Source organism: Dermacentor silvarum, chromosome 1 (genome assembly GCF_013339745.2).
Source record: "Dermacentor silvarum isolate Dsil-2018 chromosome 1, BIME_Dsil_1.4, whole genome shotgun sequence".
Lineage (NCBI taxonomy): Eukaryota > Metazoa > Arthropoda > Arachnida > Ixodida > Ixodidae > Dermacentor > Dermacentor silvarum.
In genome coordinates, this window is record NC_051154.1 from 334,944,777 (window position 1) to 335,016,865 (window position 72,089).

Here is a 72,089-nt window from a genome sequence, read left to right on the forward strand (position 1 = left end):
TTATTTCCTGATATGTTCTCAGTTCCCCATTTCTGTATACGTCCTCAGCGGATTCATGTGCCCCAGGGGCCGACCGGGATGGTGAGACCTCGGGCGACCTTGTGGGCTTCTTCGTTTCCCCTGAGACCCTGGTGTGCGGGCGCCCACACGAGCAGTAGCCGCTCCGTGGACACCCTGGCTCCATTTAATATTTGGAGGAGAGAGAATAAACTTTGTGCAAAAGAGTACACGAGCGTAGATAGCTCCTGCGCTCTGCAGTGGGTGGTCCCCTCAGTCCAGGAGTCCAGCGGCTTTAGCTGCCCGTCTCGCTCGGTTGACCAGGTTGAGCTGGTTCGTCGAGTCGGAGCTGGACAGCGCTGCCTCCCATTGCCGTGTGGTGGGGTGTGTTATCGATGTAAGTTGTGGTGTGTTTGCGCAAGTCCATGCCATGTGGTAAAGCGTTGCGCATTGATCGCAGTGTGGGGATTTATGGAAATACAGCGCAGGGTGTATGGCGTGGTAGAGATTCAAATGTGGCTATGTGTTTGTTTGGAGTTTTCGTTATATTACGCCTTCCTCTCGCGTCAGAGCATTGTGAGGCGACCATAGTGTTCTTCGTGAAAGTCGATAGTGTTGTAGGATGTGCGGAGGGTGCAGTGGAAGCATGAGATGGCAAGCGGAGGAGAAGGGTATGGCGAAAGCGTGAGAAGAAAAGCGCAGTGCCGCTCAAGACGCTCTGCAGTGACGACCGCTACGAGATGGCGCCAGAGTAGCGCGCCGTCGTCTGTTCACCGATGACTTCTTTATCCTTCTTCGGTCACTGCTTTCCGCCGGGTAACAAATGTTAAACGTTATCCCTCGACGCACGATGCACCTGCATGTATCAGAATTTCTCGAATGTTATCGACAGTTCGATCCATTGGCTGTTGTCACCAAAGTTCTTTGTAATCTGATTGTATGCGAGAGATGAATTGTTCTTCTTCTTTCTGGGGTTTAACGTGCCAAAACCAGCTCTGATTATGGGGCATGCCGTAGTGGAGGGTTCCGGATTACTTTTGGCCACCGGGGGTTCTTTGACGTGCACTATAACGCAAGCACACGGGCGTTATTTCATTTCGCCTCCATCGAAATGCGGCCGCCGCGGCCGGGATTCGATTCCGCGATCTCGTGCTCAGCAGCGCAACGGCTTAGCTGACTGAGCCACCGCGGCGGGTCGACGTGAATTGTGTAGTACGTTCTGGAAGCCACGCGGACACCAGCGATTACGCTGGAGCCCTTCGACGAGTCATGTATAAAAGTCGACGCGCTTGACACGCAGATCAGATCCTCCGCTACATGTATCTCTCCAATTCTTTGCCTCAATATAACGCGAAATGAAAACACGTATAGAGCTGCGCTCAAATTTCGCATTAGTCAGTATCGTAATCGTCGGTGAATTTTTTTTCTGGCATCTGCTCGTCCTGCTTGTGGCAAAAGGTCGAGAAAGTCCCGGATATGCGACAAGTATGATTTGGATGACGTTTCTACACGGGAACCAAGTTTCTTTTTCGCGGCTCGCGGACGTCCGCCTTACCAAACAAGCCGTCGAGCGTTTGCTGGCATTTCGGCCAGCTCGCGTGTTCTTCCTCGTGGGTCTCAAACCAGACCCGCGCCATCCCTTTCAGGCCTAATATTATGTTTGCCAACATAAGGGTCTGGTCCCACGTGTGCGTATTCAAGTGCTAATATATTGGGAGCCATCAGTCATCGCAGTCAAGATGGTATATATATAGGCCGCTAAATTTAGCAGCCTAGCTAGCAGGCAAAACGGACAACGGAAAGCCACATTGTCAGGCAGTGTAAGACTCCTCGCCTGCCTGCGCTTCTAATTTGAAGATAATGGCACTTATTAAGCCACAATGGTCGAAAAACATAATCCATGCCACAACCATAACCTCGACTCATGTCGAGTGTATGACTGGGCTTTGGAGCAAGACGGAGCTCCATCTTGCACCTCCAACGAAGTGCGGAGGAGAGACGAAACACGAGGCAACTATATTCGCAGAATAGGTACGCGGTGCACAGAGACAAGTAAATGTAGATTTAAGGATGTTGTGGCCTCAGCAGAAGTATGCACAGCAGCGAGCTCGAGCACTGCCTTCTTGTACAGAGCGTCGTAAAAATTTATCACGAGGAGATTTTTGATGAGCTCTCCGACCTATTTACAATTACTGCCGAATACATAAAAGTAATAAAAATTGATTGCAGTCCACTTTGGACGGCAATCATATACATGTGCGCCATACATCTGATCTTGGTGAGAAATTCACGCACTGCGTAGTTATAAATTTCCCAACTTCAACCTTGTAATTAATTAACCAACTTTCGGTAACATTTTCAGAGAAGAGACCCAATTTGGCTACCGACATCGCCGTGTTCAGGCACTGCGGTGTTGTGAAACTGCTAGGGGAATTTATTGTTGGTAAAGTTTGAGCGACACCGACGTATTCACTTGAAGGGGTCAACTGGGGCCATGGCGGTCCGTGATACATATTCTTTTGGGGGGTGGAGACGGCTGACGAGGATGTTATAGTAGAGCAAGTCACGGAATACTATGTGCAGATCACTTTTAAGGATACCTGTTTGGGCGGTGGCTCTATGAGCATATTCCTACCGAGTTTGGCTGTTTGTACTATAGACCGTATCAGGCTTAGTTTTACTGAACAACGATGGGAAATGTCCTATAAATCCTCTTCATGCCGGTGGAATCTGTTAGAGAATTATTTATCGAAATGCGGAAGGGGCACAGAGAGAGGGTAGGCGCATCGAGTAGTTATTAATATTGCGGTCAGACGTTGTGACAACGAAATGGGATATAACACAACTATTTACTATAACGAAGTAATCACATACACTTCTCTTTCAATTCTCTTGGGAAGACCCAAACGTGTCGCTTGACCATCTCGGATTTTTCTTTAATAATTCATGGCTATCTGCTACGTTGCTAAAGGTATTTCTCAATATCTTTCTGCTGAAAAACATTCTCCTGTCACGTGACGTGCTTTGAAAGTTTGCTCAACCTCGGGAAACGTTGCTTTGCAAGAAAATTATTATAAAAGGTATTTTAGTGCCTAACGCATCACAACTTCGTCTACTTAACCTGCAATGACTTCTCTTCAATATGTAAAGGGGCTTAATGGAAACTTCGGTAAAAAAAGTCCCGTAACAGTCCCGAATTCTGACAAAAGTATACAAAATTGGTGATTTTCTGTATCGCAACGCTAATATAGGCTTGTTTATTCTAAGTATTTTACTGAATTGCTCCAAATATCTTCATTGCACCAAAAGTATTTAAGCGCACATATAATGTATGCATTTTCTGCAATTGCATGCCAAACATAGAAAAATTTCGCTTTTGTTCCACTTCCATTCCCACTTTTCGCAGTGAGGTACTCCTTATAAAGGTATGACTCAAAATGCGTTAGATGAGCCTGATTAATGGCGTTGGGTTTCCGTGATTATCTCACTTTGATTTTTGTTTTAAGCGAGATTTAAACTTGTTAATCTGGCCCCTGTGCTACGCTTGGCATAGTTCCGTGCAATACCGTGCTACCACTTCACCGCAAAGCGCAGTGGCTGTCTTGCTTCATACAGTCGGCGCATGCACTAACGCGACCTTTCTAAGGACGTAAGAGCTCGACTGTGTCTGCCCAGTCCCATTAACTATTATAAAACTGATATTTGCGTTGTCTTTTAGTCCCAAAGCACACGAGTAACCGAGAGGTCAGGCGAGAGCTCTGAGAGCTCACTTCTTTTATTGCGTCCTGTCTTCTTTCGTACTTTTCTCTTCACACTCCTGCCTCAGAAACTTCAAAAAAAACACCTGTGGCACACGTGGAGTATTCGTCCAAGAACATAGGAGTAGGAAGCGGCGCCCGCTACCTCTCCCACACGCAGCTGTAATCAAAAGCTAATGAGGAGACGCGCTAATGAAAAGGCTATTACATATCTTTTTGTAGTAAGCCGTGTCGAGGTTTTTCTAACGAACGGTGAAACTGCGCAGTATCACCGGCATGGGATTTTGTTTTCCTTTCAGAATCGGACAACTCCTGAGACCCGCTGCCGATAGATGTCTATTTCGGCTCAATGCTGTGACGGCAGCCATGTGAAGCGCGATAGTCGATACAACTCGTGTACTTACGGTCAATGGGAAGAATTGAGTACGAGACGGCTCTGCGGCGCAAATTTTCGGGCTCAAGCACAGGTGGGGGTTTGCAGCTTCATTTTGTACTCGGCGAAGAAAGAGTAAAAAAAAAAAAACACCATAGAACGACGCTTTGGACAAAACTTAGCTTGCAATCAACCTTTTATTCGCAACTGGAATTTGCCAGTCTATAGCAAAGTTTGAGTTTGAGCTGCTTAAATAAACTCAGAAAATTACAGGACAGTACACTTCACCAGCCCTTCTCCGGTCGAGAAAATTGGGGTAAGCGAAGCTTGTCGAGTGTGCATCTGACCTTCGTTAGGGTAACGTAAAGTTCACGGCATGTCACGGTAATAAAACGTGAACGTTTATTACATGTATGCATCGAGGGAAGGAAACGTACAGCGCAACGGAAGGAAAAGTTGCACGAAAGGGCAGCAAAAGTAGAAGGAAAGGGAAGGGAAAGTAGTAGGTCAAGTACACACACGACAACCTTCGCTTACCCCCATTTTCTCGACAGGGAAAGGGCTGGTGATCTTTTTTCTTTATCTCTCTCTCTCTCTTCCTTTCTTTCTCTCTGTCTTTCTCTCTGTGTCTCTCTCTTTTTTGTCCCTGGTATGTGCCATTGACCTTGGACCCTTTCTGCACAATCACCAGGATCGGCCCACTTTTCAGCTTGACACCACCACCGCCACTGCCGAAACTTGTGAGCCTATAAAGCTTCGCTTAAAAAATGGGAGGTCTTCTACCCGCACTGCAAATAGTTTAAGCCCGGGAGGCGGCGAGGAGGCAAGGCCTCGAAGTCCCCTCATAGGAGACCTGAGCCCGGGTCGTTAAACTTCGCCGGATTTTAATAAAGTTGTTTCCATCCATCCATAGTGTAAGCAAACATGATGATGATGATGATGATGATAACAACGACAATGACTCTGAATCTGTCTTGAATATGACATTAGATTCAGTTTTCGCCCAAACTGCCGATACGCGCACTTTCATCAAATTTAAAATGCAGCCGCAAAGTCAGAAACCCCCGGAACAGCTTCGCCGCTCTCTGCTCGTTTAACCAGGATTAAATTTCATTAAATTCTGGGATTTTGCATGCCAAAATCACGATATGCTTATGAGACACATCGTAGATCGACTCCGGATTAATTTTGACCCCCTTGGGTTCTCTAACGTGCACCCAATGCACAGCACACAGGCGATGTTACATTTCGTCCCATGTAAATGCGGTCTTCGTGGCCGGGATTTGATGCCGCGCTCTCGGGCTTAGCATCGTTTAACCGATTGAAAGACTACATGTGTACCAATATTTCTCGGTCATGCCCTCTGAAATGCGTGTTTTCAAACCTATCGGTCAGGCGTGTAAATCGTAATGTACACCGTAGCCGGCCTTGGCGCCCCGTGAGCGAAAAGTGCCGTACATATTCAATTCGGCAGTAAAGTTCTTCTATCACTTGAGTTATTCATATCTTGTCTTACATTCTTGAAAAAGTTATTCTTCGGAATTTTAAATGATGACAGCCCACTAACAAATGGCATAAACAAAACACCGACAGTGCATGCCTTTTATGTTAAATATTCTCAGACTGAAATTTTAAAAGTTCGAAACAATAACAGAAGATCGACTCACGCAAGAGGTCGCGTTTTTACCAGAAAGCTTGCCTTTGTGAATAGCGTACGCCGCCAGCGTTTCCTGCTAAACATTACGGTTACATAAGCTGCAGTTGCTGGGAAACGTGAGGAGCAGTCAGGTATCGTTGAATGCTATCACGTTCCACTCTTATAGGCGAAGCTTAAGCATCCTCCAAATTTTTATAACAGTTTGAGCAACACAGTAAAGCGGTCACGTGCTGAGGAAGGTCGCGCTACACTACCAAATCAATGTGCGCGCGCCGACTGTCTTAAGCAATTAAAACGGCAGCGGCGCTTTGCGGTGAAGTGGCAGCACGGAATTATGCCCAGTGTATTGACCCTTTCCGCAGAGCAGTTTGTTTTAGAGAAACGAGATGGCGCTCACGGCGGCGCGCCATACCTCTCCTCAGCGACCGCGCACGAATACGAAACCATTACTGCTTCTACCTCGCTTCTGTGCGATCAGCTGTAGGAAATGCAACTGAGTTTTCGCTAACGCACTGTGCTCCAATGTCCAATCATGCTAGACTGAATCATGTGGATTGAAGACGTGTGCAGTAGTTGGCTGCAAAAATAGTCACTGGCATGTTAAGCAATAGAATGAATCTGTGTGGCCAAGTTCGCGGACCGCTGCTGCAACTGTCCGAACGTGTTACCGGCACTTTGTCATGTACGGCTGTACTCGAGGATACAGAAATATGCTCATCCGCCAGTCTTGTATTGCTAACCTTCAAAGAAAGGGCTTCATCCCCAGAACGTCGGCAAGAGTGAGTACCACTCGTTAAGCAATGACAGTGGGAGTAGCGCCGCTTCCGGTTATAGTAAGTTTCGCGCACATTATCTATACTCATCTGTCCCAAATGGCAGGAAAACTTACGCCCCCTCTATCGCCGACGTATCAAGAATAAGTGAATGGGCGCGCACTTGATTATATGCGCACTGTATACGCACAATAAATGACGGACTACACCTATGGCGCACGAATGGTCGAAGCTGAATGTTTCGTGACGGTCCACAAGAGTAAGCGACTTACTAGCCGTAATATAGATTTGCTACAAGGTATTACAATGTACAAAACACCTACGTTTCAAGCCTTGTGCGCAGCAAGAACAAATCTATCGGAACTGAGCACACCCGCGAGCGATTAGGCAGAAAATAATCAGATAGTGGCCGCACCGAGGAACTTCACTGAGTCAGAAACTGACAAGCCACTGCTTCAAAATATTTGCCAAATAAAGAACAAAGAGCAAAACACACTAATCCTGACTGAATTCATAATCGGAAAGCTTGGATAACTTGGAATACATATTTAGCCCGTAATTCGTTTCGAACCAAAATACTAACTCTACCGCCACGTGTAATGGTCCTCGACTGCGTGAAGCAGCCCGCTTTTAGAACAAGCACCATATACGCTGCTTGCGCTGTTTGGACATAGCTTAATTGGCTCCGAAAGCGCTTTTGCATGTTCTCCGAATCTGTGATCAAAACTTCGTGTCGTCCACCTAGTCACCGTCCAGGATATCTCTGACAACAGAGGTTTTCTAAGCCGCACCGGCGTCATACACTTCCATTGTAAACAAGGAGGCAACGGAAGCAATTGAGGCAAGCAATGGACGCGTCACCGCGTGATCAAATATGGCAGCGCCCACGGGATCGGCGCGAAAAGGGTCAATAGTGTTGCGACGCCGGTTACTTCAAGCTCGACCGGCGTTACTGCTGGGTAGCGTGGCGTTGTCGGCAGGCTGCAGGCGTCCGGTAGACCATGGCGACCAGGCAGGAGCAAGATGATTTCTAGTGCTAAACTTGCACTGTTCATTTCATGGTTGATGAAGGATAAAAAAGAAGAGAATAATGAGAAAATACATGGCGAGGCCGCTTAAATAGGCCCGCTAAAATCGTAGGTGGGATTTCGCTCACGTCAAGGCCACGTGACAGGTACTTAGAGCACTGCACGGGCTCGGGCCTAGCCGAAAGCCCGGGCCCGGCCCGGCCCGTGGGCCGGGCCCGGCCGGGTAGAGCAGTTTTTTCACGGGCTCGGGCCGGGCTCTGGCACGGCGTGTGCTTTTTAACCTGGGCCCGAACCGGGCTCGGGCTTTCTGCGAGTTATTCTCGGGCTTCTCAACTCTGAAAAACATGTATTTTTCGGTCTCGGGCCGGGTTCGGGCCGGTTTCGAGCCGGGCTCGGGCCGGGCTCGGGCTTAAGGTAAAGGGGTGGCGGGTCGGGCCGGGCGGGTAACGTAGATTATTTCCGGGCCCGGGCCGCAAAACTCGGCCCGTGCAGTGCTCTTCAGGTACTGAGTCCAGTCGGGGGTTTGGCGGCTGCTCCCTCTCTCCTAGGCGACGTTTCACGGCCTTGCCTCCGCTAGCGGCGACTCGAGGCCTCTGTGGTACACAGTTAGTGGAAGGTGGACTTCCTCGCCTCCTGGGCGCACGCACACAAAGGGGCCAGTAATCACTGCGACTCGTCCGTCAGATTGAGGACCACTCGAGACAACCATAGCAAATCAGGGATTCATCCTCCGTTGGTTTAGGCATGGTCCTCCGATAATCCCCCCTGCACGGGGCGTGACACGTCAATCGCAACAGCATCTCCGACGGGGGAGGAAGATCCCGATGCGTAGGGGCCAGCAGCCACTGGGCGAGGGATCGGCGTTTCAGCAGCAGAATTTCCCTCCGTGGTGACGAACCCTTGGTTCGTAGCTTGTAGATTCCCTGGAGTCGTTCATCAGTTCTCGGGGCGCTCTTGTATGCCTTTTCTCCCTGGTCCGGTCCGGTGAAACAGGAATTGCAAACAGGTCTCGCAACTTTTCGTCTCCTGTTTGGGCACGCAATCACTCCAGAACAGTGCCGGACACACAACCATAAACAGGCGAGCACAAGGCCACTCTCCCCCAAGACACACCAGGCTTTACAAAAAAAAAAAAACGAAAAACTGCTACTGCTTTCTCATCCCTTTCGCGCGTCCTCCCTCCCCCCCCCCCCCCAAACACCAAGAACCGCCATTTCCGAAAGCTTTAGGACGTGATTACTAAATCCGCTAACAATCACCTACAACTACGCGATAATAAAGAAACGTATAAAAATACTAACGTAAAAATTGACACGGAAACCAGAGTGGACATGAGGCTAGCGATACACTAGGGGAAACGACTCAGACCATCTGCATTTCCATTGAGTTTACCTTTCTTGTAGCGATTGCCAAAATTGTATTGCTGAAGTGCTAAGCTCCAGCGCAAGAGACGGCCATTTTTTTGGGGACATTGATTGCACCCACGTAAGAGGACAGTGGTCCGTCTCGATGGTGAACCTCGAACCCACAATGTAACAGGCTAGCTTCTGCACCGCCCATACAACGCAGGCACATTCTTTTTCAGAAGCACTGTATGCTTCCTCGCGAGCAGTGAGCTTCCTACTGGCAAAGAGTACAGGGTGCTCCTTGTCATTATCTCCCTTTTGACAAAGCACAACACCTATTCCACGATCACTCGCGCCGCACTGAACAATGAACGGCTTAGAATAATCCGGTGCGCTTAACACTGGTTGACTCGTCAGAGCCCTCCTCAGTGTACAGAAAGCCCTTTCCTTGACTTCATCCCACTGTATGGTTTGTGGTTCTGTTTTTCTCAGCGCATCTGTCAGAGCGCTTGCAACATCGGAGTAACGCGGAATATATCTTTGGTAATATCCTGCTACTCCGAGAAATGACCGAATTTCCCGTTTAGTGCGAGGTTGTGGAAAACTTTCGATCACAGCTGGTTTGACCTCGGAAGGTCAAACCTTCCTTGACCTTGACCAAACCAAGCCTTGACCAATCACATGACCCAGGTAGGCTACTTCGGCACGCCCCAATTGGCACTTTGTCGCTTTGGCAGTTAAGTTAACTTCGCGCAGCCGGGCCAGTACGACTCGCAGATGCGTCAGATGTTCTGTCCATGATGCCGAAAAGATGGCGATATCATCGAGATACGGCAGTGCAAAATTATCCATACCACGCAACACCCGGTCCATAAGCCTAAAGAAACAATAGGGAGCGTTTTTCAATCAAAAGCTCAGGACCTTTGATCGAAACGTTCCCAGTGGAGAAATAAATGCGGCATACCTACTCGCCTGGTCTGTCAACGGTACCTGCCAATAACCCCTGACTAAGTCTAGTGTAGAGATAAAATTGGCGCTGCTCACTTTCGCAAGCCTTTCTTCGATATGCGGTATAGGATAGGTTTGATCCTTCGTGATAAGGTTAAGCCTCTGGTAATCAATACAAGGGCGCAGTTCCTTTCCGGGGACCTCAACTAAGATAAGAGGTGAAATATAATCACTCTCTCCCTCCCGGTTCTATTACGCCTAGCTCCAACATCTCTGTTATTTCCGCAGCCATGACCTCACGCTGGCGTGGTGAAACGCGATACGCCTTCGAACGCACAGGCTCTGATGAGGTTAATTCAATATCATGGACAACTTCGGTCGTCAGTCCCGGCTTGTCTGAAAACCTATCTCTATACTCATACATGAATTCCCGCAGCTTCGTCTTCTGATGGAGGTCGAGCTAGGCTTGCTGTACGAGGCTATCTATAGTTTCGCCTACGCCGGCTTCCATTGCTGGCGCCAACTCCCGAAAGTCAAGCGGCATTTCCTCTGGCATGTTAAGGGACATGTTTACGACGGCCTCCCTCTGCCGATAGGGCTTCAGTAAATTGCCGTGGTATACCTGATGAGTTCTTCTCTTACCCGGAACTGTTGCTAGTAGTTCGTGTCAGATAATTTCGAAACAATGTCAGCCGGTCCTTCCCACTGAACTTGCAGCTTGTTTTTTTGGTGAGGGACGTATTATCTTTACCTGATCTCCTACCTCGAAGCGTCGCGACCGAGCCGTTCTTTCGTAGTAAAGCTTGGCATTACCTTGGACTCTACGCATTTCTCGTCCTGCCAACTCTTGCGTCGTGTGCAGCCGATCTAACAAATCCAGCACGTATTCAATGACAGACGGATCGTGTGCCCGGCCCTCCCAGGCTTCCCGAATGATCCGGAGTGGCGATCGCAGGGAACGACCATAGACTAACTCCGCCGGTGAAAACCCTGTCGACTCATGCGGGGTGGTTCGAAGGGCGAACATAGCTGCTGGTAAGCAGAGTTCCCAATCTGTTTTGCGCTCATAACACATGGCTCGCAACAGACGCTTCATGACCGAGTGAACCTTTTCTACGGCGTTGGACTGGGGATGATATACCGAACTATGGATAAGTTTGATACCGCATTTTGCCAGAAATGTCGAGGCTAGGGCGCTCGTGAAAACGGTTCCTTGGTCCGACTGAATTTCCGCTGGGAAACCGACTCGCGCAAAGGTGGAGAAAAGAGCGTTCACGATCTCGACCGAGCTTAGCTCTTTTAAGGGCACTGATTCAGGGAACTTGGTTGCGGGGCACGGTACCGTAAGAATGTGGCGGTAGCCGGACTGAGTTGCGGGCAAAGGCCCTACTGTATCTATTAGAAGTCTTAGTCTGCGAAATGGCTCCGTAATTATTGGAAGAAGTTTCATGGGGGCTTTAGCCTTGTCCCTGGGCTTTCCAATGCTTTGGCACGTGTCGCAGCTTTTTACGAATGCTTCTATTTCCCGAAAGCACCCGGGCCAGTAGAATTCCTGCAACAAGCGGTCCTTGGTTTTTCGAATGCGAAGGTGTCCGGACCAAAGGTCCCCGTGCACCAAGTGCAGCAGATCCTGGCGGTAACGCTGTGGCACTACTAGTTGATCAAACTAGACTCCGTTTCTATCGCGATACCTTTGATAGAGAACGCCTGCCCTCTTTTGGAACATTATGTTTTTCTTAGCGGTCCCCACCTCACCGTTGTGCTTAAGGTACCGAAGAGTGGGGTCCCTTTCTTGCTCGCTAATCAAAGTGCAAGTTGTTAGGTTTAGCAACTTTCACCTGCATTCCGTTTCCCGAGATACTACAGGTTCCCTGTTCACTATCAAAACTGCCGCCTCTTCCTGACTCAGTGTGGTGGCCTGTTCTTTAGCCGACGCGCCTTCAACGACCCGCTTTCACTGGTAACCTCCCTCCTTAGCGCTCTCTGAGGGTTCCTTGTGTAAGGCTGTGTTCTCCGTTGCTGGGCTTGCGCATGCTACCTTTGCCGCGAGTTGTCGTGCCTTTGATCTGGTTAGAGCTTGCACTATTCCTTCACCGAAAACGACTCCCCTGCTCCGCAACAACTCGTCGGATTTGTTTGAAAACAAATATGGATATTGCGGTGGAAGGTGCGCTGACACGGCTGCTTCTGTGTCAAGTGTTCCGAAAGAACCCTCAACGCGGACTCTGGCTACGGGTAGACAAAGACTGTTAGCATCTGCTGCTTGCTTTATCCAAGCGCATTCTCCTGTAAACTGACTTTGTTCTACGTATGAGGGATGAACGACATCCATCGTGGCGGCTGAGTCCCGGAGTACGCGACAAGACTTGTCATTCACTGCGAGATCCCGAATGTACGGTTCTAACAATCTCATATTGTCATCGGTATTGCTCACTGACAAAAAGACAACTTTTGAATTTCTGCAACCGAGGGCAATATGTCCTGTCTTTTGGCAGTTAAAGCACACAACTGGCTTTCTAGCTTCGAAAACCTTCTTTTGTTGCGCAGCCTTGAGTTCTGGTGGCTCCTCCTTTCCCTCTCTGTTCTTCTCGTCATTACTGGTAGCTGACTCCGTGGTCTCCTTTCCTTTATACGGTCTCGACCTTGACCAACGCTCCTGCTTGTTGGATTTGAATCTATTCTCCTGCCTGAGCGTCTCTTTGCTTTCGGGGCCCCGGCGCGATACGTATTCCTCAGCAAGCTCTGCCACCCTTGCGAATGTCTCTACGCCGGGCCTATCCTGCACCCAATATCTTATGTTTTCAGGCAGTCGGCGGAAGAATTGTTCCAGCCCGAAACACTCTACCACTTTGTCGTGGTCACCAAAAGCTCCGGATCCTTTTAGCCACTCCTTCATGTTGGCCATCAACGAGTACGTGAAATCGACATAGGAATCGTTTCTGGCCTTTTCGGCCTCCCTGAACTTTGTTCTGAATGCTTCTGTCGATAACCTGTACTTTTTCTGTAAAGTATAGAACCTGCACTGTAAAGTCTAGAGGACTAGACTTTACTTTTTCATAGTCTTCTGATTCTTCTTTTTCTATGCGAGCTATCACGTCTGCAACCTCACACGGCAGAAACGTCAGCAGACGCTGCGGCCACGAGTCTTTCAGAAATCCAGCCTTCTCACATGTACGCTCAAAGTTCACCAAGAAGAGGCCCATATCCTCCCCGACTCGGTATGACTGCATCAAGTCCTTCATTTTTTTTCTCGCGTTCTGAAGAAGCGATGGGCCTCGCTTCTCCGGTATTCTGAGCCCTCAAAATCTCAAGCTCAAGACGCTTCATCTCGAGCGCATTACGTCTTTCGTGTTCCTCTCTCTCGAGCGCATCACGTCTTTCGCATTCCCCTCTGGCCTCACGTGCTACGCGTTCCTCTTTGGCCTCACGTGCTATTCGGTCTTCTTTTTTCTTATGCTAATTAAGCATTCTTTTAGTTCCTCGTCGCCTGCCCCGACTTCCTCAATCGCCTCAATTATCTCTGGCTTTCTCTGTCGCTCTGAAATTTTTATGTTCAGCTCACTGGCCAACTCTAGCAATTCCGGCTTCTTTAACGCCTTCAGGTTCATGGCTGTCCTTAGTGCTTCTATTTCTTCCCTTCTACACGACCGTGACGTACTCTAAGAACGCTCGTCAACGGTTACTACTATCACTGCTTTTGTGTACTTCCCCCAAAATTACGAAAAGCCTGGTGATATCTCAGTGAAGAAAGGCCGTGCACCCACCAGCTGCAATCATGAATTCTGCGACGATCGTTCCGAAGTTGCTATCCAGAGACCTTCTTTCCAGGATGGAGCGTGGTCGATTCCATTAGCTGCCAACCAATGTTGCGACGCCGGTTACTTCAAGCTCGACCGGCGTTACAGCTGGGTAGCGTGGCATTGTCGGCAGGCTGCAGGCGTCCGGTAGACCATGGCGACCAGGCAGGGGCAAGATGATTTCTAGTGCTAAACTTGCACTGTTTATTTCATGGTTGATGAAGAATAAAAAAAGAAGAGAATAATGGCAAAATACATGGCGGGGCCGCTTAAATAGGCCCGCTAAAATCGTAGGAGGGATTTCGCTCACGTCAACGTCACGTGACAGGTACTGAGTCCAGTTGGGGGTTTGGCGGCTGCTCCCTCTCTCCTAGGCGACGTTTCACGGCCTTGCATCCGCTAGCGGCGACTCGAGGCCCCTGTGGTAGACAGTTCGTGGAAGGTGGACTTCCTCGCCTCCTGGGCGCACGCACACAAAGGGGCCAGCAATCACTGCGACTCGTCCGTCAGATTGAGGACCACTCGAGACAACCATAGCAAATCAGGGATTCACCCTCCGTTGGTTTAGGCATGGTCCTCGGATAATCCCCCCTGCACGGGGCGTCACACGTCAATCGCAACAATAGCCAGCCTAGGGGCCCCATTAAAAACATATCTGGCTTAAAATAAAAATCAAAGTGAGATAGCGACAGTAATCTAAAGTCAATCAGCAGGTGTATCTACTGCGCTTTGTGATATATTTACAAGGAGTAGCTTATCGCAAAAATCGTGGACGAAATATGTTTGGCATGCTATTACAAAAATATTCTTGCAGTGTATCGACAATTAAATAATTTTAGCGTAATATAATGCTTGGGGACAATCCAGTCAAATAATTACAATAAATATATCAATGGTAGTTCTGCCAGAAAAAAATTGTCATTTTGGTACATTTTTTTTAGAATTTGGGACAGGGCCTAAGGGCAATTTTCTGACGGAAGTTGTGCGTATTTAAGCACATTGAAGACGAATCTTTTAAGGTTAAGTCAGCAGAGTTATGAAGCGCTAGGCGCAAAAATATTTGGTATATATTGTTACGCGGAGTATTTACTCAAGAGTAAACGGCTAGCGCTTGTCTAGTCAAGACTGCACAGAGCGCACAGCTTCCAGCAGGTTTTCAGTCCGACAGGAGAGCCTCTGACCTAGCCCCGCTACACCCTTGCTGGTGACATTATCACCGGCCGGTGAATCACCGTCCCGGTGCTTGTAGTGGTCAACGTGGGTTATCACAGTTGTAACGCAAACATGTACGGTGTCACTTCGTGTTGTGCCAGTCGATGAGGTGGATGCCATGGGGCATGGAAGATATCTCATAGGTCACAGGAGTCACCTGGCGCAGCACGCGGTAGGGCCCGACGTACAGCGACATTAACTTTTCACAGAGGCCGACACGACGAGATGGGAGCCAGAAAAATACGAGAGCCCGGTGGAAAATCAGTGTCCCCGTGTCGACGATCGTAAATGGACTTTTGTGCGGTCTGCGATGACGAGAGCTGAGTGCGCGCTACGGTGGGCGCGACGAGCACACGCATGATGGCATCTAGCGTATAGGAAGTTTTGGACGTGGAGGCCGGATCAGAAGGGAGCAAGGTGTCAAAGGCTAGTAAAGGATGGCGTCCAAAGAGAAGATTAGAAGGGTGAGTAGCCGGTAATTTCATGACGCGATGAGTTGTATGCAAATGTGACGAACGGAAGCACAAAGTCCCAATCGTGGTGGTCATCGGAAACGTACCTGGAAAGCATGTCAGTCAGTGTACGGTTTAGGCGTTCAGTGAGTCCATTGATTTGAGGGTTATATGACGTGTTGAAGTTGTGATGAGTAGCACATGATTGAAGTAGATCGTCAACCACATGATACAGGAAGCAGAGACCGCTGTCTGTGAGTAGGTGACGTGGAGCAACATGTTGGAGGATGACGTCGTACACTATAGGAAGTCGACTACATCTGTGGCGCAGTTGGTTGGCAACGCTCGAGTGATTGCGTATCGAGTGGTATAGTCCGTAGCGACTGCAATCCATTTGTTGTCTTTCGTGGAAATTGGAAAGGAGCCGAGCAAGTCCAGGCCCACTCGATAAAACGGCTCGGTTGGAACGTCAATTGGCTGAAGGAGACCAGCAGGTTGAGTCGCAGGTTTCTTGCGACGCTGACACAAGTCACAACATGTTACGTAGCGGCGAACGGACCGATAAAGGCCCTTTCAGAAAAAACGTCGCGTATGCGATCATAAGTTCTAGAGACGCCTAAGTGCCCGGAAGTGGGAGCGTCATGAAACTGGACGAGGACATCCCTGCGCAGATGAGGCGGGAGAACGAGCAGGAGTTCTGCGCCAGCAGGGTGTATGTTGCGGCGGTAACGAACGTTATCCTGAAGCAAGAACATGTTGAGTGAAGGGTCGAGGCTGCCGGATAGCAGACGGTCAATAAGAGCGAGCAACGATGGATGTCTACGTTGCTCGTCGGCCACATGGGTGAATTGTGTTATCGCTAAGACATAGGTGTCGGGGTCAGTTTCAGTGGAGTCGGATGGTTCAACGGGGTTGCGGGAGAGGCAGTCGGCGTCATTGTGTAACTTGCCAGATTTGTACACTACCGGGAACGTGTACTCCAGTAATCGTAATGCCCAACGGCCGAGCCTCCCTGTGGCGTCTTTAAGTGTTGAGAGCCAGCAGAGCACATGATGGTCTGTTATCACCACGAACGGCCGTCCATATAGGTACGGCCGAAATTTCGCGACAGCCCAGACGAGAGCAAGGCACTCCCGCTCAGTAATGGTGCAATTCTTTTCCGACTGTGACAGAAGACGACTAGCATACGTTATCACACGGTTGGCTCCGTTCTGTGTTTGGGCGAGGATAACACCAATGCCATGGCCGCTTGCGTCAGTCCGAAGTTCTGTTCTAGCAGCCGGGTCAAAATGAGCCAGCACAGGTGGTGAAGTGAGGACAGAAATGAACGACGCAAAGGAAGTCGCTTGGTCCGTGCCCCAAGAAAAGGCCGCATCTTTTTGAGTAGGCCCATGAAGGGTCGAGCAATGTGCGAAAAGTTGAGAAGAAAGCGGCGAAAATAGGAGCAGCCCAAGAAAACTGCGTACTTCTTGTGTGGACCATGTAACCGGGAACTGGCGGACGGCACGGACTTTGTCAGGTCCGCTGGGACACCAGTAGCGTCTACTAGGTGTCCAAGTAATTCGATCTGGTGGCGCCCACAGTTACACTTAGACGAATTAAGCTGGAGGCCGCCAGCCCGGTGAACTATGTCGAGAATGGCCGACAGATGAGGGAGGTGGCTGTCAAAGCTGGACGAGAAAATGATGACGTCGTCCAGATAACAAAGACAGGTTGACCATTTCAGACCGCGTAGACGAGTGTCCATCATGCGTTCAAAAGTTGCAGGGGCATTACACAACCCAAAAGGCATGACCTTAAATTGGTAGAGGCCATCGGTTGTGAGGAAGGCGGTCTTGCGGTCGCGGTCATCTATACGGCAATTTACCAGTATCCCTAGCGGAGATCTACCGACGAGAAATATTTGGCACCATGGAGGCAGTCGAGCGCATCATCAATTCGAGGGAGAGGATACACATCCTTCTTCGTTACCCGATTGAGATGGCGATCATCGACGCAAAACCGCCAGCTGTTGTCCTTTTTCACAAGCACTACAGGGGATGCCCAAGGGCTAGAGGAAGGCTCTATAACATCTTTATCACGCATTTTCTCTACCTCCTTTTGGATGACTTGGCGCTCAGCGTGAGACACGCGGTTAGGGTGCTTGTAAAGGGGGCTGGCATCTCCAGTGTCAATGCAGTGGGCCACGACATGTGTACGGCTTATTGGACTGTTCTCAACATCAAAAACGTCAAGGTAAGAAAATAGGGCACCATGGAGTGCTTCACTTTGGGAAGGTAAGAAGTCGGAGATATCATTTTGTCCAGAAGTGCCTTGGTTGGCTCCGGTATGACAGGTTGAGACTCATAGGCGCCGACTACGGGGGGGGGGGGGGGGGCTCCGGGGCTCGAGCCCCCTCCGGCGATGCCGAAGCCCCCGCTCCTGGAATGTCATTACCGGAGTCTTGTTTCCGAAACCGTTTATGTTTTCTTTTGCACTTGGTCTACATTTTCCCTTAAAGTGTTATTGTGGTTAAAAGCTAACTGCATCATTGTCGACGCGGACGTGCACGGCTTTTATTCATAATTTAGCTTTATTTCTGAAAATCCTTGCAATAGGAAAACAAGCGCATTAGAAGCACCAACGGCGGCTCCCTGATCCGTATTTTTTCTCTTTAACATGTTATGTTAATTTCCAGAGTGAACACCATGCACAGACACATTATATTTCAATGTGTATACATGGCAAAATTTATTATATCTTGAAAGAGAAAGAGGTAGCCAACTAACAATTATTTCTAATGATATGGATAGCCTATGTCTAGAGAATCAATATGTTGCTTATGTTCAACTCGCTACAAATTGCTTTGCGCACTTTTTTGACACTGAAAAAGACCTGCAGACTTCAGTGACCCCTTCGGCAGAGCTTTTTATCTACGATGTGTGAAATGCACGTGAATGATACGTGTCTCAGCATTGCTTCTCTTTCCAGTAGATAATGCTAGCGACTCATGAAAAAAAACTTATAATAATATACAACAATTATTGGGGATGGAAACATCGCAACGTGCATGCAGAGGCCATAAATCTATATAATTAACTTAATAACCGAAGTGAGGCCAAGGCAGATTCACTCGAAATCAGAATCAATAGCAGTCATGCCCAGCAGAGTGCGCATGACTGCGATCTGCTGCAGCAGAGTGAAGGCATTTGGGTAAGAAGAGACGCGTGGTTGCGCTATTTGTAAAACTCCCTTGTCTATCTGTGCATTTTGCGATCGCGCTTCATTGCGAATTTTCTCGCGCAGCGTACTTTCGCACGTCGCAACTATAAAAAAAAAAAGTCGGCTATAACTTAAGACAGGAGAGGCCCCGCCCTGACCACTCAAGCGCAGCAGCCGATTTCCACCGCGACTAAAGAAATAGTCCCACTGACGCGACTCGGCCCAGCTGGAAGCGCGGGCTGCCATGTCCTCCGTCGGCGGGGTCACCGGTGTTACGTATTCGGCGGCTCGACGCCGGGAGCGGCAGGACGTCCGGCCCAAGGAACAGACGACCCACGCAGCGCCAGGAAGACCACCACCTTTATTCTTGAAGCGACGCGCTTTTTGTGCGCAACGTAGCCAATCAGGGTGTGGCAAAAATAAAAAGAAAAGATATCGCGGCAAGCGGGGCAATCTTATCTACAGGCCCCAACGTATAGTGCGACAGCACCGCGAATGTTACAGCTCGGCCAAAGCTACCCATTTCGGAAGGCGTTCAAGAGGATGACGCTTCTTGAAGAACTGTAGGGGCGAACAGGTAGCCAACGTTAGAAACAAGATTGTCCAAGCACAGCACTGACGCGTTTTGCACGATCACATTGTCCTTGCGCTTCGGATGGGTGAAGACGCCGAGGTGCATGGTGGCACAAGCGGGCAAGATGAGGTAGCCATCGCAGAAAAGATGAAGGCACTGTGCATCATCAGGCTCGAACAATGAGCCCGTGGAGAGGGGCTGGGATGCCCAGGAGGGGGCGACGCTCATAACAAGCACTGATCGCCGAGTGCCGAAAGGCTGCAGAGCACGTAGCAACAGGGAGCGGGCCGCAGACGTCTGGCGCAGGGTTCATCATGACAGGATCTGAAGTGGCTTAGTGAACGAGCGGAAGAAACGCAGTAACAACGTCAGAAGCAACCTCACGCCCAAGTTTAGGAAAGCCCGGCAGTTGAATTCACTGGGAGCAGAACACATGAAAACCGAACACGAGAATGCAAAGGCTTGCGTCGACTTGCAGGCACACAAGCAAAGAACAGCAACAACAACACTAGGGAATGCGGCTAAGGCAGTCAGTATTTGCATGGAGTTTGCCTTTCCTGTGCCGCACTAGGAAATCAAACAGTTGAAGTGCTAGACTCCACCTCATCAAGCCACCATTTTTGTTTGACATTTGATTCAAAAACAAAGGAAGAACCTTTCAGATAACACGAGAGCTTTTCGAGAGCCCACACAAAGCAAGCGCATTCTTTTTCTGTTGTGCTGTAGGCTTGCTCGCGTGACGTTAGCTTTCGACTCGCATAGACAACAGGGTGCTCCTCGCCTTTTTCGTTCACCTGACTTAGAACAACGCCCATTCCGCGGTCACTATCGTCACACTGAACTAAGAAAGGGAGAGAATAATCTGGTGCCGCGATAACCGGTTCGCTGACAAGAATCTTTTTAATCGCGGCAAATGCGTCCTTACGCGCCGTAGTCCAACGCGCAATAGTAGGCTCGGTCTTGCGCAAAGCGTCCGTAAGAGGACTAGCGATATGTGCGAAGTTTGGAATGTAGCTTCTGTAATAGTCAGCTAAACCCAAAAAGGAACGCAAGTTAGTCTTTCTTTTTGGCAAAGGAAAGGTAGTGATTGCCTGAACTTTTAGTTCGGAAGGACGTCACTTCCCTTGGCCAACAACATGCCCCAAGTAGTGGACTTCAGTGCTTGCAAGACAACATTTGCTCAGTTTGAGAGTCAAGCCTGCTTCACGAATTCGAAGGAATACCTGCTGCAGATGTTCCAAATGCTGTTGCCAAGTGCTCGAAAAAACAGCGATGTCATCGAGGTAGGGCACAGCGAAAGACTCGGTGCCTGTGAGCACTTGATTCATTAGTTTTGAAAATACGAACGGTGCGTTCTTGAGGCCAAAAGTGAGCACCAGAGGGCGATATGTGCCTGTCGGAGCCATGAAAGTGGCGAGCTTACTGGCGTTCTCCGTGAGTGGCACTTGCCAGAAGCCACGTACCATATCTAACGTAGAAATGTACTGTGCCGCGGAAACTTTCTCGATCAAGGCCTCAACATTAGGAATGGGAAACGTCTTCGTTTTTGTTATCGCATTTAGCTTACGATAGTCAATGCAGGGTCGGGGTTCCTTGCCAGGACTTTCTACTATAAACATCGGTGATACGTATTCGCTTTTCCCCGGCACAATTAGACCCAGTGTCAACATGTTCTTAACGGAATCGTTTACCAGCTTCTCATGACGTGGCGAAAATCTGTGCATCCTTGTACGGAAGGGTTGGTCAGATGTCAGCTCAATATCGTGTTCCACAAGGTTTGTCCTACCAGGATAAGGACTGAAGAAATCGCTGAAGTTGTGTACAAGCTCTTTAAACTCCTTTCTTTGCTTGATTGTTAAAGAAGCTTGTTTAGCGACAGATTCGAGTATTTCTTCTGTCGACGGGGAAGAGCAAGGGGTCGCGGCGCTTGAGGGACTGGAATGCTTATTTCCTCCGGTTCGTTTAGAACGATGCTCAACGTCTTCGTGCGTTCGATAAACGGCTTCATCAAATTGCAGTGGTAGATTGTCACGTCGTTGCGTTTACCGGGCGTCGTTACCAAGTAATTGGTGTCGGAAAGCTTTTGCTTAACCGTGACCGACCCATCCCATGCTACTTCCAGTTTATTTGCCTTCGACGACTTCAAAATCAGCACTTTGTCGCCTTCCTTGAAGGTTCGAGTGCGTGCAGATCTGTTGTAGTACACTTTTGCGCGTTGCTGTGCTTCCGCCATGTTGATCTGCGCCAGTTCTTGCGATTCACGTAGGCGTTTCAACAAGGTCAGCACGTACTCTACAACGGATTTGTCTACAAATTTGTCTTCCCACTTCTCTTTTAGCAAGGTGAGCGGGGAGCGAAGCGCTCGACCGTAAACAAGTTCCGCCGGGGTGAATCCAGTTGCTTCATGAGTGACGGAGCGCAGAGCAAAGAGCATTGCGGGAACAGCCGCGTCCCAATCGGTGCCCTTCTCGAAGCAGAGCGCGCGCAGAATTCGCTTCATTACTGAATGAAGCTTTTCGACTGAATTGCTTTGCGGGTGGTAGACAGAGCTGTGGTGAATGGATATGCCACATTTCTGCAAGAATGTCGTGGTAAGCGCGCTTGTAAACACAGAACCTTGGTCGCATTGGATTTCACTGGGAAATCCGATTCTGGCAAAGACGCCGAGTAGCGCGTTTACAACTGCTGTGGAGCTTAATTCCGGTAACACCACTGCTTCCGGGAACTTTGTAGCAGGGCAAATGAGTGTTAGCAAGTATTTGTTGCCCGTCGCTGTTACTGGTAATGGACCAACAATGTCGACTACCAATCTGCGAAAAGGTTCGCCAATCAAAGGCACTCGGACCAAAGGTGCCTTGAGCTTTTCGTTTGGCCGTCCGGTCCTTTGGCAAACGTTGCAGGAACGTACATATAGCTCAGAGTCCTTGAAGCACATAGGCCAGTAGTCGTCGGTCAATAGTCTGCTCTTAGTTTTGTTTATTCCTAAATGGCCAGCCCAGCTATTGCTGCGAACCAAATCAAGAAGTGCAGCACGATACTTTTGGGGAACTACAAGCTGTTCGAAAATCGGCCTTTCTTGTTTTTGAAGTTTCGGTACAAGAGGCCGTCTTTGACAGTGAACGATGCTGGTACATTTTGCTGCCGTTTTGATCGTTCCCAACACGTTTGCAGCGACTCGTCGTTCGCTTGATTCGTTTTGAGAACGCTTTTGTCTACCTTCGCAAGAAGCTGAAAATTTTCACTGACTGGGCTTATCGTTCTGTCTCCGGACGCGGAAGCGACCGGCGAGCTGTTATCAACGGCTTGTGCGACTGGTACGGTTTCGCTCGTTGGGGCAGCTTGTGACGGATCACTTTGCTCTGGAATTTCGGCGGCACGAGTAGCGTTAGTAGTTTGCGCTCTTGTGTGGGACCTCGTGACGACTATTACAGGGTTAGCATGAAGTTCCATTCCAGCGTTTTGCAAGTCCCTCATTGATCTGGTGGAAAAAATGTAAGGGGTCTTTTGAGGGAGCTTGTCTGAAATAGCAGCTTCAGTTTGAAATTTGCCGAAGGCGCCCGTCATTTCAACTTTGGCTACCGGCAAGCACTTCGTGTCGGGCTCTAGTGCCTGACGCACACATACACACGATCCGGTAAAGTCCTCGGGCTTGACAAACGATGGGTGGACGATATCAAATGTTGCTCCTGTGTCACGTAGAACTTTGCAACTGATGCCGTTCACCGTCATGTCATAGGTGTAAGGCAAGAGTAAATCGCTCTCTTCGGTTAGCAAATTGACGGACACACTTGCTTGTCGGCACCCCACTGCGATATGGCCTGGTTGTAGGCATTTGTGACAGACTAACGGTCGTTTTTCTTCAAACTTGGAACTTCTTGGTTCACTCGAGTTGACTGCATGCACTTGGGCGTGAACATTGTCGGGTTTTCCTTGGTTAGTTTATTTCGCTCCTTTCTGAAACTTCTTGAATGCTCCCGACGGTTTCCCCTTTCGCAGTTCTTCCGAACTTTCCATTCTGCGAGAACAGTACTCGTCAGCCAAACTAGCTGCCGTTTGCAACGTCTCCACGTTTGACTTGTCCTGAATCCACAGGCGCATTTGCTCCGGAATAGACGCATAGAATTGCTCTAGCGCAAACACTTCAATCAGACGTTGCTTGTTCTCGTATGCGTCGGCACTTTTAAGCCATTCTTCCAACAAGCTCATGGATTTATAGGCGAATTCCGAGAACGACTCGCCTTGACTACGCCTCGTGTTACGAAACTTCATCCTTAAGGCTTCTGTAGACATGCTGTACCTTCGCCTCAGCCGGAGCTTTACTTTATTGTAGTCACGCGCATCCTCATCTGGCATTCTCGCGATTACGTCCGCTGCTTCGTTTGGAAGTAGAGTCAATAGGCGTTGCGACCAGGTCTCTACTGCAAGTGCTGCTCTAGTACACGTCCTCTCAAAGTTGACGAGGTACAAAGTGATGTCACTACCAGCCTTAAAAGGTTGCATGTATCCGCGCATGTCGAAACAGTCAGTTCGTTCAAGGCTGTGCAGCTGCGTCTCTTTTAACTTCAGTTCCACCTCTCGTTCTTTTAGCTGTTGGGAAACTGCCTTCCAACATTCCTCGAATTCGTCGTCGTTCGCTCCGCATTTGGATATTGCTTCAATAATTACAGGCTTGCGCATCGACTTCTGCACTGGGATACCTAACTCTTCCGCTAGCGACACTAGGTTGGGTTTCGTTAACGATGTGAGGTTCATGACTGCTGATAAGTGCTATTCTTACACGTACTACTTATATTTAGCAAAGTCAAAATGCCTCGACTACCAAGTAAATGTTGCTAATGCTCCCAATGAAGTCAAGTAAGCCGTGCTCTCACTAAACTGGACGCCAAGGCCACCGCCGACGTGCGCTCCAACCGCCGTCACCGCTGCCACCAGCTGTTACGTGTTCGGCGGCTCGACGCCAGGAGCGGCAGGACGACCGACCCAAGGAACAGACGACCCACGCAGTGCCAGGAAGACAATCACCTTTATTCTTGCAGCGACGCGCTTTTTGTGCGCAACGTAGCCAATCAGGGGCAAATGCCACTGCCTTCTAAAGTTGTACACAACTATAGATGGCGAGACGAGGCAATGGCGGAGGTTTACGGCGGATTTCATACACGTAGTCGGAAAAATTAGATAAAGTGGTCCGGTCTCTTGTAAGGCTAGTCAAAATTGCGGCAAAAAAGTGCGCCCTTCACACGAGTCTGTACGTTGGTTATATCGCCTATATGAATTGTAGTAACATTTACTCACTAATTAAAATAACAAACATCGTGCAATGCACGGTCCATGTATGACCACGAGCAGTCGCTATGACAACGCTGGCATTATGATGAATGCCGGCAGCGGGGACGAATGGTTCGTGCAGCCATGCGAGTCACCGCGACTCCGAAAATTAGATTCATCATCATCAACTGCATATTTTTATGTCCACTACAGGACGGCTCCTGTCAGCGATCCGGACTGCGGATTATTTTGACCACCTAGAGTGTTTTAACGGGCTCCCAATGCTCGCTACATTAGCGTTTTTGTATTCGAATTCGCCCCCCCCCCCCCCCGAAGTGCAGTGGCCGCGGCAGGGATTTGATCCCGCGCTCTCGGGCTTAGCAGCGCAACACAAAAGCCACTGCGCCCACGCTGGTCATCACATTATCATAACTTGCAAAAATCGCAAACCGTGTGCTGCAGTAGCACCACGTTGTAAGAACAGCTTAGCATATTACACTCAAATAAAATATCCCCCTGTATTCCAAACAGCCGCCACATGCTCCTCTTCCAGCTGGCACCGTCGCAGGTTATGCAGTCTACAAAAAGGCCAGCTTTTTCAGCAAGGACAACCGTTTCCACAATGATTTTCGCCCGTGTCGCGGATTTCACATTGCCCTTGGAGGCAAAAACGCCAAAAATTTGTGTCCAGTTTCCTGCATAAAGGTATAAGTATTTTCTAAGAGCACAGGCTTTGCGTATTTTATGGTTGAGAAGCAAAAAATAAAAATAAATCAGCTTACCAGTCAATGGCTGAAACAGCACAACCATGCCCTGGTCTGCCAGTACAATCTTCTGGTCAGCAGGTGTATGATCCCCGAGGTCGACAAAGCCTTCAACGTGGCCTTAATAGTAAAAGAGAAGCAAAGGAGGAACATCCAGTTTTACTTTGACATCTCTCAAAACGGTTAGAATATATCAATCGCTCTAAAACAATGTTAAAATGACAGCTTCACATGAAAGGCGAGGAATTTTATAGTGACGACAAAGGCGTTAAACAACCACACGAAGTATGAATGTTCGTTGTTTTATCGGCCGTCGAGGTTGCAGTAAACTAATTAAATTTACAAGAGCGGTGTCGCGTATGCCCAGGCACTTCTTGGACGGATATCACTCCATGACCACGAACATTCACTGTCAGAACTCTCGCCTGAGCACAAGCAGCGGACAGGTAACGCTTCGTGCTGCTTCTCGCGTCACCACCTTTCGGTGAATTGAGATTACTTTACCTCTAACTCTAGGCGCGCGGGAACAGAGAGCGTTTATGTAGCTACAAGCCATCTCGGGTCGCCTTTAGGCTATGCACCCGCCGCATATAGCCTTCAAGATACGTCGCGTGCACATCCATGTGCAGCTACGGCCGGGCTAGAGGAGCAGACGCTCCGTCGCCTGCCACCCCCGCCCCAAGCTCGCGTTTAATAGCGTGAGCTCCAACATTGAGCGTATGGGAAGATGGTGTGCATCAAACTATTATCATTTTCGGCTCACCCTCGCACGCACAGCATACGGCACTCAAGGTGTGATCGGATCTTATCGCACTTGAACTTTATCCAGAAGATTACAGAGGTGGCGAAAATTTACCTGGAGTACGTGGTCATATAATTGAGATCTCAATAAAAAGCAACACCTTAGGCATACTGGCTTTCGATCGTATATTTCGTTTGAGGAAAATCGGAGCGATTAATAGAACAGCACATTTTTCGTCATGTACGCAGGACTTTGAAAGAATTTGTAATTAAGCTTTACTCACCGGCTGATTTCACATTTAGGTGCTCGGAAAGCTTGATCTCATCGATGACGAGGCCACCGTGTCGACTGTAAACATCCATGGTCTTCGACTTTTCAGTCAAGGCATTGAACATATTGGCACTGAGGCCAAAGCCACCGTTGAAGCGCTGCAGCTAGCTTTGCAGGCATGTTCTACCAGGCAGTACCATAATGGTTTCTCTGCGGAGGTGTTCGCATAACTTCGGGCTGCGCATCTTCATCATCATGCATTCTACTATCCACTCATCATTGTATCGCACGCCTTTATGTGACTTGCGTCTTGCAGCAAGGAAACTGCTCTTGACAGCGAGTTGCTGTTTTGGGGGAAGAGATTTAGTTTTGCTCTTTCATGTGTGCCACCTGTTCTTTTGTAGTTGCGAGTCGTTTCTTGCTTCTGGACAAATTGCGAGAAATGTTCGTACAGTGTTTCTTTTCACCGTGCTTTCCTGCGCTTGCCTTTTCCCTTTTATTTTTCCTGCAGGCTTGGCTTTGAGCCAGAATTCTTTGGTACTTGCAAAAAACAGAAGACTCTTCATCATACTGCGTAGATAACGAGCATTTTCCCGCAAAAGACATGTCTCTGTAGGAAGTGTGCTTCTTTGAACAGGCTTTAGGCCGCATCCACCACAAAGAGCTGTTAAGGAAACGTCCTTGATCAGGGATTCGGCCTCATCGCGAGTTCTGAGGACTTGTTTCGACTTCTCCCTTCCTCTCAGGTACACCGTGGCAACCACTGATTGTCGTTCAGGCAAAGGCTTTTCGAACAATACCATTTTCTCACTGAAAAGTGTGGCGAAGTTATTCACGGCGGCTTCACAAAAAGCGTAAGCTACTGATTCTACTGGCGGAGATGGTACTTTCATCTAAGAGACCGGAATAGGGAGGTCGCAGAACGGGTGGCGAATTTCACAAGTGGTTTGCAGGCGCTGAGCTCCATCATTTTGCGCGCTTGATGCTTCAGAGCTACAGCGCGGGGTGCACTTTTCAGGTAAAGCAGTATTCAGGTGGTCACCACATCTTTCGAGACTCTCTGATTCGACACTCTCAACGGCTGAGCACAACTTAGAGGCATCTGACTCGGCACACCTGCGCCGCTTTGCTGGAAGCTCTAGATCCTGTTCGCACAGATTTCTTGTTTTTCTTTTTGCTGGCACTTTAGGCACAAGGTGCTTAGGATACTCAGGAAATATCGTGGGTATGGCGTCGGGTTTCAGGTGCGGTTTATCGCGGGGAATCTCGTGATATGATATAGAACGCGCGCTCGATTAAACTGCTTTCGAAATGTTTTTCACAAACCACAGCTGTTGTCGTCAGCCTTCTATCCGTTCTCCTGGTCATTCTTGCCCATTCAGCTAGCTGCGTGGCATCAGATGGTGCAGTGAACAAGCATACACGATCTTTGTTCGAGCGGTAACCACTTCTACACAACGGCACAAAGCAGGTCCTCTCCTTGCACTGTCGCTTTGGCTTCGCCATTTTTTCACCGCCACCACATAGTTCTCGTAATGACAGGCACAGGAACACAACAACCACGCACTCACTCTTTGACAACCCCAATACCAAACACGCAACACTGTAATAACACTGAAAACGCAATCATAGAAATCGACGCAACCGCTGCTGTGCGATGCAGACGACACGCGGAGTCTGCACCCACCTGTATTGGTGCGACCCCTGTCGACCACCGTGGGCATTCATTGCAGACGATGCCACGCTCCTCCATTGAAAAGAGCGGGTGGTTGGCACACTAGCCAGTATATTCTAGGAGCTATAGTCAAAACACACAGCTGAAGGAGCTGCGCTCATTTTTTTTTTTCGTATGCCTGCTGCATACGGCAGGCATTGCCAAGTCATGAACGGCAGCGTACCGCTATCATTGTACCACGTAGCACACTCATTGCATTTACCGGTACTTACATGTGCGGCAGAAGCTTTAAGGTTAACCAGAAATTCTGAGAAGCTAAGGCCCGAGCAACAGGTGATGGAGCGCGAAATTATTGCATGACGTCAAGAGACAGAAAGACAGCGGTATGGAATAGAGAGCAAAAGAGAGTAGCCGATATCCTAGTGGACATTGAGAAGAGAATAATGGAGTTCAGCAGAACATTTATTGCAAAAACTGAGTCACTTTAGTATACGCCAAAGATGAAGGCGAAAGCCTGCGCGCTCGAGACATTAATTAAATTACTTGACATTCTCATTCGAATGCGTTGTTACTTCTTATTACTTGTTTTTTCTCGCAGGCTCTAGTGCCTTAATTGACGCTACCTTAATTAACTGTGCCTGAATTAACCTCGGCCTATCTAACACTTAAGCTCGTGGGTTAGACTCCCACCAAAGATCGTGGATTCGTGTGTCTTACTCACCTGTATATTAATTAACAGTTCCCTAATTAAATCCGCCTTAACGCCAAAGGTGGTGGGTTCGACTCCCATTGAAGGCCGTGGGTTCGAGTGCCTGAATTGACTCTGTCTTAATTAACAGGATGACGACGGTGACCTGCGCACCATCAAAATTGTTGCGTGATCGTTTGCATATAGGTAAGACAGGATGCCGTTGCGTGTCTACAAATACTACACAGAGTCGTCATCGTGTACTATTTCGCATCGACGACACGGTTTTCGCGCAAGGACATTGAAGGTCGACTGAACGACGAGACATATAAGGCTTTCGCCGTAATGAGCAGCGCTCTATTATAGTTGCAGAATGGATGCCAAGGGGGGAAGGGAAGCGCAGTAGAGGACGGGAAAATGAGTAGGTAGTGTGTTAAAATTAGGAAATTAGCATTCGTATATGAGATGGGCTCAGCTGGCGCAGGTGGGGGGGGGGAGTTAAAGATCACTGGGACGGCCTTTTGTCCTCATTGAACAAAAACTAGGCTGATTATCATCGTGATTATGGCTTGTTTTATTATGATTTGGTTGCTCTTTGTCAATTAAAAGCAGCTGCTGAAAAAAAGTGGTCGCAGTTTCACCTGAAAGGCGAAGCATCAATTGCGATAGCAAATTTGTAGAGAGCTATACGGAGTAATGATAGTAGCTTTATCAGCTGTATAAACTTGGACATGCAGCAGCACCGGCAGCACGCAGAACTGTTGTCGACGCCGTCGGCGTTTTGCCCGCGTTCGCACAAAATGCGTGCGGCGTTGGTGAGTGTTGCCGGAGCCTCTGATATAAATAGGCACTTGGTGCCGCAGCTATACGTCGCCTCCCTTCCCTCCCCCTCCCCCCACGGCATTTCGTGCGTCAGAAGAAGGCGCGTTTGCTCTACATATATGGTGATTGTAAAGGAGGAAAGAGACGCCTACTTCTGCAGCCCTTAAGGGAGCACGGCACAGAACGCGCGTTTGTTCTCCGCCGTGCGTTCACTCCCCGTGAAAGCGCGCGTCCCTCGCGCCCTTTCACTCGCACATACAGCGTTCGGCGGCGCGCGGCGACGATTTCATCTCTATTGACGTCATACGGAACCTCACGGCGACGGCGACGGCGACGCCGACGGCAGAAATCTGCTTTGGAGTGTCCATATAATTGCTATCGCAATAAAATTGGAGGACGCTTAAGCTTAAGTGGAACGCAATAGCGTTATCGGGACCCGTTCGCGTCGCATTTTTCTTTATGAGTAGGCTTCACTCCAACCCACACCGTGGGAAAGCCAGCTTACAAAGACCAAGCTTGCTTACACCGATCCCCATTAAGCCTGCTTCACTTTTAAACTCAAATGCATCGCTGTGATCACATTTTAACAGGTGCAATATAAGCCGTCTTAAATCAAAATGTGGAGGTGCTAGGACCTTTTTTAATATTTTATTAATTTTGCTGTTGCCCTGAGGCGTGCGCATGTCCAAAATTTGAAGGACGCTTTAGCATTCGAAGATCCCTGAATGCTTGTCAGGCTTCCCGGCAGCTGCAGCTTTCTTTTTTTGCAACCTTCGCCTGTGCGCGCCGCTACCGTTTTACGCTGCCGTGGTGGCGAGTGCCATCTGGATGGGGTTTTCGCAAGTAACCTACGCGAGCGCGCCGCTGTTGTTATAGTAGAAATGCTCAAAAAGGGGTGTGTATTTGAGTTACCTCGTAACAGAATGGTTTTCTCGTACATTCAAATTACAATCCGACGCTGTCATGTCTGTAGGTTGTAGTTAAGTCGTACCTTACGATTTTTCTGTCGGATTTTACTTTGAGAAATTAAATTTTTGTTCACTAACGCCTTGCGCCACGTGGAGGGCCTGTATTATCGGGGTGAATTTCTCCGCCACGGAAGCCTATGCCGATGCCGGATTTTCTGCGACACGGGGCCCTTAACGCTATCGCGTTAAAATCACTATTTTGCTGCTACTGAACACCCTTGGTTATTCCCACAGCTGGGCGTGCTCTTCTGAAGAGAGAAAAAAAAACGGAACTGTGCACGTGTCGTTCATGATATCGCGAGTATGTCAAAACACACAGCTGAAGGAGCTGCTCTTATTTTTTTTCGACCGGAAGCGACAAGCGTAATCATTCCTCGAAAGCGGAGCGGCACTTGACAGCCATCGCGCGGCTGTTTGAAGAGAGTCTAATCTTGGCAAAAACCCACCCATCTCGCATGTGCGGGAGGAAAGAAAAATAAAATAGCGTCCGTCCGAGAGCGTTCATCGACTGCCGACCTCGGGTTGGCTGAAACATATATAAAGCTGCTGCGGGACGCGTGCGCGCTCGCATGTCGTAGAATCCTTGACCGCACTGAAAGCACCGGCGCTTCACGATGAGGGGTTCTAGCTCATCCTTCGTGGTACTGCTGCTCGCGTCTTCGCTGGCGCTAGCGGCCGCAGCCGATCGACTGCGTCGTTCCAGCATCTTCGGCATGGCGGCATGTGTCACGAGAAATGCGGCCGTTCTCCTTCCCGCGGACGGCCGGTGCGCCGCGGGAAAGCTTCAGGCCGCCTACAGCGCCTTGAGAGACGCTAACTGCATAAACTGCGACAAGTGAGTATCCGCTGGGAGTGGCAGTCACGAGTTTTGTTTCTCTGCGGTGTTTTCTCGCTGGCTGCTCATGCAATGGGAATGCTGCGCAACCGCACGGGGGAGGATATAAACTAATTTAAAACAGCCTATAGAAGAGAGTTGAAAGGTAAGAGGTGTTCGAAGAAAGAAATCGAATGAATCGATGCAGCAGGTGGCATGACGATTTGCAGCAACGTCTACACCGCGTAGAGAATCGGGACCTCTTCGCTTATTTGTCACGTCCCTGCACTACACTTGGAAGCTGCTCTTCTTTCTGAACGAATTTATTCCCTTTGCTTCGAGTGCTTGTTGCGCCACTTCTGTGATAAATGTTTCGTTACCTCGCATGCTGTGTTAATTTGCCTCTGTACAGCCCTTCAATTCTTATCCTCGAGTGGTCAATGGAGCTTTGAATGACTTGAGCGGGAGAATTTGTAGTGTCTAACGTCTCCCACTGGTGGTTCATGCTACCAGCATTTAGCTAACCTAGCGCGTGGAACACCAACTGCTTCTCTGGTGCTCACTAACGTACCCTCATCAAGTCATGAAAGTAGGTTGCGTAAAAATATTTTGTTAATCAATCTTAACATCGGCATGTGCCACCAGATGACGTAGTGACGTGAAATGTTTCACAGTAGGACGTTTCACCCCCCCCCCCCCCCCCCAATAGCGATGTCCTTTTCCATAATAAACTGAAGCACCGAAAAGTAGGGAGCCGACTGTATAGTGTGTTAGTTCCTTAGTTCCTTCTTTGGTTTTTACCGCTTCAGATTTCATAACATGTTGCAACGCGTCCGTTTATTAGGAACGATTAACCGTTTCCTACTATAACTACGCGCCACAGAGAACTGTCCATTCCATCGTGTCTCTTTGCTTTTATGACACACTTTATTTCGCATTCAGTTAGCGCTGACGTTGAATGTTTGTGGTCTCCAAAATGGATAGATATTAAACAGTCACAAGCTGCCACAAAGACAGTGCGTGCAGATACGCGATACACAGTTTCACTTCGTATTAACGGCTCCTCCCGTTGTGGTTTTTGAGGATTAAAGGTTGGCGGAGTGGGGAGAGTTGTTCAGGTGCACAAAACATAAAGCACAAGGTTCTCAAATGTAAGCATAGGACAAAAACACGTCACCTTAGGAAAATGATAAGTAACAAAAAATAAGTAAACACAAACTCAAACTTCAGTAAAGGCAAAACGTTTACGACAGCATACCCAACGTTTCGGGACCAACTCAGTTTGGCGCCACCGCATTCACCCTCGAACAAGGGGCCGAGTTGATCACAAAACCATGGTTTGCTTTAGTAACGTTCTTGCTTTTACTCAAACGTTTTAAGCCCAAGCGTATATGTAACCTTATCCGAGTGCCAGCGTTAAAGCGACATTAAAAAATAAATTATTTAATCTGCATTCGTAAACACACCTCATTGTTATGGCCAGCAGAGAATTGGTGAGGCATAAAAAAACGCAAGGAATGCACGAAGTTTTGACTCCCCGTAACGCCATGCATTTTCGTAGCGCCAACCCGGATCTTGCAATGGCTTATCGACAAGAAAGGCCTACTCGACATAGTAAGGTTCGATACTTTATCAGCATTGTAACGGCGTAATCTACAAAATATACTTCAAAATCTCCGATGTCTCACTGATGTGCATGTGGCACTCCGGTTTGAGCACGAACAGCATACCTCAATGCCAGAGACGTGATGCGAAGGCACCCTAAGCGCCAACTTCAGTTATAAATATTCCGCCTCTATTTTCTGTGTCACTTATCAACTGTTTCGTATATCAAAATGTACGAACCTAGAGTTTTGAAAGAATAATTCTACATGTACACGATTTCAGTGCAGCTGTTTAGTTCGTCTTTAAAGTTTAGTTCGTCTTTAGGGTAAAACCCTAAATACTTGTCTGTACTTCACCGTAAGCGCACTAAGCGGGCTCCTAATGGATGGATGGATATAAAATGCCCCTACCCAATGTAACGCGGTGGCGGCGGATACTTCTAAGCTCGTTCTTCTACGCCTATTATGGGCCTTAAGACCCAATAGAAATTGATTGCCCATAATTTACTCTTTACATTCTCTGCTTTTGCGCCAGCAATCCTCCATCCGTATTTTACGATTGTTCACCGCTAATTCATTACCTTTTCCTTTACCATCCCTAAACACAAGGCTTTCGGCAGGGTTACAACGTTTTCATTCACTTTTGTATGGATACGTCATCGCGCCAACAAATTATGCCGTGTGGTTTCTGCGCAATCTTCCCGGGGTTAAGGGGGGGGGGGGGGCAGGGCTAATAGAGGGTCTTCAAAGTTAAACTATGTGTAATTAACAAAAAAGACAATGATATCTGCTCAAATGCTGCTTTCCCTGGTGGTTGATGCGTCAGGGCGAACGCAGTTTTCCGAGTGAGCCAGCAATACGGTATTAAAAAAATGTTAATTACTTGTTTACATCTCGTGAATATGGCATATGTTTATATTAGAAACTTGAAGACGCTAATATTGGAGGACAACTCCATTTTATATGACACTTCAACGCGTTTGTATTCTAATATATTAATCATCGAGCTTAAAGCTCATTGCGCTAATTTTGCATTCAGAGGCAGACGTCCCGACGCAAAAATGAGCCCCCCACCCCTATCGCACACAAACATGTGGCGTAACTGTTTCCGTATAGTAGCCGCATGGAGCCGATAACAGCTGGCCTCCTACTCTGCTGACAAAAAACAAGACTGGCTTCCTCCTTTTCCCTGAAATAGGCAGCGTTCCTATGAAGTTAGCGGACTGAGCGTTAAATTTGATGATGAATATCTTGGAACGCAAACGCTTCAGAAATGTCAAATAAAAACGAGTTCTCTTCGAAGCTTAAAGTTTCCAGTATAAACATTGCAATATTCGCGAAACTCAAAAAAGTACCAAATTTTTGTGTTAATTTGTATTTGTTCCTTTTACTTTTTCGCGTAAAGTACCTGTGTCAGCAGCATTTCCGTAGCTATAATAGCCTTTTTATTGAAGTTACTGATACTTTAAATTTGAATGCACTTTACATTCGTCACAGGCAAATTTTCATGTCTAACGCTGTTTTCTCAGATATTGTCATCTTGCGTTCAACAGTAGTGCAATGTCCTTCGAATTATCTTAAAACTGTTATTTCGCTTTAATTTTTCACTGTGAGACGTATTTCGATCGGTGGCTTCTTCTCCATTTCGCCTTTTCTCTATGCTGTTTGTTCCTTTCTAAGTTCGCGTCTAACCCCATTTAGTTTTGTTATTGTTGCGTTGGGGAGGCATACTATTACATACGTGCAGTGAAATCGCAGCGCCCTCCACCCTTAGCAATCATGTTGCGCGAAACAGATTGATAGTTTACGCGGCTGCGCCTCTTCCGGCATTTACCGACACTTGTGACGTTGAGTGCATGCCTCGGCTGAAGTGCACGCGCTGTACTCAGCTCTTCATCATGCAAAGTAATGACGTAGACGTTATTAATCTTTAATCACGCGCAATGCGTACACAAATGTACACTGCCCGCCTGTTTCGGTGGATCTCCAGTGGCGTACGAGTGCAAATATTATTTGTATTGCGCCTCTTTTAAAAGACCAGGATAACGGCTGTCACTTTCGTCTCCTGCTTCAAAACTGACCTCTGCACTTCGACACATTTTACGTCGCAGGCGTCACGTCCGTTTATGAGCAATCTCTGAACTCGGGTATGACATCGCAAAGTTTTGAGGCTGCGAAAAAAAAAAGGTTTAAATGTGAACATTTCTCCCTATAGGTAAGGGTCGGTGCTTTCCAGGCAGCGGCTCCATCGAAGAGCAAAGACGGTTTTCTTTTTTGTTGTCGGGAACATACTCCATGTTATGGTGACACGCGCACTTGCACGGCATTTTCCTTTCTAGCGATATTTTGAACGACACCAACAAGCGAGTGTCGAGGCTATTTGTCAGAAACTGAAGATGCAAGTATTGCGCATACATATTTACTCTAGCTGCATATTCTATACGAATAAAAAGACACATACCCATGATTTTCACAGTGAAATATGTGCGAACGAGGGAGAAACGCACGACGTGGCAATGACGCCGGCGTACCTACTTCACCTTCTCAGGTTGTGTCACATTGGTTTTCATTAGACGGCCATTTGTGCTCTTTCCTTGGACTGCGCGAGGAAGCTTACTTGGTACTGAGTATACAGCTGCGTGTAATTTTTTTTGAATGGATAAATTGATGTTTATTTTGATCTTGAATACGATTTCAAGAAAGGTGACAATTCAGTGAATGACTTGTATCCGAGCTGAAGTATCCTTGCGACGTTGAGTGCATGCCTCGGCTGAAGTGCACGCGCTGCACACAGCTCTTCATCATGCAAAGTGTGCGAAGCGTGCTTTATAGCCCTCTACAATCCCTGCCTCCACCCCGAACATCATAGGATCTCACTGTTGTGTGCCTCACAACACAAGCGTGTCATTTGCATAAGCTGTGTAGAAATGACAAGTGTTTTTTTTAAATGAAAACAACTGCACATACAACTGTACAGCCGAGATCGAACCCAGGACCTCGTGCTCTGCAGCGCAACGCATTCCGATGAGCTACCGCGGCGGGGTGCTACAAGATTGACCTTGAAATAGGGCTTGACGATGCTCTGTTTAAAAATTTTGTTTTCCATGGTCCTTGTATAGGTAACTAGTTTCAAATAGAATAGTACCCACCGAGGCGGCGTGGTGTCTGGGACGTTTTGCTTTCTTTTTTTTTGTGGGCGTTAAACTCAATGATCAAATTATGATAGCCCAGATACACTGACCTGTCATGATCTTCTCTTTTGTTACAAGGCTTAGAACGAGAACAGCTGTATCGTCATCATCATCATCAGCCTATATTTATGTCCACTGCAGGACGAAGGCCTCTTCCTGTGATCTCCAATTTCCCCTGTTTTGCGCTAGCCGATTCCAACTTGCGCCTGCAAATTTCCTAACTAGGTGGGATCACCCCACCTAGTTTTCTGCCGTCCTCGACTGCGCTTCCCTTCTCTTGGTATCCATCCTGTAACTTTAACGGTTCACCGGTTATCCATCATACGCATTAAGTGGCCTGCCCAGCTCCACTTCTGCCGCATAATGTCAACTAGAATATCGGCTATACCCGTTTGTTCTCTGATCCACGCCGGTCTCTTCCTGTCTCTTAACCTTAGGCCTAAGAGAGCTGTATATCCAGGCCTTTTTAATTTTTCATCTGTAGACTTGATTTGATATACTCGGAGAAAGTAGGTAGAACGAGAAGTGCTTGCTATTAACAGAATAATTTTATGCCCCCGGCAGGTATAGGCACGTTGCGTGGCTTTCCGTGGTATATAGAAAACAAACAATACAGATAATGTACGTACTATCTGGATATTTAGACAAAAACGCTTAAAATGAATTCTGATATACTTACTTATACACTGGTCCCGACATTTCATTTCAAACCAAGCCAATAACTATGCCTTAAAGTTTGGAACTATACTCTGTTTCATTAGTTCTTTGCAGCAGAGCTTATATAGGCTACGTGACCATCGAGCGCAGATTCCTGCGAAGCGAGATGTAGTGCCAGTGTTCGGAACCGGTTGCTTGCTTGAATGGCTAGCATGTTTACTTGAAGGCTTCTCTGCATGTTAGAGCTGCAATCTTGCTTCGTTTTAGAGCGAAAGCTGTACTACGCCATGTCTCGCAAGGATCGCGTCGCAATGAGCTTGAGCCGCCGGAGCGCGAGCCACCGGAGCGCAAGTGTGGCAGGTATGCGCACTGCGATTCTCCACGCCCAGCGTGAATACTGCGTCCTTAACTTACGAAATAATAATAAAGGCTAATAATGTCACTTGCACGCGATGAGTTGCAAATACGACTAACGTTGCGTTGCACCACCTCGAGAGAGACTGGTAAGGGGAACAGTCTTCGGAGACCGCCGCTTCGGCGATGCAGAGCTTGCCGCCAGCAGACGAGAGGGCGCGGAAGGCCACATTTAAGATGTGTTTGCGCTCCTGATTGGTCGAAGAGGCCTGTACCTTCCACAGTGCTGCACGCACTACTGAAACAGAGTAGACAGCTGCGTCTAATATATACAGGGTGTTTCATCGAACACTTTAAAAAATTATTAAAGGTTGCCTGTGGCAGATAGCCCAATTCTAGTTCATGAGCTGGTCTACTCGGACAGGCGGACATTACTTGCACAAGAAATTGAAATGCACAATCGAATAATTAACAGAAGTTCACTAATTAAGTTCTCAACTAATTACCTGATGGCCCATATTGCAATTTACAAATTGTAGCCGTGGAGTTCGCAAGGCGGATCCACTTGGAACGAATTCTCGGGATGACATCAGTTTCGAGATATTAATTCCCGAACTTTGCGGAGAAATGCATTGGCGTTCCAGTTAGGTTCTTAGAAAAACGTCCCTTTTTGCATTGAAGCACAAAATTAACTGGAACGCCAATGCATTTCTCCGCAAAGTTGGGGAATTAATATCTCCAAACTGGTGTCATCCCGAGAATTTGTTCCAAGTGGATCCGCTTTGCGAACTCCAGGGCTACAATTTGTAAATTGCAATATGGGCCCTCAGGTAATTAGTTAAAAACTTAATTAGTGTTTTTGTTAATTAGTCAATTTTGCATTTCAATTTTTTGTGCAAGTAATGTCCGCCTCTTCGAGTAGACCAGCTCATTAACTAGAATTGGGCTATCTGCCACAGGCAACCTTAAATAAATTTTGAAAGTGTTCAATGAAACACCCTGTATATTTTTTGGAATGGATGAATGAATGTTTATTTTTGATCTTGCATACAATTTCAGGAAAGGTGAAAAGTCGTTTAAAACGGTTAAAGGGGGTCGCTTGCTGAAACCAATGTAACGAAAACATGTCATATAGAATCAGCGCTTATATATTCGTAACCATACTACCCAAGCACCTTTTTCTTGTATCGTTGTGTAGATGAAAAAAAAAAGAACTGTTGGCCCTTCCACTGGGGTGGAGATGGAAGACCAGCGAAGCTGTATTATGGTGGGAATTATGTATTTCCAATTATGACTATTACGATGTGATGGTGTAATTGGTTATTTCAACTAATAAAGAATGATAAATATATATGATCCGGTGGTATTCATTTATTTAGTGACTACAGGAACCATGGCCTTATGGTCGCTACGGTACATTGCCATAGGGTGCATGACAAAGGTTGGCACGTTCTTCATAAACACGTCACCAACGCCGCGCGCGTTCGGTGCGAGCGCGGGCAAAACGCCGCCGCCGTTGTCGAAGACCAGACCACGCGTACGCTTGCGGACGCGCGCAACCGCGCGCCCACGCATGCGTAGACGGTGCGGCACGGCTCGTACGCGTCAACACGCGGCGCGATCTCGGTGAACAGCTCCTCTCTGTTACCGCGTGCTTGGGCTGCCTCGCGTCGGCGCGCCTGGCTACGCAGGGACTGCGCGGTACATTTAACTCGCAGGGAAGCAGATTTATACCATGCAAGAAAGTGCTTCTTCTTCACTTCTTGTGCTGATCTAACAGCTCTAAAAATATAACAATTACGTTTATAGATATCGAAGCATTTTGAAACACTGTGAATAACTAAAGTACGAAGTGGCGTCTGCGAAGGCGTCAACGAGCGAGGCCAGTGAGCGCGCGATGTTGCGCGTATTTGTGGATGCAAACCGCCATTCCTCGCTAGACGCGGCAGGCGCAAGGCACCTAGACGCGAGCTTGCGCGCGTCCGCAAGCGTACGTGTGGTCTGGGCTTTAGGGGAGAGGCGGGCGATAGCCCAGAGAGAGTCTGCGGCACAGGCGGCAGAGGCAGCCAGGGCTGCGCGCATGTGTCGCAGTGGGAGAGCGGGCACGCACACGCACAGTCTAGGGTGCCTCGATGCCCTCCTCGCCCACCGCTCCCTTTCCTCTGGGAAGTCGTGTTTGCTCTCCGCCGTGCGTTCGCTCCACGTGAAAGCGCGCGTCCCTCGCCCTCGTACGCTTTCCCTCGCACGTAAGTCGCGTTTGCTCTCCGCCGTGCGTTCGCTCCCCGTGAAAGTGCGCGTTCCTCGCCCTCGTACGCGTTCACTCGCACATAAGCCGCGTTTGCTCTCCGCCGTGCGTTTGCTCCCCGTGAAAGCGGACATCCCTCGCCCTCGCGCGCTTTCACTCGCACATACAGCTTACGGCCAATGAGAGTTTTAGATGCGAAGGGGCTTTGTCCGTCCCTCCTTCCGTCCAGCGGCGTCCCACACCCCCACAGCGCATGCGCGTCTCCTCCCCTCTCTCTTCTCTTCAACGCTACCTTTATCTCTTCTAGGAATCCTCTACTCTACGGAGCGGCGCCCGCGTCCCACACCCCCACAGCGCATGCGCGTCCCCTCCCCCTCTCTCTCCTCTCCTACGCTCCCCCTTTCTCTCCTCTAGGAATCATCTACTCTACGGAGCAGCGCGCACGACAGGTGGTGCGACAGCTACATACTCCGCTGGGGGCGCCACGGTAGTTCCGCGGTATGAAAATGACAGAGCGCGCGCGCGTTATTCTCTCTCCTGCGCAGCGCCACGATGAGCGCTCGGGCCGTGCCGCGAAACGGGAGCGGCGACGTGGTGATCCCGAACTTCGGGCTCGCGAAGCCGAATCGAAACGTCAACGTCGAGCGGCGGATCAAGCTAACCATCTCCCCGCTGCTTCGCATCCACACATGGTCATTCCCTTTAGCGGGAGATGGAGTAATTTTTTTTATTGCCGGTCGCGACCATCGAAGAGTAAGCCCTTAACAGCTTCGCTGTAAAAACCATTAGACTATATATTGACCCTTTTCGCGGCGATCCCGCGGGCGCTGCCATGTTTGATCACGTGGTGACGCGTCCATCGCTTGCCTCAACTGCCTCCGTTGCCTGCTTGTTTACAATGGAAGTATATGACGCCGGCGCCGCTTAGAAAGCCTCTGTTTTGGGAGATATCGTAGACGGTAGCTGGGTGGACGACACGAAGCTTTGACCACAGCTTCAGAGAACATGTAAAAGCGCTTTAGAAGCTCTTTAAGCTTTGTCCTAACGGCGCGAGCAGCGTATAACGTGCTTGTTCTAAAAGCGGGGCTAAATATATTTCAATCTATCCAAAATTTCCGCTCATGAGTTGAATCAGGACTAGTGTGTTTTGCTCTTTGTTCTTTATTTGGCAAATATTTTGAAGCAGCGGCTTGTCAGTTTCTGACTCAGTGAAGTTCCTCGGTGCAGTCACTATCTGGTTATTTTCTGCCTAAACGCTCGCGGGTGTGCTCAGTTCCGATAGATTTGTTCTTGCTGCGCGCAAGGCTTGGAACTTAGCTGTTTTGTACATTGTAATACCTTGTAGCAACTATATATTACCGCTAGTAACTCGCTTACTCTTGTGAACCGTCACGAAACATTCAGCTTCGACCATTCGTGCGCCATCGGTGTAGTCCTTCATTTATTGTGCGTATATAGTGTGAATATATTCATGTGTTCGCCCTTTCACTTATTCTTGATACGTCGGCGATAGAGTGGGCATAAGTTTTCCTGCCATTTGGGATAGATGCGTATAAATAACGTGCGCGAAGCTTACTATGACAGGAAGCGGCGCTACTCCCTTTGTCAATAGGCAGTTTTAGCAGGGCGTTGCTTACGCTCCGCTCCGCTAACGTTTCACGCACACCGCTGGCTGCGTGAACTGCGTTGATTTGGCTTGTTTGACAAGCGCGTCTGCCAGAGACGCCGGCCACGCGCGCTCAGCGCGACTGTAAAAAGGCAAAGCAACCAGTAGACGCACCCAAACGCTCCGCTCAAATGGCTTCGTAGCGGACCGTGGGCCGCGTTCTTCGTTCCGCTGCCGATATGAGCGTTGTGCGCACGCGCATTAGCGTTCCCGCTAGCGTTCGGCTGAGCGGCTCTGCGCGAATCGTTAGGACACGATGGTCTGAGCGGAGCGGACCGCGAACGCTCTGCTAAAACTGTCTATTGTTTAACGAGTGGTACTCACTCTTGCCGACGTTCTGTTGCTGAAGCCCTTTCTTTGAAGGTTAGCGATTCAATGCTGGCAGATGAGCAAATTTCTGTATCCTCGAGGAAAGCCCTACATCACGAAGTGCCGGTAACACGTTCGGACAGTTTCAGTAGCGGTCCGCGAACTTCGCCACACAGAGTCATTCTATTCCTTAACATGCCAGTCACTATTTTTGCAGCCACTTACTGCACACGCCTTCAATCCACATGATTCAATCTAGCATGATTAGAGCACAGTGCGTTAGCGAAAACTCAGTTGCATTTCCGACAGCTGATCACACAGAAGCAAGGTAAAAGCGGTAATGGTTTCGTATTCGTGCGCGGTCGCTGAGGAGACGTATGGCGCGCCGCCGTAAGCGCCATCTCGTTTCTCTAAAACAAACTGCTCCGCGAAAAGGGTCAATAGACGGTTTCACTGTTTACAACCAAACCTCGCTTGCCGCTGATTGGTTGCCCCATCGGAACTTCCGGCAGGAGAGCTAGAAGCACTTCCGGCTATGTTGTTTGAAGGCATGCGCGACGTGAGGCTGGCGTGTCGATGTTTGCACTGCTTGGTGGAATCTGTGATGAGCTGATTCTACATCGCGAATATTGCCGAGATGACGAGGGACTACTTTAAGGCGCTTAGCACCGAAGCAAAAGATCGGTATCGCCAAAAGCTGATGTTTAGAGGCAGATAGCTGCCTGATCCGCTGGACGATGATGTCGTGCGATTTTCGTTTTCGCCGGGCTCCAAACACCTTCCCTCAGTTACAACCCCGGAGCAACAAGCGGAGCATCTTATTAGTGAGGACATGCAATGAATTCAGACTGTTGTCTTCAAGGCAGGTAATGGGACTGCCGAAAACTAGAAAAACTTTCTTCTTTCTGGGGTTTTACGTGCCAAAACCAGTTCTGATTATAAGGCTAACCGTAGTGGAGGGTTCCGGATTAATTTTGACCACCTGGTGTTCTTTAACGTGCCCTACAACACAAGCACACGGGCGTTTTTGCATTTCGCAATGGCACTTTTATTGCTGCATGATGGAGGATGAAGTGGTAAGCTGTGCATGTGTACATACCCATGTTTGCTGCGTCATATACCTTGTTTCTGCTTTTCAATATGCATTCACAAATAACTGTACATTCTCAAAAGTCATTTAGTGCAAGAAGCCTAGGTCGACTGAAATGGGACTAACTTAAATGCTCACAAATTTACCACACTTCTAACAAAATGAAACCTGTAGTGTTGGGCACGAGATTGCAATCCACAATTGGCCTCCATTAATTCATAAATGCTTTTAGAATGTGGCCGAAACTTCCTACATGCATGCACGGCAATCGCTAACTTTTCTGCGATTCTGCTCTGCGATATCGATACGAATGCTCACATGCCGCCGCGGTGGCTCAGCGGTTACGGTGCCCGGTTGCTGACACGAAAGACGCCGTTTGGTTTGGCCGTCGCATTTCGAGGTCCGCATACTGTGCGATGTCAGTGCACGTTAAAGAACCACAGGAGGTCGAAATTACCCGGAGCCCTCCACTGCGGCGTCCGTCATAGCCGGAGTCGCTTTGGGACGTTAAACATGATAAACCAATGCGCACATGTACCTAGGTAGTAAAGATGCAGAGGTGCACTTTTGCCGCAGATACGAAAAACATTAAAATAAAACGGCGGCAGCATGGCACCCGCTAAAGAATAATTTAAACTCATGTTCGTAGCATGGTGATCCACGCTGAGGCAAGACACTGGACGAGCGGGCAAACTCGGGGCGAGAGTGGAGCTGCTCTCGCGTGATTTACACGAAATACGGCCAGAAAAATCGCGCTGTAGCACTTTTATTATTCAGAATTATAGCAGTCCGGCTACTCCACGTAGTAACGCACCTTGGATGAAGTGAGTAGAGAAAATCTGGGAGCTCTTGGTAGGCTCCCAGATTTTAAAAACACCGTTGACGAGTAAACGTAATGAAACCAGTCGATGCTCCAAGAGCTACTCGCCGTCACGCAACACACTGTATGCCACAAGTCGCACTTATATTTATATACCCGAAAAATAACACAGAATATGCGCAGGACGAGCGCGCGAGCGAACAAATACCAGCAAAAACGAGCAAAAGGAACGGCTACCGGAAGTTTCCTAGGGGCGCCGGATGCCGGCGCACATCATTGCCAGAGCGCGGTGGCGCTGGATGAAACCGTCTATAGCATGCATGTGCCGCGTGCTGAAATGGCATTGTTGATGCGCCACGCCTCACGCAAATTTGGCCTCGCGCGCGGTGTTCAGAGAGGCACAGCTCGGCAGTACGCTTGCCACCTGGGCAGGAATGATAGTGTTTGAGAGAGCTCACTGTGTCATAGTAGGTATAATTTATCAAGCTTAAGCCTGCCTATGAGTGTGCAATATGCTGCAAAATTTTTCGTGCTTGCTCGGCTAAATTTTCTTTAATAAATATTGTATGAACAAAGCTGTTGGCTATCAGGTGTTGCCTCTGCCAAGCTTTTCTCGGTATTTTATCGTTCTTACTATTGCCTAGCAAGCTGGATACTGTGCTAATGCAGAGAGATGCCTGCAATAGTCGTTCCTATGCGGACGTCACATTGTTGAACATTTAGAGCTGCTCAAGGATATGTTTCGTTACAAGTAGTGCATACAGTTGCAATTGCTATACGGGATGCGTAGTAAGCCTTGTGCGGTTTCATGCAGTATTTGTTGGAAGAAACATTCGCAAGTGCATGGCGGATGAAGCTTCTTCCGGTAAGAACGTATCCTTTATAGTGGAGGTGGCGCGCCCTGGCCGTAAAGTGGAAAGAGTGGAAAGTGGAAATTCGAAACCAGGGAAATAAAGAGGAAAAAGAAGAGTGTTCGAGGGGTAACACCTCCGACTGGCAATTTGTAAGTCGACAGTTGGAATCTAGGCTGCGTGGCCTTTTTTTCATTGCTTTATTGATTCAAAACGTCTCGGGAAAGAATTTGGTATTACTTTAGGCGGAAATCCGAATCGAAAGGATAATTATAGGATAAAAGATGGCGCTGTGAAAATAACACAGTGTGCATGACGACTAAAAAAACATGGGGGAAAAGGTGCTGCCCCCCCCCCCCCCCCCAAAAAAAAAACTCCCTTTCAAATGGGTTCGCGTAAACACCCTTTGCTATGGGTGTAAAGGGGTGCGTTATAGACACAAGAAAAGACACCTAAGAGTGCAATTTTCCTTAGTGTGTGGTTCATTGAGCTTTTTAGTTTGCAACACACAAACAAACCTTATTTTGTAAAAACGCACCGAACTGCAGTAATGACAGTGCTGAGGATGTTTGATCTATTCTGGGGGCACTGATGAGGTGTCGCAATGGAAAGAAATCAGCTCACTAGCCATCGTGCTTTGTGGCTTGTGAAATTAAGTTTAGATAAGTGGCGCTGAGAGGGCAGGTGCATTTCGAGCGAAAGCATGGGCTCCATGCTGTTCGTACAAGAACAATGTTTGGCTCAGTTCTAATGTTTTTGAACACGGTCTATGCTTACCGTGTTCAAAAAGTATTGCAAGACCTCTGCGAAACACAACGTATGGGGCACACGTAACATTCTCTTTCTGTTACCTGCTCGGGCAATTTATGGGAAAAGTCCACATCCTGGTCAGTCGCATCAGTTCTGATCTGCGCGAGTGCTTGGGAAATTACAATCGATAGTAGCGAAATCCCCACACGTGAGGCGAACCAGACCTCGGTCAAATCTGAAGCTTGCAGTGTTTCCACAATTAGCACGCTCTGGCAGTTGCGTCGACATCGCCAAATGGCATTCCTCGCCAGTATGCAAGTGATGTGGCCAACATATATAAGAGAATTCTTCCGCAAAATAGCGTAGTGCATTTTGTGCACTTTGCTCAGTCGAAGCACAGCAGCGGTCCGCGTTATCTGTGAGTGTTCGCGATACACAATTCTGTAATTTCCTTCCCTGCATTTCATAAGTTCTTGTCTGGTCCAGGTACTTCCACTGCATTGGCAACTACCGCGCCGTCTATGAGTGTAACAACTCCGAGGATGCTCGGCGCGCCGCTCAAGCGATCAGCGACTGCCGCGAAGAAGCCGACAATGGGGGAGCCGACAGTGCTGCCGACCAGGAGGCCAATCGCTACGGACGAGGTGGGGGCGACTGTGCCCAGCGGTACCTGGCTGCGGTGCGTTGCGCCTACAATCCGGAAACCAGGAGGTGCGGATAAAGAGGCGAAACCAAGCTGCGAAGCCATCCATGTGCGATCTCCTCAAAAAGAGAGCCCTCAAACGAGAAGTGTCCACTCATATCAATAAAGCTGCTGCGTTTTATATTTTTTCTTATTTTTGATTTACGTAGGCTGTTTATTTTCGCATTCCTATGGGTGCGTTATCAGAGAATATGCTTACTAGAGTTGTGAAAGAAGGCGCGCTAGAGGAAGGAGCGGCTGCTCTCCACTGCTTTTCTACAAGAATGCATGGCTGCCGTGGAATTGGGAAGAATTGCCGCCGGACTCGTCTTAGATCCTACGCATGCTCAGGAAGTAATTGTGGAGGATTTAACACTTGTCGAGCTTGTCGCTGTAGGTTATCCAGATAGGCATGAGCGCTTTTTTTTCACCGAAGTTCTAGAATTCAACATTTTGCTTGTTCGCACTCGGCCACTATGCCGTGCGTTCCACAAGGTCAGAGGTTGAAGTCGCAACATCTCACTTTTGACGCAGGAGGATCAGGGTTCCAATTCACCAAGCTTCTGACCTTCAATTCGAAGCTTCCATTCGCAAAGCAACTTCGCCATTGGCCGGCTGCTTTCACTAACGATACGCGTAGCGTCACTTTTGGATGGCACGCGCTCTGGCGAACTGCTCTAGCGCAAGAACATTTTTACGAATTCGAGCGCACGGGGGGGGGGGGGGGAGCAACGAACTGAATAAACGCGAAAGAATAAAAGTTGTTCGTGTAAGAGTGGTTTCTTGAGGCTTTATCTTGGGCACACCAGAAAACACCATAGAATTGGACTCCATTTCCTTAGCCCACACTTCCAACAGCGGTACACAGGTTCAGAGGGAGAGCAGGAATGCAAAGGCGAAGAGCAGAAGTACTCCGAAAGCGGAGGACATAATTGAGCGGAGCTCAAGAAATCGCGGCCGAATAACAAACAGACGTTATCGCGACGTCTTCCTTTACGTTGTGCCACGCCATCTTTTTGCAAAGGACACTAGGCCTGTGCATGGAAGCGATGCGCGACGCGGCTAATCTGAGCACATCGACCGCATACATAGTTAAAACAAGATAGAAGTTAAAGGAACACAAAGGCAAATTAAAAAGTCAAGCTAAAGTGATAGAGTGATGCTCTAGAACGTCTATAGGGCGTCTATACAGAGTGTCCCAGCTAAAAGTAGCCAATGATTTAAAAACGACGGAGTGCGCGAGGAGGCTCAAACCAGCTCAGTTGTGTTGAGGATCGCGTGTCCTAGTCTGATGTATTTTTTCGTTTTGCAAAGTCCATTAATTCGTATAAACTAATTGCCTAACTTTTTAAATATTGGCTTCACCAAGAAAGTTCCTATACGAAAGTTGTAGATCACATTTAAAAAGGGCCGACTGAAGTGTTTGCAACTAAGTACCATAGAAGTATGGCTTTTTGGGCTAGTTGGTTATATACATCAGATGTGGTCATAGCGCTAGAAGACACGGACGAGAACGAGAGAACAGGACGAGCGCTAACTTTCAACCATGTGCGATGATTGGGCCTTTTCTGTATGCGGGCCTACAAATACGGTTGTTTCTCGAAATAAACACTCAGTTGAAAGTTAGCGCTCGTCCTGTTCTCTCGTTCTTGTCCGTGTCTTCTAGCGCTATGACCACCTCTGATAAGTACCATAGATGGAGCTTCTTGTAATTGCCTTTAAAGAAAGCCCGCGAAATACAAAAACAACCGCGTGATCTCGCCACTATTTCAGCGCCCCCAGACGACCCATCAGTAAAGGACATTGTTTGCATGCCCTTTTTCGAGACTCACCCCCGTATTCACAAACGCACCTCGACTCGACCCTCCACTTGAAAAGCTCCTTGAACCTATGAAAAGAAAACAACTGCGAAGATTCCTGCCGTTAGTAGGTGTATTGGCTGTGTGCTCGATTGCTGGATGCTGGTCTGGATGCGCGAACGCCGGAATTCGCTCCGCCTGAGCGGTTTGTACTCAGGTGCATCCCTTACTACGCCATTCCAAGGACGGCGTAGCGCACCGCAGCAAGGCGAGCTTCTCTAAAAACGACCAGGTGCGTTCACTTTTCTGTTTCTCTACAATTTCATGCAGTTAGTTGCTCTAGGGAAACCAAAAAAGTATACTGTTTTTTTTTTGCGTGGGAGATGTGACAGTAGCGGCTATTTACAGTCGTTAGCAATATTTACGTGAGCCTTGCTTCAAAATATTCAGTTTAATTAGATTATCATGCTTATGAACATCCAAGCCCAACGAGGAAGTGCGCAACCGTGACATGGTTTTCATAATTATACCTGCACGTATACAGAGGGAATGTAATATTTTATTCCAGTACAAAACATTGAATAACAATACAAGAGAGGATAGTTTTTGTACATCACATTATCTTTATTGTAATAAAAAAAGCTGTAGCAGTTGACCCAGCCCCTAATACAGAAAACGCTAGCAAGTGGTAGCAGATATATGCCACATATATTGGTTGCGCATATTCCAACTATTAGTGAGTGCATTATGTAAGTGTTAGATTGCTGTATGTCGGTCTGGCTGAGCAAACGCCAGACCAGCTTAAAACTGTATCTTTGCAAATAATAATGAAAACAGTCCGAACTTATCAATGTCAAAAAATCGGCTTCCTGAACACAATGAAAATCTTTAATGAATGTATTTACTTCGAAAAGTAAACTGATGAAAACGAATTCTGTACTTAAGCTAGTTTTTATGTGCATTAACATCATTGTATGTTTATAACCAACCCCTTCTCTTATGCAGGAACCAGGCTGCCAACGCAACCACGCAGAGTTTCAAGGGTGCTGCGCTTGCGTTGGTGTGCAAGCGTAGAAGAGTGGAGCTCCAGTTAAAGTGTCCTGCTGCACTGTAGTTGTCGCACTATTTTGGCTAAAACCTCAATCTCCTTTCCGACATCCTAACAGCTCAAACATCACCACTAAAGGCATTTTGCATACATCTGCCTTCATAGGCACCTTGCCGCTTAAGTCTGTATTTTTCATCCAGGTTTCTTTTCTTAACCCATATTTAATAAAGCAGTCTGTATCACTGAATTATTTCTGGTCAATCCAAGTGTCAATCTCTGAAACAATAAATTAAAATTATCCTCATCTTTTTGTGTTCTGGTGTAGGATTGCAAAAAGAGCGTGGACTATGATCCTACAAACACAAGGAGTAGTACTACTGACAAAGCTATTGTAGAATAAACACCCACCGTGGTTGCTCAGTGGCTATGGTGTTGGGCTGCTGAGCACGAGGTCGCGGGATCGAATCCCGGCCACGGCGGCCGCATTTCGATGGGGGCGAAATGCGAAAACACCCGTGTACTTAGATTTAGGTGCACGTTAAAGAACCCCAGGTGGTCCAAATTTCCGGAGTCCCCCACTACGGCGTGCCTCATAATCAGAACTGGTTTTGGCACGTAAAACCCCATAATTTAACTTTTTTTAATTCTAGAATAAAACACTATCTGTGTTCGGGACAGTAGACTAGCAGTGTTCTAGACAGTAGCATACCGTCGGGTTTGGCCACCGGACGGTATGCAGTGGTAAATCCTTACAGAATATACGCTGTTTCAGCTCCGGTTCTAACTTCAGCCTAAGATGAATTATGAAGGCCGGAACCATGAATTTGTTCCATTCGATGCGGATGACAGTTGGCTTCCGTGGGGCTTGCAGAAGTTCAGTAATTGACCCAGAAACAAAGCGTGTCTTGTGGGATCCCACAACAGGCCAAATGGAGATGCAGACAGTCACAATGGCGTTGCTGAAAAATACAGTATAGAGCGCATTACTACCATGAGTTCAACAAAGCTGAGATCAACCATTACAATTATGGTATATTTCTTGATGTACACTTGCTCATGCAAACGTAGCTTCAACATTCCACTAAATACTAAAGTGCTGCATTACAAATTGTGGGCAGTAACAAAGCTCACGTCTCAACCGTAACACATTACGAGTAACTCATGACTTCACACATCATAATAATAACTATGCTCTTCAAAACAATAATACATGACTGTTGAAGAGGAATGAAATATGAGTTTGATTTCATTATGGGATAGCTGTTTCATGTTTGCGGTTTTAAATAACACGGCGTGCATTTCACCATTTTATCAATGTGGCCTGACAAAACATCAATATTATTAGTGATAAGTATGAAAAATAACCACAGACTAACTACCGGGAAGATCAGTCAAGTACTTCCGCAGCACCTAGGTTCTTTAGGGGAAGCGAGATGGTGCATTTCCAACAGGCAGGCACCGTATCTGTCGATGCTTTAACGTCAGTAACATTCCTTACCGTGCAACACAGACGTTGATTTCTTTCCCATCAGCTGGTCTTTCCAAGGCCCACATCCTGCAGCAGAACACCAAAAATGATATGTACATAGGGCGTTCGCACGCCAAGTTCAGTGCAGCTAAGCAACTGAAATGAAGAGACATAGCTCAACTAAAAAAAAAAAAAAAACGTAGCCGTTGCGTGAACTTGAAAGCACTGTTCATGGAACGTGCAGGAGATGCTACGACATAGCACATTGAAAAAAGGTAAGACGAAAAAAACACTAATGCTGGCAATGAACTACTGACAAGTGAATTTTCGGACGAATAAAAGATTGCGTAGCGTATATTTGAAGTGAAGCAGCACTGGAAATGCAGGCACCAGTGCTGGTTCATTGACGATATGTGCTACAATTTGAACAAACCGACTAACCACCACGGCTCCTAAAATAAAGTACAGGAGTGAAAAACGTTTGTTTCCTTAAAACTGCCAGAGCTACGCACTCAACCATATGCATTCTGCCACATGTATGTTACAACTGCTTCTTCTCTACTGAAAGATTTTTTACGCACTACTGGAATGATCATCGGACACAGGCGCGGAGCGGTGCCTTGTGCATTTATGTTTAAACAGCTGAACCGATAACAGATTGTCGCGCCGAATATCCCACAAGCTCCAAAGCAAAAAAGAAAAAAAATAACGTCTCGCGCAATCTTATGCTGCCTCGAATAGTATGCTTCGGGTGCTAATGCCCACAGCATGAGCAACTGGAGCCAGTCATCCTTGGATACATCGGACACCTTTTATTGATAGCGCGGTGGTAACTTTACCAAACCCACAACAGCGTAATGTGGTTCCGTGCATAAACTGCTCACTCACCCTTATTTTTTGTCCTGTTGCTGCTTTCAGAAAGCTTTCAGCAGCACTTGGTCTTGAAGGTAAACAAAGCTGCCCATCGGTCGTTCCATGCGTTGCCTCCTTCGAAGTCATTCCGGCTCGGTCACAGTACACACACGGACAATATCATCCATGATAACTACGATTAAAAACTGCAACGTGAACCACAAATTAAGCACAAGGAAAGAATGAGCTGCAGACAAATGCGGCCGCAAATTTTCTTGTTTCTCAGCCATGCGCTATGCTCAGCTGCTGGGGTGCGATCGTTGCCAGACCTCAAACACAGCTCCCGCTTGATCTATCAGTCTAACGCTAACAGTGGCAGCGCTGCCTAGCTAAATTTGTGCATTGCGCCGGGTTGTCATTTGATAACGAAGCCAAATTAACGGAAACACATATCTGTCTTAAATAATTGGGCTTTTGCTAAGCGCATTTAAGAATAGCCTCGATATCAGGCGCTTTTCTCGGTCGGCGCACTTCACTCGAGTCAAGGGCGCATTTTCAAGGCGTTCCTTGGCGGAGGAAATATGAAGTAGTGTTCATGAAACGCAACGGCGCCTTGAGTGAAGGAACGCTCGTCGCCTCGACTTGGCTGAGTCGAGGAGAAGCGTTGAGTGAAGGCGTGTTTAAGAATACGGGGGTTTGTCTTTTTCACAAGTTTTTTTACAGCTCGCTCGGCAAGCCACCATATATTCTCCCCCCGGCACTCATCTCCAGTCACACCGGTCACCCGCAACAAGTTGCGCGCCCGCGTACGCGCACCGTCACTTTTTCGTCTTCATTCTTTTTTCGTGCAGCAACATATTGGAACGGCCTTTCTAATGAAATCACAGTCATAACTTGTCCGTCCACATTTTTGAACACCGTCACAAATTGCCTTGCATTGTAATAAAATAGGGCTTTCAATTTTTTTTATCTATGTACCCACCCCTTATGTAATACCCCTTCAATGGGGTCTTTAAGGTAATAAAATGAAATGAAATGAAATGACATAATACTTCGAGAAGCTTGACAATAGAGATGAAAGCGGTTTTCTTAAAGTGTTTTCTTGCAGTACTTTTTATGAGTTCACAACGTTATGCCTTATGCGCTCTTTCATTAAACTTTATAGATTTTTACCCACCCCTGTTTTAAAGCTGCGGTATCTCGGGTCAATGTCGGGTCCGGAACCAGCTACAGTGGCACAGATGATGTGCGATTCGCTGTCGCTGGGAAGGTTACTGACGGGGTAAAATCCCACACAGGTGCCTGAATTTAACAACTGAAGTTCGTATTGCCACAGAATTAAATCGATCATAGTCGGGTCTCTGGGCCATCACTGGCACGGACTATTTTGGCACCAGACAGATTACGCAGTGGTGCATCTTGCGACTAGATATGGGAAAAAGCAATTCTGGAAGTGGGATTCTGTTGATATCGTAGGCGAAAATACCCAGAACCGGTGATCAAACGCACTGTAAAAAAAGAAACAAAACAAAAAAGATTAAATTATGGGGTTTTACGTGCCAAAACCAGTTCTGATTATGAGGCACGCCGTAGTGGGGGACTCCGGAAATTTGGACCACCTGGGGTTCTTTAACGTGCACCTAAATCTAAGTACACGGGTGTTTTCGCATTTCGCCCCCATCGAAATGCGGCCGCCGTGGCCGGGATTCGATCCCGCGACCTCGTGCTCAGCAGCCCAACACCATAGCCACTGAGCAACCACGGCGGGTAAACAAAACAAAACGTAAGTTTGTTCTAGGGTTAAAGGCACACGTATTTTGTGGTTACGCTGATGCTGCTTCCGAATGCGGCGTGAGGTACTCTAAAAGGGGCTGGTGAGATATGATTTGTGGAAACTGGCCCTTCATTGTTGTACAACCGCTCAACTGGGGTGCGATTTTGTAGGAATTCTATTATTTGTTTTTGCCTTTTGGCGTCATCCCCCGGCTGCCATTGGTCGAAAATGACATGGCTGACAACCCTTCCTTTCTTGAATGATGCTGTAAATTTTCTCAGTTTCCAACTTGCCTCTCGTCAGAGGAGTACTCAGTGCACCATTTCCATCTTCATGCAGGTGTCAGTGGCTACCCCTTGGAGCCGTGGCTCCTGACCACGGTTCCCGGCCATCCTCCTGCGCAAACAGCCGAGGGGAAGTACAACGCAGCGCATGCCGCCATGCGTTCCATACTAGAAAGGTGTATTGGGCACTTGATGAGACATTTCCGCTGTCTGCAGTGGTACCGCACCCTCCTCTACGAGCCGGAACGTGCGGCCAACATTGTCGCAGCATGTGCTGAGTTGCGCAAGCTTCGGCTGTCTGAGGGCAACGAAGAAGACGATGATGAAAGTGATGACGACAGCAGCAGCAGCAGTAGTAGCGAGCTTGACAGTAACGGCGACCCCATACCACGCGGTATGCCCTGAAACAGGGGATGTCACCTTTACTTGGGAGTGTGGAGAGTTGCGTGCATGCGCTACTCTCGATGGAGGAGAGACACGACCGGCGGCATGGCAAACGAGGATTTAATACGTACAAGAACGATGAACGCACGCAACACACAACACTGAAACTGAAACTCAAACTAACGGCACGCAAAACTAAAACTATGATTTAACAAAAATCTTCACTCGAAGTTCTCGTCCGCAGCATTGAGGGTGTCGTAGGTGTCGGCGCCTCGCGTTGTTTCTTTTGAGGGTGGTGAGCTCGTCGGTATCTCGTCGGTGATGTGCCCGTTAGCGATGGCGTTCGCCGTAGCTTAGGCCCACCTGCCTAGGCCTAGCGTCGGGATGCGTCGCAACTTCTTCAAGAGTGCCGACGTGGCGTCCCGAGGAGAATCAAACGTGCCGGTCTGCCGCAGAAGGGGGATCCTCTCTGGGGTGCCTGGTCCTGCCGTGAGAAGCTGCAGCTCGTCCAGGAGCCTCGCCCGAACTTGCCGAGGTCGACGGCCACGCCTTGGACGGCCAGCGTCGCGGACTCAACCAGACCCCCAAGTCTCCCGTCGCCAGAACATAGCTGGAGATGCGACCTTCCTGACCCGGTGCCACGTTGAAACTCCACGGACAGCGCCGTTCATCCCTCGACTATGCCTCGGTTCGTGCGCCTCGCGCGCTCGCGCAGTTCGGAACACCGGGCATCGCGTGCTCCTCTTCTTTTTCGCGCCACAGGCGGCCTCTTACATGTGACAGGGGATCACGATTGAATTACCTGAGAAAGCGGGCTGTCCGAGACAGTGTAATCGGCATGTTCGACGCCGTGCGCAGCACATGCATTACTTGAGGAGTGTGTGGCTGCATTTACGACGTCAACAGCAGTGTAAGCATAGCTAGGTGCATACACGCTGTTGTGTCAGCAAGATGGGGTTGTCTAACAGATACGAAGTAATTGCATTTTATGCTGTAAAATTGCTGACACAACATTTTCCATACTCAGTTGTAGTTGACGTCTACGTAATGCAAAACAGTCACAATTTGTAGAGAACTGTAAAAGTTGTGTAGTCGATGGTTATGTAGACCTTACATTTATAATAAGTAAAACAGAATACTTAGTGTGATATATAAGATTGAAAGCAAACTAAAATTAAGTCGCTATTAAAAGTGTGTTTTATATGATTTGCTTGCTGCTGCTGTCGTCATGTAGATACCCTGTGTGCCACGGATGTAGAGTGCAGTTTTGTTTTCTAGGCTTTTTTCTTCCTGGTATCCCTGACAGTTCTCCGCTCCCCTTATGTAATGAAGGACATTAGCGTTCGTCTCCTCGCTTTCTACTCAGGCAGAGAAGCTCACAATAACCAAAATGCACAGTGCACATTACACCTTCTGCTCCATCAAACGTGCTGTTACACGCACACTTTAGGTCCTCCACCATTTTCTCTCGCCACGACCGCAAAGTTTCCTCCGAGTGACAAAAATGCGGTCAATTAGTGGTGATCGAACATGTCAAACGCTGTGGCTCCCGTGAAGTGTGTTCACGCGTGAGCAGTTGATAGATTTCAGCAAAGCGCCCTCAATTGTAAATTGTAGAATCAATAACTGAAATGTTACACAGTATACCTACACTAATACATGTATCCTGGCAGTGTACTAAGCACCCTCATAGGCCAACTAATAATGTCTTAATGGAGCAGTGGGAGGCACAGCTCGCCCGTTCCGACTTGGCAGGACAAAAGTCCTTAATTAGCCAGGTCAGGCAGGCGGCAGAGGCCAATGGGGCCCTGGACTGAGGGGCTCCGACCACCGCTATACTTAAAATATTTTCCACACAAATAAAGTCTATATATATATATATATATATATATATATATATATATATATTTATATATTTATATACAGTAGTATGTTTACAGTGCAAGCTAGCACTGCAAATGTAGCAGTGACGTGTAAATAAAAGTATTAAACAAAACTGCAGCTTTCTTTATTATTAAACCTACAGCCTTTCTTTAAAGTAAAACGTGTTTATGCAGACATCACATGCAATAGCCCCTACAGTAAAAAACCGTGAAACATATATGCGCGGTTCTTGTTGCAACATATATGCACATATGCAGCATATATCACATCACCTTCTATAAAGATCACATCCCCTTGCACTTGCATCTAAAACATCATAAGTAACGACACGCATTGTTTCAGAAAAATATTGTGCAATCTATAGTTAGACAGAAATAGCACCCAGTTTAAGCTCTACCAGAAAAGAATGTACAGCTGCATAAATCATCACGCACTAACAAAACCATATTTATCACAGTCAGATGTGTAGGCACATCATCACACTTGAAAGGAATGTGCTGTCGTGAAGTTACATAAAAAAAGTCACCGGTCTGCGCGGCACACGCAGCACAGTCATAGCGTAAGCTGGTGGGGCGGCCCAAGAGTAGCTCCAATTTGGGCAACACGCACAACAGGGTCTTCGCGGCAGTCTGTTCGCCTCGTTTTGACGAGAACGATCTGAACGGTCCGCCCGGCGTCGACGGCGAGCTGCGGCTTGTAATGCTCTCTGCACAGCAGTATGCTGAGCCCAATCAAGCCTTACAACTACAACTTACATGTCGGTCACGCTGCGTTTGCAGGCATCTTAACTAGATGGCGCCACTATACTGGCGGAGGCTGGGGATCACGTTTTTTTTATTGCGCGCCGCGTCTGAATGGCATCTCGTCGTCTGCGCCTGCGCCTTAACTAGATGGCGCCACCATACTGGCGGAGGGTCGGATCGTCTGCGCCTGCTTTAAAGGTGATTTTTCCGGCGCCTCATAGCAAGCCCTTGCGTGGCTCAGTGGATATGGCTCCCACGCAGCGGGCGCGGGTTCGATCCCGGCGGAAACAGGGTACTTTTTTCGCATTTCCAGCGACAACGGTTACGTTCACCGGACGCCGCCGGCGGATGCGGTGGCGGCAGGGACACTATCGCGAACCGAAACGGCTATTGGAATGAGTCCATAACAGCTTACGCTGTAAAAAGAACATAATGTCATACTTTGATATTCACAAATGAAATGAAGAAGCATAGGTAAGTAATTTTCATCACATTTTTTTGTGTGTGTTCATAGGTTGCTTTCGAGGTTATATTAAGATCCGAATTCCCCTACTTCTCGACAACTGATTGTCGCTATTTGATGAGACAGGATAAAATTGTAGAACAATTGTGGTGGGGCTTCATGCGCACAATGACATGGCAGCAATCAGGCGCCTGGAAATTTCAGTGGCACAGTCAGAATGCTCGCACCACCAGGCTTACTGGCACTTGTGTATGTGAGCCTGACGGTGTGGACACGCCTACTGCTGTAATATCAATTTAAGCACAAAATCATGCTGCATCTGCTATGTTATTTGTGGCTACATTAAAGGATGGCATAAGCAGTTATTTGTTGCAAACCAGCAATAGTCTGACTGATTCATATCATCATTACTACATTAGCAAATGTTTAAAGCGAATAAAAAAATGTGATGAAAAATTCCTTGCCTATGCTTCGTTACAATTAATGAGGGGGCTGAAAGGGGTGAGGGGCTTGGCTTGCACCATGAGCAAGTGCAGCCAGCAACAGCTGCAGGAGGCGCTGATTCGTCCCCTGAGGCCGGCGCTCCTGCTCGAGGCACATGCTGCTGTATGTCCGGTAGGCTGCGCACTTCCTCTGTCAGCTGCCGCAGGCCAGCCATCTGCGCGTTATGGTGCTGTTTGCAAAATATTAAAATTAATTTACTTACGGAAGCTCCGTAACAAGGCCTTGGTATGTTGTATTGGACGGCATTCGCAGGCTTTGGATTTACTACAATAATGCTAGTCAGTCTATATTAAGACACCGGAAATATATTTCTGGCCCATCAAAATTCTGCCGTCCCATTTCATAAGATGTCTTACATGGCTACTTGAACTTGACTTTTTTCTTTTAGCTACATAAGTGCCTAGATAAAGCAGAAATTTGGGCTAGTTCGTTGTAACTGAACTTAGACATCGTAACAAGCGCTGATAGACGGGAACACAAAGAAGAGACAAGAGACAGGACGGGCGCTAGGTTACAACCAACTAGCCCAAATTTCTGCTTTAAATAGTCTGCTTTCTAGTACAATGGGCCCTGTTCTTCCTAACTTTTTATGTACGAATCCATCCGCAACTTCTGCGTCTTTGGTAAACCTTGTCGCCTTAACAGCCTGCCGTGCAAGAGCGCTGACCTTCTGCATCAAACACCAGTTAATCCCTCTTGAGGTGCTCAAGCTTTTTGCGCCGTGTGTGTCGTCGCTTCGCCATTCTAAAAGGATACTGAACCTGTGGCGCTCTGAGCTCCGTCACCAGAATCGTCACTACCAGGTCTGTCTTCGTATTCTCTCGGCATCCCTGGTCAGCAGCGGCCAACAGGGTGAAGTCGTGTTCCGGAGCTGGTCACGTAAGGCCGCATATGTGACAGAATTCCTGTGGGCAACTACTCTCCCTTCACTGATTGTCTGGACCAGCAGACGTGTCAAGAATGAATGCCGTTTTGGAAAGGTGACGTGTCTTGGAACTGGCACTTTGCCTGAGAATGTAGTAAATGTCTTGGACAATGAACCAAAGTTTTGTACTGTGGTCAATGATAATCCTGCTGAATTGCTTTCTTTGGTGAGGAATGTTGCTAATAGGGTTAAGCCTGATGATCGAAACCGAGTTCTGTCCGAAGGCGTTGACTGCCTCTTGGCCAGACGGCCGCGTAGTAACGCTAGCTTACAGGTTCGGGACACCGTTAAATTTTTGCAGAAACGTAACTTAGCATTATTGGTTGTCCGATAAAGAAGGTGGTTTTGTGATGACATGGCAGCAATCAGGCGCCTGGAAATTTCAGTGGCACGGTCAGAATGCTCGTACCACCAGGCACCACCAGGCTTCCTGTCTGAAACAGACTGTTTCAAAGAATTTCAAGCCGGTCAAGTGCTCACGGAGGGAGTCAAGGAAGAAAGCCTTGGCTCTTTGTGATGAGATGAACCTTCTAAGCCTCAAGAAGACCATAGGTAGTGCAAAAAAAGGACTTCCTGGATTTGTTTTTCTCTGTAAAAATGCATAAGGAAGGAATGCCATTCAGGACGATTGTGATTGAGCAACATTCATGGCAAGGAGCCCTCTCTAGATTTCTGCAAAAGCACCTTAAGTTGCTTCAAGTGAATGACCCTTACCTTGTCGTCAATTTCGAAAGTGTCTTAGATTACCTTTCCACGTTTGAGTATCCTCAGCAGCTTCTGTACAGCTTTTCTATCGATGTTGTAGATCTGTTTTATTCTATACCACAAAGCCAAATTTTATGCGCTGTTCAAGAAAGCATCGATGACTTTGGTCCCGTTTCCTTTCAGAATTCCACTGGTTTGTACATCGAAAATTTTATTGAATTGTTAACATTTTACTTGTCATCTACTATAGTTGATTTTAATCATAACCCTGTCCTTCAAAAGGAGGAGATTTGTATTGGTTCATGTATTGCCCCTGTACTAAGTGATCTCTTTTTATCGTTTTGTGACAAGCGTATTTCTACGTACCTTGACACCGCTTGCGCAGCCAAGATTATAAACATTTTTAGATATGTTGATGACTACTTAGTTATCCTGAGGGATGTGCGACCTGACACTTCTGAAGAGCTTGTGAACCAAGTGCTGGGTATTCTTAAAGCCTGTGGCAAAGGGCTTTAATTAACTTTTAAGTTATCTGAAGAGGGATACCTCCAGTATCTTGATGTTTGTATCTTGATGCATGACGGTTAGGTTTGCGGGAGAGACCATCCACGGTCCAAAAAACCAGTTCTAAGCTTCAATTCGGCCCACTCCAAGGTTGTGAAAAGGGGTATTGCAAAAAACTGCATGCGCACTGCTCTCAAAAAACCTTGCGACCACCAGGTTGCGTGCAGCCTTCAGCTCCAATTGATACGCTTGCGCAATGCTAGATTTCCCGTGGAATAGCTCGCGTCCATTGCAGGAAACCTGATTAAAGAAGCCAATTCGCGGAGTCTGACAAGCCACAATCAGCCTGTTCACAAAAAGGCGCGGCCTGTGATTGTGCTCTACGTTCATGATTTGTCCCACCGCCTCAAGAAGGTTGCGGGAAATGTGGCATCCCGGTCGCCTTTTCGGCACCTGGTAAGCTGGCACGTATGTGCAATGTTGTGAATGGCACTTCCAAGGCCGGCTGCACAACAAAGCACACTACTCGTTTCGTGGAGTGCAGAGTTGGCGTTGTGTACCGCCTCCCACTTTCATGTGGTAGATGCTATGTCGGCCAGACCGGCCGCTGCGTCAACGACAGATTGAGAGAGCACCGCGCAGCTGTTAACTCATTGGCGGGGGGCAGACATTTGGCAGATCACTGTCGGCGGTGCACTGCCGCCTCATGCAAGCCTGACTTTGAGGGCACACGTGTCCTGCACAGCTTTTCGACAAGGCAAGCAAGGGAGATCTTTGAACCTTATATATCAGTACCGAAGCTAATAAATGTGTCAGCGCACCTTCACTGGCCTTGCAGGCAAAAGAAAAAATGTATTTAAAACGAAACATGATTTGCTTTCTCTGATAATTCTGCCTGATGATTTTTGTTTTTGTATGTTTCTGTGGTGGTATATATGTTGCTGTTAGTGTCATTAAACCTTCAGTTGATGTCTAGCGCCCGTCCAGTCTACTTGTCTCTTTGTGTTGCCGTTCATCAGCGCTTGTTACGATGTCTAAGTTAAGTGCCTAGATATTGCCAGTTATAAAATGCAAATATATGTCATAACGAATGATCATCATAACGCTACATGCAAATTTTATGCTTGTTTACTGATCGATACATTTAATTAAGAGGCCAGCACATGCTTGCCCAGTGATTCCGCCAGCGGCTTGTAGTCTTTACCGCTGTTCATTTAGAAGAGCCACTATCTCCTCCCACAGCTCGTTTTTGTAGCGTTAGCTACACTGGCCTAGCCAAGCCCGTTTCGCGCGGCACATCAAGAGCCGTGCTGCGCATGCGCAAGGATCAGTGATGTCGTACGGCTTGCGCACCGGAGCCGGCACCTCTCGCGCACTCCGCCGCCGCCGCGCGCGACTCACCGCCGCCGGTCTGCGCATTCCAGAGGAGTGACGTCGTAGCCGTGGTAGACGCACTGGCGCCGGCGCGCGCTCGCTGTGCAGTTGCCGTCTGACACTGCGCTGGAGCCGCTGCGCTTCTGACTGGCGTTTGCCAGTGTGGTATAGCCATGGAGAAGGAGAGTGCAAATGCTGCTCAACAGCGCAGAAGAACGGAGAAGCTTGACTCATCGGATCCCGAAGTAGTTGCCTGGCAATTAGCGGTTGAGCGTAGGAGGAATGAACAGAAGAAGGCTATATACATGTGCCACATAATACGTATACCGCGTGTGTGTCATTGGAGCAGCAGTAAGCATGACAATCAAGCTAATCCTTGACAATCTAGACAACCAGGAAAGCTAAGAATAATCAGCTGAACCTTTGCTAACGCTACGTATATCCTGGCATAGCCGAGCTAAGCCACTGCAACTTTTTTTAGAGCAGCACTCATACGTTGTGAGAACTCGGCAGAAGCTCTCGCCAGGTGTGAATGCTGCTCAATAAACTGCAACAGAATAACGGCCTGTTCCTTCGACACGCGTGGGCCTTTCGCCGAGATTTTGAAGCCTTTCTAAAAACTTGGGAATTGCAGCCTGACTGCAACACGTAAGGCAAACATTTTGTCTAAGCTTATAGCCCGCATAAAATGCTCACTTCAAATTGATTACTTTATGTTTTACCTTTTTATACCGTTAATGTAAAAAAATGTGAAAGTCGCTACTCACATTTACTGTTGTAGGAGCTTCTTTTTCGGAGCTATCTGTTCAATTCGGAGTTGATCTGTCGTGGCCGAAAAACATGCACCCGGCGCATGACGTGCAAAGACGTAAATGAAGGGCGGTAGCAATCCTCGAGGAGCACGGAAGACGAGAAGGCGTCCTCTTCATCGATGCAGCCAGGTATCCGCGGCCCGCTGGTAACGTTGATGGCGACGAGGAACGACGACCACCATCGCCACTGCAACGAAATGTGCGAGACGAACCGGGGATGCCAACACTACCATCACTACTACTACTACGACAAAAACGGCACCAGCAACAGTGGAGCCCGCCTTCTCCATGGCGGTCGTAGATACGAAGGGAAGAATCCGAGTCACCGCATCAGCTAGGCTGCCGTCGGCCGAAGCAGCGGAGGAGATGGCCATAGCCCTCGCGGTACTCCACGGAGGTACGGAGGATAGCCTGATCATAAGCGACTCCAAATCAGCGATCCGGAACTACACCAAAGGTTGGGTGTCCGCGGATGTGGCGCGCATGCTTAACGCCAGAGCCGGGGACTTCGTGTCCGGAACGATTACGAACAAGTCCCTCAAATGGTTCCCCGCGCACATCGGGGAGCTTGGCACTAAAAAGACAACAGCCGCGACAACAACAACAATACAACCGGCCGAAAACACACCGGCGTCCCGCCCAACCACAACGAGCGTACCCATCTCGTCGCGAGGCAGCTTACCCGCCGCGACGCGATCGCCCAGAGGGCAGCCGCCGTTGCTGTGCGGGACCCCAGCGGAGGAGTTACCAACACAACCCAAATCGCGGCGGACGGAGCTGGGGGCCATGGAGACGCCGACCGCGATATCGAGGAGTTTCCGGCCTCGTACCGAGATGTTTTTGAACACTACAGGAAAGAACGCATGAAGTATCCACAACCCCACGGGCGGCTGGGCAGGTCCCAGGCAGTCAACCTGAGGTGGTTGCAGACGGGCACTTTCACCAACCCCTACCACCTGCACCGCCTGTGGCCCGCGCTGCACCCGTCGTCCGGCTGCCTGTGGTGCGAGCACGAACGGGCTGATATGGCCCATATACTTTGGGAATGCCAACGCCCTGAGGAAGAAGGACCAAGAGGAAGGGGGAAGACAACAGCTGGACCCTCTGAAGCGGGGCGCCTCGCTGAGAGATGGCAAGCCGCCCTCCTCAGCGAGGCACCCGAGGACCAGGAGTGGGCCGTCCAGCGGGCCAGGGCCATTGCCGATGATCTCGAAAGATATTTCTCCAGCGATGGAGCCCTGGCAGCCTAGCCCCGGGCACCAACAGCCATAACCGTTGGACAAATAAAGTTTATTTCCATCCTGTCGTGGCGGTGCCCTACTGAAAGGTGCTCGGTGCCTTGACAGTTCTCGATCCACTAGCTATGTTCCACATTTTTTCCTCCGGTGTTGTGAATAATTCTTGTTGGCTCTTCCAAAAAAAAGAAAGGATCACACGTCATTCAATACATGCAGCGAAAACCACACAACAATGCAAGCACTACACGAGATTATTTACTCACCTCACTCTTGTATCTCACGTTTCCCGGAAGCGGCGTCTGCATTTCTTCACAGACGAAAGTACACCGTCGTGGGTCCCAATTACTTGCGGAACATTACGGACTAGCGTAAACACTCATGATGCGACAGTGAGCTGTTCGGGTTCAATAGAGGCCACCATTTTGCGTGCGCTCAACGGCATGGATTGGATGTAGATTCGACAAATATGTGGCTACGGCTTCAATAATAGGAGCACTTGCGTTTGCTTTTCTTTATGCTACGGCAGCCTTCGCGTTGTAAGGTTATAAAACAAATTTGCTTTACGAAGGACGGACGCGTGCTTTTATTAAGTGTCCTTTTACAAAATAAATTTGCTATACAGCCCCAGAAAAAGAAAAGAGAACATGAAAAAAACTTCCGCCCAACGGAGGGAGCTTTTGATTCGACTATTCAAAAAACGTCGTTCATATGCCCCCACCATTTACAAAAGCGTTGACGTCACGCAAAAAGGCCTTGGTGCAAATAAAGTCACTTGTACAAAATCGCACCCCTGGACCGTATAACGCAGTAATTCTTTTCCTTCCCTTTTCTATACATTTGTTATGAAGCGTCGCAGCAAGTGACCGATCGTGGCTATAGCGGATACCTGGCATCATGCTAGTTAATGACGGAGGCAAAAAAGACGGAGAAAATTCTTACGTATTACGCCCCATAAGATTCTCAGTGCGTCCGTTGCACACGTAACAATGCCGTGCCATGGAAATGCACAAAGGGCGAGAACATTCATTGACCGGGGGACCACAATTGTATGTACATTCTCGATTATTCTCACCATTCATTGGCTCGCACGAGAGCACGCCACTGCGGTTGCTTGAATCAGTGACTCGGTATGACGGACGACCGGAAATGAATAATGAATAAAGCTGAACGAAGAGAACTGTTACGTTCCACCTCATTTCCCATCCTTTTCGTATGACCGTTCGCGCCGAATGGTCAATGCCGAAGATAACGGCAACGCGGAAGCTTCCAAGCCAATGAGGAAGGGCACAAAGAATGAAACGAATACTTGCAAAATACGCTCGCACAACAGATCTGTGCAACGACTCATTTCTTCTCCTTATTCATTCCGCCGTCGGCGATTGGCTCACATGCGACCTTTATTGTCTAGGTCGACTACTGGTTGCGGCGGATACTAAGAAAGGAATACAACCGAAGGGAAAAAAATAACCATTGTGGTTCCAGTCCACGATAATTTGCTTGAAGTCGGGCACGTTCGCTGGCCATACATGCGTTGCGAATGAACCATTGTTATCTGCCGCCGCTGCCTCTGGTGTAACCTCCACGCAACACGCCGGCCATCGTATCAGTAGCCGGGATCACAATGGAACGAGAGAATCGATTTGAACAGCAACGGTAAAACACACATGCATGTATGTACCAGTGATATCAAGTTTAGAGGGTAACGGATCCGTGGTATGCTCAGTAGGAGGCAAACGCAACTTTTCAGCTAACCGATGTAGCTGCAGACAGTGGCATAATTCGACCCCGTCTCGTTAAACAGGGCACCTTCACCCGTGGTAATAATTCGGAGACACGCTATCCGAGAGAGTACTACACTTAAACCCTTACACAATGTGTGGTGAGGCAGGATATTGGTAGAGTGATTTTCTAATGATTTTTTATATTATTTTAAGTGCACATAATTGTTTTGATCCCCATTAAGTTATTCAGGAGACATGAGCAATATCAGGCAAGCATCGGCATCGACTTCCCCACTTCAGTTTCTTAGCCGCAAAAAAAAATATACAGGGTGTTTTTTAATATACAGACCTATTATAAAACGGCAATGAGCATAGCCGTTCGGCCGTGAGGCGGATATACTTTGCCGCTTATAACGTAATTTTGGAAATGAATTCAGAAATATTTGTGAAATAACCTTTTATTTGAACTTTAGGGGCAATTGTTATGTGGCGCGTTTGGCGGCACTCACGTGTGGTGGTAATCTTATAAACAACATTGAAAATCGCAATCAATTCAGACATTCATCATTCAATTTCAACGTACAATAGAGACAATATCGAAACCGAGCGCGCCAGTGTCGCAACGCCGCCTGACGAATTGCGTGACGTAGATATAATGAGGGCACGTCGCGGCACATGCTTTCCAAGCAAAACGTGCTGCACTAGTATCAGCTGCGAGTGGCCTCAACGTTACGTTTCGGACTTCGCGCTTGTCGCCACGGAGCGTTTCCGTCTGATATGATAGTGAAACGGCGTTCCCCGCACTCCTGGCACGCTAAAGTTCAATATTCCCTGGACTGAGCGCTGAAATCTGGTACTCTGTAGGTTAACTTAACTTCAACGGCCAGTTCAGCAGTTCCTGAACAAATAATGTTCTTTAGAGTGGTCACTGTTATAAACACAACTTGATAGTGGCTCTTGCACAAAATCTTGCAAACCATGCAAGCGAAATATGCGGGAGGGTTTCAGTGACGTGCTCACGCTGTTACCTAGATATTGATTGCGCGTTTTACCAGCCGTATGTTTTTTTGTCTGTTCTCACTGTTGTGTACGTAATTCTGCGTTGATAAACCAAATATGTGTCCAGCACAAGGACAAGCATTTATTAGTTCATGTTATGCAAAAAATGAATTCGACAACCAATATATTTGTTGTGTGATCCGATCTGTACACCTACCTTTGCCGTCCTTGACAGATTAACAGTGTTTTTCTAAACAGGGATTCCCAGTTCCTTCATCAGTTTACAGATCGCAGAACCAGCTTGCAGCCTGACGTTCTCAATGTGCAAACATCTGCGAAGCTGCGGTGAACACTGAAATAAGCATTACGCTCGGTAAACTCTGTTACAGTTTTCGTCGCTCCTTCGGGCAGCCACAGTAGCTAGTAGAGGCTAACTAGCAATCGTAGTTACCAACGCGGTTGCGCACGGTCGCCCTTTTAGACGCGCTGTCCGAGATGAAAGGAGATACCGCTACGGTGGGGCAAATGTTATGACTTAGCTCTCAGACCCACTTGTCAGCGTAGACAGTGATCATGACGATATCCGTACCGAAGCGAGTGGTAGACACAGACAGGATCGCTATTGGTTTCTGAATAAACATACTTTTACGACGATGATAGATACACTATGTTCGCGCACAGTGAAATATCTGATGAAGCATTGGACTGAGGTTCAATAAGCTATCCCGCTTGTTTTCCGCACGGTGCCTGGACTGATTTACAGCCTTCCGCCAACAATTTGTCATGCACCACCGGCTGAAGAAAACAGGCATATAAGTCTTCCGAAACCACATACCACGCTTGCAGCGTGTTGAGGACCAAGCAGGTTTCCTGGTTGCCTCACAATGACTGAAGCCATTTTCGTTCCCAGTGCTCTAGGCGCAGTCAGTGCAAGTGAAGATACATTAAGAATCGCCGTGCCACACGTAAGTAGACTATACAGAAAAATCTCCTATACGAATTTTACTGTCACTTAGCGTTGACCGTGCAACCTTCCATTACCTTGCTTTAAAAAAAATCTGATTACCTCCCTTCCTATTAAGAGGACATTTTGGTCCTTATGACGCGGGAAATGTTCCTGAATGTTCATCTGACCTTGTATTAGGCGTTTGTACATTAAGAGTGAAAGAAGACCTGCTGCTACTAATGTGTTGCTTACTTTGTGTATCCTAAAATCTACACTAAAGTGCTGGAGCAAGTTCGACAACATGTATCTTTGCTTGGTTACGACAATATATGTCTTGTGACTCATCCTTTCGTTATTAAAAAATAAAGACATTGCTTACCTTGAAATGAATCTGAAGAATAAGGGGATCAATGTGGAGGGATATTATATTAGTCCCAACCATACGAATGAACAGGCATAGAAGCCAGAGAACCCATAGGGAGAAGTGCTTTTAACGTTTAATAGAAACACAGAAATAATAATGTAAAGGGACATGAAAGTGGACAAAAAATAACTTTCCGCAGGTAGGAGCCGTACCCACATCCTATGCATTTAGCGCAAACTTGCGTACCGGTCTACAGTGTTTTATTTTTGCAGGAACATTTCGATGTTCATGGACCTTTCGTGAAACTCCTCAGTTTTTTTTCTGCTGTCCTCATTTACGCCATTGTGATTTGGTCTTAGTCGTTGATTATCAGTCGTAGAATGCATTGAAATCTACAGCAGATTGAATGATTTTAAAACCACTTATAACTTCACATTGCAGATAACGCCATACGTCACTCGGACGCCTGTCTCCGGTGGGTTTTTGCTGCGTGGTCCGGCCGCGATCCTGGCGGATATGTTCGCAAGAGCTACTAAAATGAAGTACGATGACACACGGGTTCTCTGCTCCATGCATGCATAGTATCTACGAGCGGGCTTAGTAACATGTGTTACTCGGACATCTGAGTGACGAGGGCTGATTTAGCAGTTTCCTGTCAAAATTATATGAAAACACTCCTTCAAAAGCCCTGGGCCAAAAAATATATCTGCTTTCATATGTGCTTTTCTTTTTTTCTTAAACCATTGCGCTCCGCAAGTACCATCCTAACATATTCAAGTGAATTTAATTTGTAGTCCCGCAAGTTGTATACCCCAGACGTGTGAACAGAAAAAATATTGTGATAAAAACGAAAGGTCGCACAAATAAAAGGACGCTAACCTAATTTCCACAGAATGCGACAAGAAATACGTACACGGAAGTACGAGCTGAAATTGCTCTTCTCGTTGCCTCATGTGTAAGCAAGGAAGGTAGTAATGACCTAGCGATTGTATTTCAGAATCCTGGTTGTCAACCAGAATGCCACAACCTGGGGATTCAAGGTGAATGGCAGTTTTTTTGGCTACACTGGACTCATTGCTCGAGGCGTAAGTCACAACCTCATTAAATTGATCAATTTACTGTGGCAGAAAAAGAGAGGGGGTAGATAAACTTGATTGCCTTGAAGACCCAAATCCAGGTCATCAGGTAAAGAAGGCAAGAAGACAAGGGTGCGCCAAGAACTAGGTCACACCCAGGCCCAGATGAAGAATGTGGTGCATAAAGAGCAGTCGGCGAACCAACCCTCCAGATTCCCAGGTTTTGCGAGGCGGAAAGCTGACCAGTACTATTCTATACGGCCGTGACACAAGACGTGGGAATAGTCGCTGCAGTTGGAGCAGAGGGGTCTTGCCAGCTATGTATGAAGTAGGCGAGAGTGACGACGAAGAGTGCGCTGCAAAGGGAGAGATGCTCGGTGCGGCTCAGCGCGTTGGGTCGCCAAAGGGGAGCGCCCGGAATGATAAGTTGGCGCGTCCCTTCTCGTCTGCCCGAGTTACCAAGGATCTACTGGCGCGCACTAGAAGGTTGCGATGCGGACATTTCGCGAGAATATTCTACATATAGAGTTAAGTAGGTCGTCAGTGGCGAGAGCATGACCTTACGCTGAAGTTGTATGCAGATATTATGGGTATGAGGAATGTGTATGGTGGTAACAACCTGCTCAACGGCAGTCAGTTATTTAGTACACTGTAACGAAAATCCGTAATGATAGCCCGTGGTGTTAGGTGCCTTGTAGTGAGCGGCATCAATTCGGTAACCGCTGTGGTCTAGAGTAAGGGCTGCCTGCGAGTACAGGATTAAATCGCCAATCACCTCGGTGAGAGACTGAGTTTCAGCTTGTCTATTGCGCTGGGAATGCGGGGTTCATGCTTGATAGGGGTAGATTTCGAAGAATCACATTGTCGCGTATTCTATTCGAGGGTAGTTCAGTGCGTCGTGGAGGAGACGTGTGTGGAGTTCAGGGGACGTCGCATCCTAGCTCATTGAGGAGCTAATGGTCTTGAGCCGCTTGCTTGATGTTGGGGTACTGGGCATCGTGATGTAGTTGTGCCAGCTCGTCTAGATTGGGAAGGATCGGGATGTTGCGTATTCTTTTGGTCTATGTCTACATCGGGATGCCTAGAATAGTTTTGGTGAGCTGACGAAAGAGTGCGGTCGAGTATAGTGAGTTGGGTCAGTGTGAGCAATAACGGCACGGGAGTTGGTAAAGCACTCATCGGCTGGCAATGGCTAGGTCCATGCGCCTTAACTGGTGTTATTTAACGCTCGAGAAACTACGTATATTACTTGTGCATGTGGAGTAACGTATTGGAACCGGTCATTCGCTCTGTTCTGCAGGAGGAGTGCTTCCGTCCTCTGTACCGGTGGCACAGAGAGTTAACTGCCAATTTCATTGCCCTTGGCCTTGCAGCAGAAACATCAAGATTAAAAAAATGTTCACCATCAATCTGTTCTGGATTATATTACTGAAGCGATGGAGAACCACTGCGCTAGCAAATTACCATATAAAAAAGAATTCCTACACCATAACATTTTGTGCTCACTATTACAGCAGAAGCAGGCCCTCAATACTACCTTATATGTTACTCCCCTGTCAACTCGCCAAATGCGCATACTCATTCGCAATCTCTAACACCCTGCGTTACCAAGACTTGTTTGTTCAAAATTTTATTTTTCTCTAGAAATCGTTGCTGACTCGAAACACTTACTGAATCGTAGTCTTAATTCTTCAGAGTCAGTTGAAACGTATGTCCTGTAGGTTAAAACATGTTCTCTAGAGTTCCTGTCGCTTCTGTTAATTTTACGTATTTGCATCTGTTGATGCTTAAGTGATTTTTTGACGCATTCATATGGCATGATGTATTTTTACAAGTGCTTTATGTGGTTTGTATTTTTCCCCTCCTGCTTGGGTCAATGTGCCTGCAGTACTAAATAGATAAATTCTCATCTCTGACTTTTTTGGAGAGCACAAAAATAGTTCACTTTATATTTGCACATATTTAGGATAATTCTCTGTTGGTTGGCACTTGATTCAGTGTTAAGCCACATGGTCCCTTTATTCTTTTCGTGATGCCAACGCTCTGTTATTTTCAGAGTAACACTGAGATCCAGATAACGAGGGAAAATATTTTAAGAGCAATACTAATGCAACTTTATGGGTGTCCGAATTTTTTCTTCAGATGAGGGTGTTGGTGTTTGAACCAAACTTGAAAGCACTTTCTCTCGTGTGCCGCATAGGCGTGTTACACACATAATAATGACAACGTGTGAGAGAAGCATTAAGTTGCTGCAAACGGTGCCTGAACTTTTGTTCAGGATATTGACGTGTTCCTCGGACCATTGATGGCCACTGTCGAGCGACTCGAAATAGGTGAACCTACGGCGCCTTACGTCTGCACTGAAATGTTCCTGCTCACGAGGAAGCCAGGAAAATATGTTGATCCTTTTGCATTTGCAATGTCCTTTAGCCTTGAGGTAAGTGAGTTATTATATGCATAAGTCGAAGCATCGCGACTAATTGGTACTCTCTTAGACTTAATTTAGAACAACGAATCTTCGTCAGTGAAACGGTAAATATATATAACAGCATGTTTCTTTCCAAGCCAAAGAAAAATTCGTCCAAGAAAACTTGGGGCAAAACTAATCTACGATGATTGTCGAGGTAATGCGAATACAAATATTTTGAGATGAAAATGCATTTATTGCACCCTGAATAGATGTTTGTTGCACTTCATACACTATATTTATATGTACACCTTTTACACTATTTACACGAGGTGTATGCGAGTGGGTGAAATTCCCTGATGGCCCTATCGTACAAATGCTTTGGCCTATGCAATATCTTGAACGGTGTTGCGAATGAGTGTTTCGTTGTCGACGGGTGATAGACGCGAGTCTTGGGACGCGCCATCTTGCTGCAGAGCACCTTGGGACGGAGTGCAACACCTCTTGCTGCACAGCAATGTGGCGCAAACTGTTGGCGGGAAACGGGGACTCGACGGGGACTCGACGCCACACGCACGTAGATGTGTGTCTAGAAATTCAGACGCGCCTAGGGCGGAGCGAGCGCCGTGTGCGTCTCTAGAGCGTTCGGGACCGCACTCGAGCGGGCTCTTGCAGTGTCACAAGCTTACCTGTCATAAGCTGCTAATGTCGCAAGCTGTTACCACAAGCTTACAAGTGTGCTTTGCCTCTTCCTTCGACTTTCGCCGTGGTTCTGCTGCTGGCTGCTGCCTTGCCGAATAGCTCTTGCCGAATGCGGGGATCTCACTGAATGTAATGTCTTCTACATGACGTCGCGTCGTACAATTGTCATCCCTACTGGCTGGTGGTTACAGTCTTGGAAGATTGGCCAGTACCAGATATTGTGCAAGATAATGCTCAGTATAGTAAGAATCGAGGTGACCCACGTCGGCAGGTGATGCACCTAAGCTTGGGCGGGAGCTTCAACACGAACATGCAGTTTTTGCCATGCTGTAGTCATCATTTTATCGCCTGCACGCCATTGACATCATTCCTTCGTTGCTGTTATGTCAGCGTTATCCTTCCACAATCTTCACCCTGTGGCGTCGTTTTTACATCGTCGCCATCGCTCCGCCATCTTTGAGCCGTTGTCGTCAAGTCATTGTCGTCATTGCGTCATCGTCAAAGAGTCGCCGTCCTGTAGTCGTGGTTGTTCCTTCGGCGTCAAATTGTCGTCACGCTGTCGTTATAATTCCGTGATCGCCGTTCCACCTTCCTTATACAGACGTCAGCATTCCAGCATCGTTATACCGTTTCCATCATACCGTCGTCGTCATATCCTTGTAATCATTTTAACATCGTCATTTTATTGTCGTAACGCCGTCCTCTTCATTCCAGCTCCGTCATTCTCTTTGTGCCACCGTCACTTCAGCATCGCTATCACGCTATCGTCCCGTCGTCGACGCCGTACCATCGCCATCACTTCAGCATTCATTCGATGTTCGCATGGCATCGTCATTATCCAGTCATTGTCATGAAGTCATGGTTGTTCTATCGTCCTGTTGTCGCAGGGATTAGAGTGTCGTTATTCCATTGTCGTCATACCGTCATAGTCATTCCATCTGTATAAGACACATAATCGAGTGCCATAAGTTTATGTTGAGTCAGGTGGTTTCCAGTAAAAAATGTGTCCAACTGAGTCGTGCGGTCACTACTTGCTAAATCACTACGCTAGAACAGCGTTCTTGCCAAACAACAATGCAAGCTTCGCTTATACTTATTCTCAAAGTGCGTCGGATACACAATTTTATTTGACGTAAGTCATTCATTATGTATACTAAAATGAAGACTAATTGCGCCGACCGACAAAAGAAATTCGTGCATGAGAGTCCTTTATTTAAAATTTCTGCAGAACTTAGATATCAGTGCGTAGTTTTGCCAAATGGCCGTGCTCCCGTCATTTTTTTCGTGCTTCTTGAAAATGGTTAGACGCAAGGAAACAAAAGTGCTTCACAATGCCAAGAATGCTATTCGCATCAAAAAGGCGCAACAAAGGCAAACCTCATATGAGTGTATTTGTCGGTAATAAAAACCTGCACCGGCCACCATTCCGCGACATTTCCTTGCTTTTCGTCATTCTTCATGCGCTCTACGCCGTACCCCTGTTCTGACGAAGAGCGATGCCCTAGTTGCTGCACATATCCGTGCTCTTAGCTCGTGTGGCATGTGTATTGTATTTGTGGTAAAGATGTGTTATGCGTGATAGGAGCCTATATCATCCGCTGTGTGTGCCGAAATGAAAGAAGCCAGGTCATTTGTCAAGCTGTTCTTATGGCTTTTAGTCCAGCCTCCTCCTTTAGAAAATAAATAAAGTGTAATTTCATTGATTGATTGATTGCTTGATTGTGAAAGCGTGACCTGCGAAATTCGCCTGTCGCGCTGTCACATCTCCGA

At 47.7% G+C, this 72,089-nt stretch overlaps 1 protein-coding gene across 1 annotated transcript; it reads left to right on the forward strand.

Annotated features, from left to right (window-relative positions):
- The first annotated feature begins 30,828 nt into the window (after window positions 1-30,828).
- On the forward strand, window positions 30,829-45,491 carry LOC119437362 (serum amyloid A protein). The gene is made up of 2 exons (XM_037704397.2): window positions 30,829-31,145; window positions 45,148-45,491. Exons 1-2 carry the CDS (start codon window positions 30,925-30,927, stop codon window positions 45,380-45,382), a joined length of 456 nt encoding a protein of 151 aa, XP_037560325.1. The 5' UTR covers window positions 30,829-30,924; the 3' UTR covers window positions 45,383-45,491.
- Window positions 45,492-72,089: the final 26,598 nt, after the last annotated feature.

Bases quoted from the DNA above. Each gene is read 5' to 3' on its own strand.
- LOC119437362 (XM_037704397.2), top strand. From the start codon at position 30,925: ATGAGGGGTTCTAGCTCATCCTTCGTGGTACTGCTGCTCGCGTCTTCG. The intron at 31,146-45,147 runs GTGAGTATCCGC...TGTCTGGTCCAG, and splicing joins AACTGCATAAACTGCGACAA to GTACTTCCACTGCATTGGCA.